The 71,710-nt window shown below is 48.2% G+C and overlaps 1 protein-coding gene across 1 annotated transcript; it reads right to left on the bottom strand.

Annotated features, from left to right (window-relative positions):
• Positions 1 to 6,925: 6,925 nt before the first annotated feature.
• Positions 6,926 to 40,126, bottom strand: RASGEF1C (RasGEF domain family member 1C; the record flags this gene model as incomplete). The annotated part of the gene is made up of 13 exons (XM_081233168.1): positions 6,926 to 6,964; positions 7,461 to 7,533; positions 14,269 to 14,392; positions 16,420 to 16,515; positions 21,752 to 21,847; positions 21,930 to 22,009; positions 22,519 to 22,621; positions 24,300 to 24,389; positions 29,724 to 29,798; positions 30,875 to 31,075; positions 38,323 to 38,460; positions 39,656 to 39,778; positions 39,950 to 40,126. The coding sequence occupies 13 exons, from the start codon at positions 40,124 to 40,126 to the stop codon at positions 6,940 to 6,942; spliced, it is 1,401 nt and encodes a 466-aa protein (XP_081089294.1). The 3' UTR covers positions 6,926 to 6,939.
• Between the last annotated feature and the right edge of the window lie 31,584 nt (positions 40,127 to 71,710).

Here is a 71,710-nt window from a genome sequence, read left to right on the forward strand (position 1 = left end):
TAGTTTATAAGGAACTGCCAAAATATTTTCCAGAGTAGCTGTACCACTTTACATTCCTGCCAAACAAAGCCTTTGAAAACTAAGGTGACATTGGATCTACTACCCACAGAAGATAAGACAGAACTTATAGTCTGAACCTAACCAGGACCAATTGATTGCTAAAACCACCACAACGAAAAAATCATTCTCCAGAGGATTTTAACAGTACCCAGAACCTCACAACATGATATTCAAAATGTCCAGGATACAATCTAAAATTACTTGAAGTATCAATGATGAGGAAAATGTGACTAATTCTAAAGGGAAAAGACAATCAACATAGATGCCAACCCCCAGATAACCCAAATGTTGAAGCAGCTATTATAACTATGCTTCAGGAGGTAAAAGTAACACTCTTTAAAAAAAGGAAAGATAAATATTCTCAGCATAGAAATAGAAACAGCCAAACGGAAATTTTAGAACAAGAACACCCCCCTCCCCCGTATTTGAATTAAAAATTCCTTGGGTGGGATATATAGCATAATGGAGATGACAGAGGAAGTAGTTAACTTGATGGTAGAACACTAGAAATTATCCAATTTGAAAAATACAAAGAAACAAAACGTGAAAAAAATGAAGAGCTCACAGATCATGGAACAATATCAAAAGGTTTATGACTCGTGTTATTGGAGTCTCAGAAAGAGAGGAGAAAGTGATTAGAACAGAAAAAAAAATTGAAGAAATAATGGCTGAAAAATCCCCAAATTTGATGAAAGGCAAACATTTCCAGATTCAAGAAGCTCAGCAAACTCGAGGCTAAACTCAAAGAAAACCACACTCAAAGGAAAACACATTATAATCAAGTTGATGAAAACTAAAGATAAGAATAAACCTTGAATGCTGTCTTCATGCATTGGAAGAACTTGTATTGTTAAAATGTCCATACTGCCCAAAGCCATCTATAGATTCAAGCAATCTCTACCAAAATTCCAACTGTATTTTTCACAGCAAAAGTAAAAGCAATCTTACTAAAATTTAAAACCCACTTCTCCTTTGGAGCTATCATTGCATTAAAAAAAAATCCATTTAGGGACTTCCATAGTGGTGCAGTAGATAAGACTCCATGCTCCCAATGCAGGGGGCCTGGGTTCAATCCCTGGTCAGGCAACTAGATCTCACATGCACGCTGCAACTAAGAGTTCACATGCCACAACTAAAGAGCCTACGTACCACAACTAAGGAGCCAGCGAGCCGCATCTAAGGAGCCCTTCAGCCGCACCTGAGGAGCCTGCCTGCCACAACTAAGGAGCCCACGGGCCGCAACTATGACCTGGTGCAACCAAGTAAATAAATAAATATTTTAAAAAATCCATTTAAGTTTTTATATTAAGGTCCCTGTATTAAATACTCCCATTTAGCATGATTTTAATTTCTCTTGTCTGGAATCTGATTGATTTATCTTCTACATCCCTGAGCAATCATTTTAGGGAGAGAGGAGAATTATACCAAGGAGTGGGATCACTGGTTTCTAGGAAATATGCACACAATTATTCAAAATACTGCTAAAACATTTGCCAGCATGGCCAGCACACATAAACTCCCTCATCAGCAAACAAATGAGAGGCCTCATCCCCTCACATTCTCATCAATATTTGGTATTATCTACCTTCCTTTTTTTTTTTTGGCTGCGTTGGGTGTTCACTGTTGCGCGCTGGCTTTCTCTAGTTGCGGCGAGCGGGGGCTACTCTTTGTTGAGATGTGTGGGCTTCTCATTGTGGTGGCTTCTCTTGTTGTGGAGCACGGGCTCTAGGCACACGGGCTTCAGTAGTTGTGGCATGTGGACTCAGTAGTTGTGGCTCGTGGGCTTAGTTTCTCTGCAGCATGTGGGATCTTCCTGGACCAGGGCTCAAACCCGTGTCCCCTGCATTGGCTGCTGGATTCTTAACACTGTGCCACCGGGGAAGTCCCTACCTTCCTAAATTTTGATGTTTGGGCATAGAAGTGGTATTTCATCTTGGTTTTAACTTGTTTTTTTCCTGATTCTTGGAGAGTTTTGTTTTTCTTTCTTTTGTGTATTTATTTTTCTTAATTGAAGTATAGTTGATTTACAATATTATATTAGTTTCAAGTGTACAACATAGTGATTCAATATTTTTATAGATTATACTCCATTTAAAGTTATTATAAAAGAGTAGCTATCTTCTCTGTGCTGTACATTACATCCTTGTATCTTATTTATTATATACATAGTAGTTTGCATCTCTTAGTCCCCTTCTCTTATCTTGACCCTCCCCTCACTCCTCTTCCCATTGGTAACTACTAGTTTGTTCTCTGTATCTGTTAGTCTGTTTCTGTTTTGTTATATTCATTCATTTTATTTTTTGATTCCACATAATAAGTGAAAACATACAGTATTTGTCTTCTCTGTCTGACTTATTTCACTAACCATAATACCCTCCAGGTCCATCTATGTTGTTGCAAGTGGCAAATTTTCATTCCTTTTTATGGCTGAGTAGTATTCCTTGTATGTATATACCACATCTTCCTTGTATGTATATACCACATCTTCTTTATCTATTCATCTGTTGATGGACACTTAGGTTGCTTCCATACCTTGACTACTGTGAATAATTCTGCAATATTGGGGTGCATTTATCTTTTTGAATTTCTGTTTTCATTTTCTTTCAAAGTATACCCAGGAGTGGAATTGTTGGCTCATATGGTAGCTCTATTTTTAGTTTTTTGAGGAACCTCCATACTGTCTTCTGCAGTGGCTATACAAATTTACATTTCCACCAACTGTGTACTTGGGTTCCCTTTTCTCCACATCCTTGCCAGCATTTATTATTTGTTGTCTTTTTGATGATAGCCATTTTGACAGGTATGAGGTAATATCTCATTGCGGTTTTGATTTGCATTTCTCTGATGACTAGCGATGTCGAGCATCTTTTCATGTGCCTGTTGGTCATCTGTATGTCTTCTTTGGAGAAATGTCTACTCAGATCTTCTGCCCATTTTGCAATCAGGTTGTTTGTTTTTTGATATGATGTTGAGTTGTATGAACTCTTTATATATTTTGGATATTTTAACCCCTTATCAGACATACCATTTACAAATATTTTCTCCCATTCAGTAGGTTGTCTTTTTGTTTTGTTGATGGTTACCTATGCTGTACAAAAACTTTTAAGTTTTTGTTGATTTGTTGATTTTCCCAGAACCACTTATTGAAGAGATTCTTTTCCTTATTGTATATTTTTGCTTCCTTTGTCATAGATTAAATTTCTCTATTCTGTTCCATTGATCTATGTGTCTGTTTTTGTGCCAGTAACATACTATTTTGATTACTGTAGCTTTGGAATATAGTCTGAAGTCAAGGAGCCTCATAACTCCAGCTTTGTTCTTTTTTTCTCAAGATTGCTTTGGCTATTCTTTTTTTTTTTTTCTTTTGTGGTTCCATACAAATTTTAGGCTTATTTGTTCTAGTTCTGTGAAAAAGGTCATGGGTATTTTCATAGGGATTGCATTAAATCTGTAGATTGCTTTGGGTAGTATGGACATTTTAACAATATTACTTCTTCCAATCCATGAACATGGGGTATCTTTCTGTTTATTTGAAACATCTTCAATTTCCTTCATCAATATATTATAGTTCTCAGAGTATAGATCTTTCACCTACTTGGTTAGGTTTATTCCTAGGTATTTTATTCTTTTTGGTGTGCTTATAAATGGGATTATTTTCTTGCTTTCTCTTTCTGATAGTTTGTTTTTAGTGTATAGAAAAGCAATTGATTTCTGTATATAAATCTTGTATCTTGCAGCATTACTGAATTCATTTATTCGTTCTAATAGTTTTTTGGTGGAGACTTTAGACTGTCCTGTATATAGTATCATGTCATCTGCAAATAGTGACAGTTTTACTACTTTCCTTCCAATTTGGATGCCTTTTATTTCTTCTACTTATTTGATTGCTGTGGCTAGGAATTCTAATATTATGTTAAATAGAAGTGGTGAAAGTGGACATCCTTTTTCTGTTCCTGAATTTAGAGGAAAGGTTTTCACTTTTCACTACTGAGTATGATGTTAGCTGTGGTTTTATCATAAATAGCCTTTATTATGTTGGGATATGTTCCCTTTATACCAACTGGAGAAAGGGCACCAAGATCCCCACCTGCGGAGTTACTGAGAGAAGGCCCTCCTCCTGGCCTGGGCACCTGGGGCTTGGTACCAAGTGGGTGCCCAGTGAGGCGGGGAGCAGGGCCCCTGGGATTAACCTAAGACACAAACACACTCAGCTTGAGTCCTCTTGGCCCTGTGATCTCTGTGGGGCTGGCCATGGGCTGCGTCCTTCCCTCCTTCCCTGGACCCTCTCCCAGCTGGGGATGAGCCCAGGCCTCACACCACCATCCTCACCTGACACCGATTCTGCACTGGGCCACTGAGGGGCTTGCAGACTAGAGGGAGCAGATGTGGGTGAGGGGGCTGCATGTCAGGAACCCCTGCCTAGAAGGGGGAACTTACAGCGGAGGTTGCAGCTCCGACTAGATCAATAAGCTCAGGAACAGCATGCCAGGCAGTGGGAAGAGCAATTGCAAGGCCACAGAACTAGGAAATAGGAAATAGCCTCAGGCCTGGGGGTGGGCCTCTATCAGCAGTGACATGCTTGACCTGCCTCCCACCTAACCTCCAGAGTTTCAGCTGCGGGCCCTGTACTGCTTCTCCAACGTCCTTTCTTCATGCTCCCCACAGCCTGGACGAGGCTGCCGCAGTCTCCCAGTATGAGATGGAGAGGACGGCGAGGGGTATGGCTGAGCTGAGGAATTTGGGATCTGGCCTTGGAGAGAGAGCTGGGATCCTGGGCCTGGGTGAGGGATTGCATGAGGCAGGGGGGACACTGTGGCCAGCTGCCCTCAGCCCCCTGACCTCACCTGCTGCTTCCTGAAGCTCAGCATTCTGGGGTTTCCTCATAGGTCCCTGCACTGAGTTGCTCAGGAGCAGGTAGCTGGAGCCAGGTGACCGACAAGGTCAGGGCCCATGGGTAGACTGGGAGCCCCCTCCAGGGTGTCCTGTCTCCCTGTGGCTGGGGAAGGATATAACCTCCTCCTCCCTGGGCAGGCCTCCCAGAGCTCCATGGGCATCAGCCCTGGACTGGCCATCACATGTCTCCAAGGCCACTAACCCCTTCTGTGCCACTTGCCCCTGCTCCTGACAGGCAGTGCTCAGTGTGACCAGGACGCAGGGACAGTCCCTGCTGATGTTTGTAGGGGTCTTGTCTAATGTTGCCCCAGACACCAAGGGAATGTGTTGGGTAGGGACAAGGGGATCAGGAGGTGCTTCTAGTCAGGTCCTGGAATGCCTCAGGACTCCTTGGGTTTGGCACCAGGGCCCCACCCACACCCCTGTGAGGAGCTAGATATAGTGTGAGGCAGGGTGGGAGCCTGGGCTTGGCTGAAGCCCAGTTCCTGCTCTGCTACCCACTTCACTACTCACCCTCTCTAGGGTCTCAGATGAAAAGGGGTGGGCTGGTCTGGTGCAGAGCAGGTCCCATTCAACCCCAACGTGCAGCATTCCCGTGCCTCTGTCAGGCTGCAGGGCCCTTCTGGGGCCTTGCTGAGGTCCTGGGTTCATCAGGCAGAATTCCTCAAGTTGGGGGAGGCACCTTGGGTGCTGGTTGCTCTGTCTCTGCCTGTCCCTCAGGTGGCACCCAAGGCCACACTGCCAGGACAGTGGTGTCAGGTCCTAGCTGAAGGGGGCCTAGACTCTGAGAGTCCTGACATGGTCAGGAGCTGGCCAGGATGCATCAGTGCACCTTCAACACATCACTCTGCCCTCAGGCCCTGACCAGGAATGGGTGTGTACATCACGCTCCCTGACTTCTTGGCTGGGTGACCTGGTCACTTGCCAGGTGGGGGCTCAGCAGCTCCACAGCCCCTCCACTTCCTGGCCCAGAAACTTGGCTCAGTGTGTGAAGGGCTGGGTGAGAGCCCCAGGGGAGGAGCTTCATGGTGGGCTGAGGGTCCTCCCTGGATTCATCACTCGTTACCCAAACAAGAGAGGCATCTGGCCTCACACAAGGCTGTCAGTATCCATTCACCGGAGCTTACCTAGCATCTACTGCACACCAGCTCCTTTTAGCAGGACATGGGGTTTATGGAGTGGAAACAGCCACCAAGTCCCCCTCCTAAGCTGTGGTCACAGCATTCCTGGGCTTGAGCTGGGAAACTGCCCTGCATCCTGGCAGAAGCCCACAGTGAGAGACATGAAGTGGATGTGGATACGCAGGGTATACCAATGTGTTTATACCAACTCTAAAATTTACAATGTACTGTACACACTGTCAAGTCTGTGACTTAAATTTGTCCTGCTGACCAGTATCATAGTGGTCACCAGAAAGCTATCCCGATACCAGCAGGATGCAGAAAGGGGGTGCACGGGGCTGCAGAAACCAGCCTATCTCAAGGGGCAGGGGCAGGTCCATCAGTAGAATGGCAGGGGCCACTGGTGGGCTCTGGCCTTTCTCACGTCATGGTGATGCTTGCTGGAGATACAGAGGCTCCCAGGCCATCTGGAGATGGACTGGGTGTCTGTCTCCATGGCACGAATCACCCACTGAGAGTGACACTGCAGTCACCCAACCCCTTGGCTCATCGCCGAGGACAGACAGACTGACCAACAATGTGAGCCCCACTGTCCTGAAGGCAGGGTCCCTGAGGCATGTGCCACCCCTGTGTTTGGAGGCTCTGGGCCCTTCCAGGGCTGAGGTTCCACAAAAGGTGGAGAAAGGTCTCCTGTGCTGTGTGGTCACTGTGATGGGCACCAGGCCACAGCGTCACGGTTTGCAAAGCAGCGAGGCACCAATGCCTCCTCCTCCCACTGGGCTGGCTGGGGCAGGGCGGCAGAAGGCTTCTGCTGGCTTCCTCTCCTCCTCCTCCTCCCCCTCCTCCTCCTCCAGCTCAGTGCTTTTCACGTCTTCCCCAGAATAGAAGACCTGCAGATTTAAACATGCTGAGCGAGGGTGGTGAGAGCCTGCTGGCCCGGCCCGTGGTTATAATCCCGTCCAGCCCCCCACCCCACAGGGGCATGTGCAATCCTCTTGGCTCAGTCCTTAGAGCCCGCTGCTGCGCATCATTTCCAACCTCCGCTCGGCTGTGTTAACAGGCCGAACAAGCAGGAGGTGGTGTGTGTCTCACTTTCTGGCATAAGAGTATGGACTGCGGTTGCAGGTCCTGGGGTACACCTCTCAACTGCCCATGGGGCAGCCTCCAGTCGTGGGGGATCGTGGTTCCAGCCTCTTCTCCCTACCCCAGCGCTTAAGTTCCTCCCCCACCTCTAAGACCCTGGTCTGACCTGCCCCCTCCCCACGGAGGGGCTCCCAGGAAGCTGACAACCGGGTGTAGATGAAGTCCCTCTACTCTGTCTTGGCCCCAAGCGCCCACCCGCTCCCTCCACCTGCCTCCCACACTTGTCTTGGCACAGAGACTCACCTTAGAGATTTCCACCTCTCTTTTTCTGTTTGGTTCTCTGGACTCTCACTTTCATAAGAAGCCAAATAAAGACCTAGTCAGAAAATGAAGTGATATTATGCATTTATGAGCCAGGACAATAACCTCTTCTACACCCAGAGTCTCACCTGCTTTTTGTTTTTAAATTAAATTGTTGTTGGGAGGTAACTGTAGATTCACAAGCAATTGTAAGAAATAATACAGGGATATCCGTGTATCTTTTACCCAGTTTCCCCCAATGGTAACCACTTGCTAGACTATAGGACAGGATCATCACCAGGATTTTGGCGCCGACACAGTCAAGATATAGAACATTTCATCACAAGGATCCCTCATGCTACCCTTTTATAGCCACACACACTTCCCTCCCATCCCCACACCTCTCTTAACCCCTGGCCACTACTAATCTGTTCCCTGTGTCTATATTTTGTCATTTCAAGAATGTGATATAAATGGAATCACACAGTATGTAACCTTTTGGGATTGACTCTTTTCACACTGTAATTCTCTAGAGATTCATCCATGCTGTAGTGTGTATCAGTGTGGTTCATTCCATTTTGTTGCTGAATCGTATTCCATACCATACTTTGTTTAACCATTCACCCACTGAAAGACATCTGTATGGTTTCCAGTGTTTGGCTGTGACAAATTAAGCTTCTGTAAACATTGGTGTATGAGTTTTTGTGCAAACATGTAAATTCATTTCTCTGGAATAAATATATGCCCAAGAGTGTAATTGCTGAGTCACATAGTAGTTGCATACTTAGTTTTATAAGAAACTCTTTGTCTGGTTCTACATCTTGAAGATTTTCTCTTGCTTCTTTTTTTCTAAAAGTTTTATAGTTTTACATTTTACATTAAAGCCTGTGATCCATTTTGAGTTAATTTTTGCATAAAGTGTGAGACTTAGGTTGAAGTTCATTTTCTGTCCTATGGATGTCCAAATGCACCTGCACCATTTGTTGCAATGACTATCTTTCCTCCACTGAATTGCTTTTGCACCTTTGTCAAGAATCACTGTGGGGGGCTTCCCTGGTGGCGCAATGGTTGAGAGTCCACCTGCCGATGCAGGGGACGCGGGTTCGTGCCCCGGTCCGGGAGGATACCACGTGCCGTGGAGCAGCTGGGCCCGTGAGCCATGGCCGCTGAGCCTGCGCGTCCAGAGCCTGTGCTCCGCAATGGGAGAGACCACAACAGTGAGAGGCCCGCGTACCACAAAAAAAAAAAATCACTGTGGGTATCTTTATGGGTCCTCTATTCTGTTACATTGATCTATGTGTCTGCAAACACCACACTGTCTTGAATACTGTAGCTCTTCAAGCTATTTTGGCCTTAATATTGGGTAGAGTGATTCCTCCTATTTCATTCTTCTTTTCAAAATTGTTTCAGCTATTTTAGTTCCTTTGCATTTTTATATAAACTTTAGAATAACCTTGTCTGTATCTATAAAAACTCTTCCTGGAATTTTGATAGGAATTGCATTAAATCTGTCCTGAAATTTGGAAAGGAGAACTGATATCTTTGCTGTGTTAGAGTCTTCCAATTTATGAATGTCATGTCTCTCCATTTATTTAGATCTTCTTTGATTTCTTTCATCAGCATTGTGTAGTTTTTAGTGTACAAATTCTATACATCTTGTGTTAGATTTATACCTAAGCATTTCTTTTTTGATTGATTGTAAATGGTATTGTATACTTAATTTCAGTGAACTCATATTCATTGTGAGTACATGGAAATAAAATGATTTTTGCTTGTTTATTTTGTATTCTGTGATGCTTGCTGAACTCATTTTGTTCTAGGAGTTTTTATGGATCCCTTGAGATTTTTTACATCTTCTGCAAATAGGGGCAGTGTTAATTCCTTTCTGATATGTATGCCTTTTATTCCTTTTCTTGCCTTATTGCACTGACTAGGTCTTCCACCAATGTTGAATAAGAGTTGTGAGAGTAGACATCCTTGAGTTGTTACCAATCTTAGTGGGAAAGCATTCCATCTTTCACCATTAAATATGATGTTAGCTGAAGGGTTTTTGTAGATGCAATTTATCAAGTTGGTAAATTACCTTCTATTCTTATTTTTCTGAGAGTTTTTACCATGCACGGGTGTTGAAATTTGTCAAATGCTTTTTCTCCACTGATTGACACAATCTAGTTTTTTTTTTGTTCTTTGGCCTGTTAATATGGTGGATTATATTGGCTGATTTTCAAGTATTGAATAGCCTTGCATTTCTGGAATAAGGCCACTTGGTCATGATATATGATTATCTTTATATTTTGCTGAATTATACTTGCTAATATTTTCTTAAGGATTTTTTGCATCTATATTCATGAGGGATTATCTGGGTAGGGTGTATTATCTGTACTGTCTTTGTCCAGTTTTGATATCATGATAATACTAGCTTCATAAAATAAACTGGGAAGTTCCCTCCTCTTCTTTTTTTCTGAAGGAGATTGTGCAAAGTTGGTGTTACTTCATTAAATATTTGGTAGAATTCTCTAGTGTAACTATCTGGGCTCAGACATTTCATTTTGGGATGTTTTTAAATGAAAAATTCAATTTCCCTAATAGCTATAGGGCTACTCAAATTATCTATTTTATGTTGAGTTGTGGCAGTTCGTGTTTTTTGAAGAATTGGTCCATTTCATCTAAATTGTTAAATTTACATGCATAGAGTTGTTCATAGTATTTTCTTACAAGTCTTTTGATGTTGGCAGAGTCTGTAGTGATACCCTGTTTCATTCCCGATACTAGTAGTTTCTGTCTTCTCTCTCTTTTTCTTTGTCAAGAAGTTCTTTGCTAGAGGATGGAAATTTTATTGTGCCTTTCAAAGAACCAGCTCTTCAATTAACTTTTAAAAATTGTTCTGTTTTCTGTTTCATTGATTTCTGCTCTCTTGTGCTCTTATTTCCTTCCTTCTGCTGACTTTTGGTTTATTTTGCTCCTCTTTTTCTAGGTTCTGGGGGTGGGAACTTAGATGATTGAGTTGAGGTGTTTCCTTTTTTTCTAATGTATGCATCACATGCTGTAAAATTCCCTCTCAGCCCTGCTTTAGCTACACCCTGCAAATTTTGATAGCATTTTCATTTAGTTCAATTTTTTTTTTAAGTTTATTTATTTATTTTTTTAATTAGTTTCTAGTTCAATTTTTAAAAAAATTTCCTTGAGACTTCTTAACTCATGGATTATTTAGAATTGTGCTGTTTAGATTATAAGTGTTTGGAGATTTTCCTGTTATCTTATGTTATTGATTTCTAGCTTGATTCCATTGTGATCACATACTGTGAACACATGCTGTATGGTTTCAATTACTTTAATTTGTTGCACTTAGGATACGGTCTATCTTGGTATATGTTCGTGGGCAAATGGAAAAAATGTGTATTCTGCTGTAGTTGTATGGAGTGTTCTATAAATGTCTATTAGATCCTATTGTTTGATGGTATTGGTGAGTTCTGCTATGTCTTTGCTGATTTTCTGTCTAGTTGTTATATTAATTGTTAAGAGAGGGTGTTGAAATCTCCAAACTATAATTGTGGATCTATTTATTTCTCCTTTCAGTTCTATTGGGTTTTGCTTCATAAATATTGCAACTCTGTTGTTTGGTAGATACACATTTAGTATTGCTATATCATCTTGGGAGACTGACAATTTTGTCATTACATAATGTTCCTCTCTGACTCTGGAAATTTTCTTTCCTCTGAAGTATACTTTATCTGATATTATTATTGCCATTTCTGCTTTCTTTTGATTAATGTGTCCCCATCCTTTTACTTTTTAACCTGTCTACATCATTATATTTGAAATGAGTTTCATGTAGGCAGCATACAGTTAGGTCACATTTTTAATTTACTCTGCCAGTCTCTGTCTTTTACTTGGTGTATTTGGACCACTTACATTCAATATAAGTATTGATATGTTAGAGCTTAAGTCTGCCTATTTATTTATTATTTTCTATTTGGTCTGTGTTTTGTTTTGCTTCTCTTTCTGTGGGTTACCTGAACAGTTTTTAGAATTCCATTTTGACTTATCTACAGTAAATTCCTAAAGGATATTTTCACTGGATATAGAATTATGGGTTGGCAGTTGTTTTCTTTCAGCACTTGAAAAATGTGTCACTGCCTCTGGCTATGGTTTCTGATGGGGAACCTGATGTCATTTGAATTGTTTTTCTCCTATAGGTAAAGTATCATTTCTCTCTCATTGCTTTCAAGATTTGTTTCTTTTTCTTTAATTGCCAGAAGTTTGACTATGATGAGTCTTGGTATGGGTTTCTTTGGGTTTATCCTGTTTGGGATTCACTCAGCTCCTTGAATCTGTAGGTTTATGTCTTTTCCACATTTGGGAAATTTCCAGGCATTACTTCTTCAAGTACTTTTCAACCATACCCAATTTGTCCTCTTCTTCCCAGACTCTGATGACATGGGTGTTAGATGTTTTGTTATAGTCCCACTGGTCCCTGGGGCTGTGGTACAGTCTCTATTTTTCTCTGTTGTTCAGATTGTAAAATTTCTATTGTTTTATCTTCCAGCTCACTGATTCTTTCCTCTGTCCTCTCCATTATGCTGTTGACCCATCCGTTCAGTTTTTTTATTTTAGTTATTGCACTTTTCAGTTCTAAAATTTCCATTTGGTTCTTCCTTATATCTCCTGTTTCTCTGCTGAGATTTTCTATATTTTCACTTGCTTCAGGGAGCCTGAGACTGACTGGATTGCCAGCATGCCCTGTCAGGGGAGGTCTGGTGGAGCTGAGGGCAGGACCAGGCTTTTGTCAGAGGCTTTTACCATCCCAGTTGGGGCCCAATAAATCTTAGGTCCCTTCTCTTGAATTTATCAGCTCTTTTGGGGGGGTGGGTAGAGGGAAGTATAGGAAGAAGAGAAGGTCAAAAAGGAAGGTGCTTCTCTCTAAGGGTATTCCAGAAGGGCAGGGATTTTATTTGCAAGTTCATAGCTGTCTGTCTGACTGGCACACAGCAGACTCTCTAGAAGTATTGTTGACTGAAGGAGTGAATGAAATGCCCCCACCCCACCTCTGCCCTTCCTGCCTCTAGACTCTCCCCACCTCTCTCCTAATGTGCCTTTGACACAATTTATTGCCCAAGTTCCGCTGGGTAATGACAACAGTCATCATAATAACTAGTGTAGTAGGTTGAATAATGGGTCCCAGAGATATTTAGGTCCTAATCCCCTGAATATGCCCTTTTGGGACTTTGCGGATGTGATTTAGTTAAGGCTCTGGAGATGAGGAGATTATCTGGGTGGGCCCTAAATGCCATCACAGGTGTCCTTATAAGAGAGAAAGGGGAAGACGACTAAGAAGGCAATATGATGGTGGAAGCAGAGGCTGGAGTAATGTACCCTGAAGATGGAAGAAGGGACCACAAGCCAAGGAATTCAGGCAGCCATTAGAAGTCATAAAAGGCCAGGAAATGGATTCTCCCACCAGAGGCTCCAGAAATAACCAGCTCTGCCAACACCTCTATTTTAGCCCAGTGGAACTGATTTCAGACTTGCTAACTTCTGTAATCATAAGAGGATAAATTTATGTTGTTCTGAGGCACTAAATTTGTGGTGATTTGCCACAGCACCAATAAGAAACTACTACAACTAGTATTGATTGAGTGCAGTCCTGTGGGCTTTGCTTGTGTCACGTCAGTTAATTCTCACCATGGCCCTGGGAAGTAGTTTCTCTCATTACCTCATTACCTACCCTTTATAGATGCAGTAGGTGAGGCTTAGAGAGGGTGAGAAAGCTGCCCACGGTAACACAGCTCTGCGGTGGGAGCAGCCAGGCTGGTTTATCCATCAGGCTGCTGAGCTTCTCATGTATGTGGGGTAGGGGAGACTCCAGATATGGATGAGACCCCCCAAAATTACTGCTCCAAAATATAAAAAATAAAATGGCAAAATTGAAAGTATTAACGATTCAGAAGCAAGTCATTAAAAAGTCCTTCCCCCTAATTTTTTATTTTTGGCAGAATATGTTTTCCTGAGCACGGGTATGGGTCCCTGTGTAAAATGCCTGCCATGACAAGGAGCCAGGCCTCCTGTGTGCTGAGCAGGGTTCTCCCAGGGTGGTACCAGGGCATCCTGCGTCCAGCGAGCACCTAACCATGGGGCCACTCTGCTTCCCACAGGGCTCATCAACTCAGCCAGATGACTGTTTGCTTCTCCAGCACTTTCTCTTCTGGAGGAGGGAGCTCCAGGAGTGTGCTCATTTAGCAAATTCATAAGCAAATCTGTTGTGTCTGACAAATGATCGGATGGAAATACTGACTATTTAAGGGGACAGACATCAACAGTGCTCTGGAGAAAGGATGCTTCATTTCATGCTGGTGTGTATTACACATGAACACACACACATACACAGGTACACACTCACACACGCAAACATGCGCATGCACACACCAGTTGTGGAAAGACCCACGGTCAGCCTAGTGCTTTGCCACCCCCACATGAGCCCTGGAAGGGCTGTTTTTATCATCATGCCCACTTTCTGGATGAGGAAATTAGGGTCAGACATTGTTCAGATTTACAATGTCCAATGACATCTAAACTGTGCCCGGGGGAAGCCTGGCCTTGGGGGCCCAACCTGCAGCTCCTCGGGCCCTGTCCTGTGCTCTAGGGGTAGCAACTCTTCAGTGGGGGATGCAGACTTCCCTGCTTCCTCGCAGACCTAGCACACATGGGCGTGGTGCACCCCTGCTCAGAGCAGGGGCCCTGAATGGTGATGTGACCAAGAGACCACCCACGAGTTCTGTGGCTGGGGGTCAGGGAGGCCATGGGGCCACCTTACCATCCTCGCTGAAGATGGGAGCAGTGTGCAGGTAGTGGGTGATGCTGGGGTCTTGTTCGAAGGGACACTCCACTTGTTTCCATGTGATGAACTCTCCTACTTGCTTGGCCAGCTCCAGAAATTTCTGCCAGGGACACAGAGACACAAAACGATGCACCCTGAGTGCCTGGAGGTCACCTGTGACAGTGGGGCCGGCCCTGGCCCAGTGTTTCTCATCATCCCCAGTGAGGCCTGCCTCTAGGGTGGGCAAGATGGGACATGGGGCAGAAAAATGACGGAATTACCCATCAGGAAATCTGGACATTTGTCACATCTCTTCATTTTCTCTGAAGAATTTGCTACGCCCAGCACCTAGGATTCACCTGTCCCCCTTGTCATGGCGAGAGAGCAGCCTTGGGCTATGTCATCAGCAGGCAGTGCATTTAGCTAGAGGTGACTATTACTTTAGTTTCGTTCTGTTTATCTTTGTGATTATCTCAACTAATGGCAAGCGATATATCCCTACTTACAGCAAGTTAGTTTACGTAGAGAATGAGACAAATACATTTAAATAAATGTATTTAAGTAAAATTTAATTCAGTTAAGTAGAATTTTAATTGAGTAAAATTTAAGTACATTTATTTAAGATTTTAGAAACTGCTAACTTAAAGCAGGATTTTAAATACAAAGCTGTGACTGGGTGAGAACCCCACTCTGTGGCATTCTTTGATCAGCCTTGGTGTCTGCCCCCAGTCCCCCCTGCCCATGCCCCGGGATCTGGGGCCACATGAGTACCCTGCCTTCTTGCCTCTCACTGCTCCCCCACCCATCCTTCCGCCCAGGCCTTGATTCTGAGGACCAATTCAAGAAAGGCAAGAGACAGAGTGTGCATTGATATCACCTGGAGAGTGAGCTCCCAGGCCCCCTTGGCCCCTCCAGTCTCTCCCAAGCCCAGCCTCTTCCATGTCGCCTCCAGCCTGGACTGCCCCCTGGGATGCAGAGCCCAGGCATCCTGCTGGACTGGGCCTCCTCCAGCTATGCCGGCCCCTAGGGGTAACCAGGCCTGTGGGCAGCATGTGACGGTCTGCTGGGGTGTCCATGTGAGGCCCCACAGCAGAGGCAGCTCCAGGCCAAAGGGCCCAGGCATTCACTGTGGGCCCTGTCAGCAGGAGACACGTGCAGAGCCTTTGGCGGGCCATGCGGCATGTCCACTCCTCCTAGCCACTCTGTGTGGTCATGGTGGCAGCCCTGTTTCACAGAGGGAGAGACTGAGGCTTGGACTGAGCGAGGGGCTGGCCCAGGACTGCTGCCCCTTGGAGTTGGAGGCTGAGTGGGCCAAGCACTAGGGGAGGGCTGGCCCTCTCGCAGGAGAAGAGCCCCTTCTCTCCTGTGGATTGGGGGGTACCACTGCTCATGGCAGGCTCTGACTCAGTGACCATCTGCTGTCACTGTCCTGTGCCCTTGAGGCTCCTCGGCCCCATTCCTCCCCCTCCCCATGCCTAGCCCACCAGCCACTTCGAGACGTACACGCTGGGTAAGCCTGTATGTGGGGTCGAGACATGGAGTGGATCAGCCTGGCCTTGCTTCTAAAGAGCTTGGGGACTTGGGTGCTGTGACTGAGGGCTAATAGCCCACTGTAGAAGGGGCCTCTCTCCTCCTCTGAGATCAAGGGGAACTTCCTGGAGGAGGGAACATTTGAGCTGAGAGTGATGAGTGTCTGCAGAGGGAGAGGAAGTCTTTCTCTCCTTCCCACTCTGCCTGACACTTCCTCCTGTTGCTAAGGGCTCCTCCTTTGGGAGGCCTCTCCTGACCGTGAACTGTGCCCCTGTGCAGCTCCTGTCACAGCACCACGTCAGCTGTCACGGTGGGTCTGCTGGGCTGTCTTTCTCGCCAGCCTGGTGCTCCTTAAGGACTGAAAATGATGCTACTTCACCTGTGCTAGACACGAGGCCTGCACAGAGTGGGGGTCAATGCCTTCATGAGCCTCAGTCTCTTCCTATGGAAGATGTGGGGAGACCCCAATCATCCCACTCTGATGTTGGCTGCGAACTGCTGCACTCTGCCTCGGAGTCCTCCTTTAATGCAACCATTCAGGGCCAGAATTCCTGCTCTGGGAGCTTTTATCAGCCTGCTTAACCAGGTGGCAGGCCCTCCAAGGCCCCTGGACCCTACCTCAAAGTTGACGTGTCCATTGGGGAGGCGGTTGGCACAGCCTTCGTTCAGGAAGTAGATGTCTTTGATGAGCAGGCTGAAGAAAGGGATGACGATCTGGAAGGGAGAGGGTGCAGATCAGCCCTCAGTGGGCCTCCCCACCGTGGCTGCAGTGGAGAGAGGCAGCCTTGCCAGCAGCCACCTGCCCCAGGGACCTCAGATACAACACCAGGATGCAGAAGGTGGGAGAGACTTCCCACCTGGGCAAGGCTGGCCAGCCTCAGGGCTTCATGGGCCATAGGCTACTTAGTACGTACCATGGGGAGCAATGTGGAAACCACAAAGAAAGGAGGCACAAACTGAGGCCAGACCGTTTCTTCCCAGGTCCCACCAGACCCCAGTGCAGTGCTGATTGAGCTCCTACTGTATACAATGCCATTCCCCCTCCTATTGGGGCTGGGTGAAAGATGCAAAGTTTCAGTGGCCTTTGAACATTTCTCCCATCGTCTGTTGGGAAAGGCCAGTGGGAGCTTCTCCCCACAGTCTAGGGGTCCACAGACTTAGGTCTCCTGAGTCATGTGCCCCAGGAGGAATGGAGTGTGCCGAGCACACTGTTAAATATAAAATAAAAATTTTAGAAAAGAATAAATATACTGAAATAGAAAAAAAAATTTTTTTTAAGTTTTGGTTTTATGAATCAAAAAATATGCTAATGGAATGTGAATTATCTGCTTTGAAATTCTGTGGCCTCTTTTAAAAATATACATTTAACAATTTGCCATTCTATGTCTTTCTTTTTTTTTTTTTTTTTTTTTTGCGGTACACGGGCCTCTCACTGCTATGGCCTCTCCTGTTGCGGAGCACAGGCTCTGGACGCGCAGGCTCAGCGGCCATGGCTCACGGGCTCAGCCTCTCCGCGGCATGTGGGATCTTCCCAGACCGGGGCACGAACCCGTGTCCCCTGCATTGGCAGGTGGACTCTCAACCACTGCGCCACCAGGGAAGCCCCATTCTATGTCTTTCTTGATGTTAAAGATCTGATCCTGCTGCACTATGGTAAGGCTAAAAGCATCCCTAACTCTGGTTCCTGAAGGGACAGGCGTATGCGCTCAGCCTGAGAAGGATGGGGTCTCTGTGTTTCACTGTCAGATGTCTTGTTTCTCCCTCCTTGTTCCATACCTGCTAACCCCTAGAGAAAGGAGTCCAACTGGTAACAGCTCAGACTACTCTTGGGGAACCAGCTGGGTCTACCTTGTGTTGTGGGTTGAACTGTGTCCCTCAAAAAGTTATGTTCAAGGACTTCCCTGGTGGTGCAGTGGTTAAGAATCCTCCTGCCCATGCAGGGGACACAGGTTCAATCCCCGGTCCGGGAAGATCCCACATGATGCAGAGCAACTAAGCCCGTGTGCCACAACTACTGAGCCTGTGCTCTAGAGCCTGCAAGCCACAACTGCTGAAGCCTACTGAAGCCAACTGCTACGACTACTGAAGCCCACGGGCCTAGAGCCCGTGCTCCACCACAAGAGAAGCCTGCGCACCACAGTGAAGAGTAGCCCCCACTCGCCACAACGAGAGGAAGCCCGTGTGCAGCAACGAAGACCCAATGCAGCCAACAATAGAAAGAAAAAAAAAGTTATGTTCATGTCCTAAACCCCCCAGTGCCTATGAATGGGAACTTATTTGGAGATAGGGTCTTTGCTATGGATGGAATCAAATGGAGATGAGGTCACATGGATTAGGTGGGCTGGTATTTTTATAAAAAGAGGGAAATTTGGACACACACTGGGAAGGTAGTCATGTGACAACAGAGACAGAGATGGGAGTGATGTGGCCACTAGCCAAGGAGTGCCTATGGCCATCAGAAGCTGGAAGAGACAAAGAAGAATCCTCCCCTAGAGACTTTGGAGGGAGCATGGCCCTTTCAACCTTGATTTTGGCCTCTGGCCTCCAGAACTGTAAGAGAATACATTTCTGCTGTTCTAAGCTACCTAGTTTATGTGCTTTGTTATGTCAGCCCAGGAAACTAACACATCTGCTCTGCCCTTAGGCTCCAGAGCTGGGCACATGTGGCCAGGCCAGCTAGGGCCGGCTTCCAGCCCATCACCCTTAGGACCAGGCACCAGGCCCTGACACTTCTGGCACAGGGACTGCCTAGGTCATTCCCCATCCAAGCTGACAAGGGCTTTGATGTGAGGACCTGGGCACTGACCACTCGGCACAGCATAGAAGCATGGATGGCTCAGCTGGGCAGGGAAGATGGGGAAACCAAGGTCCATAGAGCGGCAGGGCCTGGCACAGGTCATCCAGCTAGTGATCACCAGGGCCAGGACCAGAGCCAGGTTTAGCAGGGTTTGTCCACAACTGGGGGGTTTCCTGGGATGCAGGACTTGGGGCAGCCCTAGGCAAGCTGGGATGGACTGGTGACCCTAGATTTATGTCACTTCCACAAACATTTGCTCATGTCTTCTCTATGCTAGGTGCCGGGGCTTGGGGGACAGTGAGAGTGTGTCACACACATTCATTCCTGATCCCAGTATAGTGGGAGACAGTCAAGGGAACAACCTACAGAACAAGGAAGCCTCATCTTGGCTTCCCCCACGCTGGCTTTAGTCCCTTTCTGTGCTCTCAAAGAGTCTCCACTTAGGCCCTTGTCAGCAGGGCATCGGTGGTGGGCCTGAGTGCTTCACTGTGCTGAGGTATATACACATGAGATCATGTTTCATCCTCCTCACTGTCCTGTGAAATAGGGCTTTTATGACCCCCACCTCACCGATGAGGAAGCTGAGACTCAGAGAGGTTAAGTAACTCATAGAAGCTCACACAACAGTAAGTAGTAGATGCAGGACTAGGATTCTGCTCCAGAGCCCTGTCCTGTCTTCTTCCTCACTATGCCAAGACGGAGGGTGGTCTCCATCCATCTCCCACCACCCACACTGGTGCTGAGTCCCTGGTCCAGTTCTTGGGCATGATGGCTGAATTGAGTTGGAATGGGGAGACCCACTGAGACGGGCAGGGGTGGGGATTAAGGGCCATGGGACTCTGGGGACAGAGACGGCTCCTCATGGGCCTGGTGCAGGTTTCCTGGTGGCAGGGCCATTGAAGCGGTCCTCTGGGTGGCAGCATTTCCCACGTGTGAGAATTTTTCACCACTTCTGTCTGTCCACATGACTGTAAACCTGGGCCCTTGTTTTCTGGACCTGAGCATTTCCATCAGAACCCAGCTCAACCTGGAGGGCACCCAGAGAAGCCTGTGTGAAGGCTGCTTTGTCACAGAGACTAGGGGAGAGGGAGGGGCAGACAGGAGCCAGCCATAGGCAGGAAGAAAACACAAAGTGACCTCCTGGCCTCAAAGTTTCAGCTGGGGGCACTGGGGAGTGCATCTCCAAGCTTCTTTCCCTCCTTCCCTACTTCATTTCCTCCCTCTTTCCTTCCCTCCCACCCTCCCTCCCTCTTTTCTTCCTCCCACCCTCCAGCCTTCCATTCTTCTATCTTTCCTTCCTCCCTTCCTTGCACCCTTCCATCCATCCGTCCATCCGTCCTCCAGCCTTCCCTCCATTCATAAAGGAACTTCTGTGGGTCTAGCCCATGGTCCGTAACTCCCTGGAAGTTAGAGGAGAATGCAGTGAAACTAAGTGCACAGCTCTGTCAGTCTCCCACCTATAGCCCCAGACTTAAATGCACAGCGTCCCAGCACCCCAGAGCTAGAAAGGGTGCAGAGAGCAGGAGCACAAAGTCCCAGTCTGTTCACTCTGCTCTCAGGGTAGAAGGAAAACAGTGCAGAGCAGCAGTGCCCTGACTGACACCTCAGTCCAAAGGCTGCAGCCTCCTCGAGGCACCCCCACCCACCGTCCAACTCCTGGGCCATAAGCCAGTACCCCTGGGACTGCCACATGGTACCTGTGTCCCGAGGACGGAAGGTAGAAGAGACTCTGGGAGACTCACAGGCTGATCCCTGGCTCTGCCGCCTACTTGCTGAGTGACTTGGCTAGTGAGGGCTCCTCTCTGAGAAATCAGTCTTCTAATGCAGAAAGTGGCAATGCTGAAGTCTACCCCATGGAATAGTTGTCAGAATTAATTGGGAGATGGTGGTCAAGTGGCTCTCGTGCGGTGGGTGCTCAGTGAAGCGAAGGTGTCCTTGTTGCTCTGGTTTTCCAGCTTCCTGGCTCCCGGGGGACAGGCTCACCTGCCCTGGGACATGCCTTGTTGAGGACATGCCTTGCTGAGTGCTGCACCCCTGCACCAGGCTCCCCGGGACCCAGCATTGCTGAAGTGCTGACAGCCTGAACAGGAAGGGCCAGCTGGACAGGACATGGCCAACAAGTGTGGCCTGGGTCTGCGCACAATCTGTGCTCTGCGGGGAGGAGGCTGGGAAGGCCTGGTGGGTTACACGAGCGTGCATATCTCGGCCTGCTCCCCAAACCTGACCACATATGCATCCAATACAATCACAGAGTCACTTCAAATTTCAGGAACAGCAACTGGTTCTATTATCCCTCAAGCTGGAAGCAACTTCCACAAACTATGATGGGGCCCTGATTCCACCAATGTTCCTGCAGGAGACCAGACTGAAAAGGCACAGCAAGTCTTGCTGTTTTCTCCCCATGGAGATGAACGACTCTAATCATCAAGCTGGTGACAGGTTTTAAGCCAGCGGATCATGGCAATCCCAGGGCCTGGGATGGTTTCTTGCATCAGAGGCCACTAGGAGAATTTGGAGGAGAAACAAAATTGATCAGGACGACCAAATGTCCTCCAAGTGCAAATGTATAAGAACAAGATCTGTGAAAATGCAATTCTGTGGCAAGAAGCCACAGAATTTTGGTTTAGTCATTTCCAAAAACAAAAATGTGATCTGAGGCATAAGACCCTATGTACTTGGAACCACAATTTGATCTGAAACAGAGGGACCCTGACAAATGGAGCTGTTCAGAGAACAAAGGGACCCAAGAGGGGAGGGAACTGGAGACCGCAGCATGGCAGGGCAGGCCTGGGGCTGCTGACACAGGAGGAGAGAGGGAGGCAAGGCCTGGGGCTCAGAAGGACTGGTGGCTGGAAGAGGGAATGGCCTTGCTCTGTGTGGCCCTCTGGAGAGGACAGCCCCAGGTGGCTGACACAACCCCACAAGGCAGCACTTGCTACCAGTTAGAGCTGCTTGGGGGTGGGTTGATCTGTTTGGGGAGGTGGTGAGCTCCCTATACTGGAGACATGCGAGCAAGGTGACATGACTCTCTATTATAGATGCTGTAGAAGGGCAGGGGATTGGACCAGGTGACCTTCAAGTCACCGCCCCACCTGGGCCTAGGTGGTCTGGAGCAGGGAGGAGCTCTGGGGGCTGGGCAAGCCTCTGACCTACCTTCTCCCGGCTGCTGTGGGCGGTCAGGGAGCGGTGGGCTGCCCCGCGCAGAGCTGTTCTATAGTTGCAGAAATTCCCTGTTGGGTCCATCTGGTGCTGGAAGGAGATAGAGACGCATTTGGGCAACTGTGTCCTGGGGATGGCTGGTGGCACCCAGCAGCCCAGCAGCCTTGCTTACCTCGAGGATGAAAAACTTGGCTGTCTTCACTTTGGCCCAGGTCTTCTTCAGCCTTGAGACAGGACTCATGTTCATGCCAGCTGAAAGAGGGAAGGCTGAGCTGGGGGCAGGGCCAGGCAGGGAGGGCTGTTCTGAGCTGCACAGTCCCTCTGTGAGGCCCCCAGCTGGCCTAGCCCCTCAGGCTGCACCCTGACCAGGGCTGATGTTTGTGGAGCCTCAGCCTGCCAGATGGAGGGTGGGTGGGTGCTAATGGACACTGTGTACAGGTGAGCCTGGCTTCTGTATGTGCAGGGTCCCTGTCCCAGTCCCTGTCCCACACTGGCCCTATACTGTGACCAGGGGCCTGCTTTGGGCCCCTGCTTTCCCTGGTTCCGGGGACACACTGCCAAGCTCTCATCAAGCACCCTGAAAGGGCTGGGCTTGCCTCAAAAGGGGCACCCCTCCAAGACCTTTGGGGTGGGGTGGGGGGAACATGGGCCCAGCCTGCACCCACCCCCTGCTCAGGTGGCTTGCACCCCACCTGCCATGTGTGCCCACTCCACCCTCTCTGGGAGCACTTGCAGGCTCCAGGCCTGGCCGGCCCACTCACAGATGATGGCCATTAGGGAGTTGAAGTTGCCGATGTTGAAGCACTCACGGGCTACGTCGATGAAGAACTCAATCACCTGGGCCCTCCGTTTCTTCTTGGACGGCTGGGGACAGGGCATATGAGCCTCAGTGATGAGGTGTCCCCACCCTGCCCTGACCACATATCCTGCTTACCTGTCCTGTCCCTCATTAACCTTCTTTAAGCCCATTTCACAGCTGAGTTGCTTGATGCCTAAGCAATTTGTAGCCCAGGGGCTGAGGCTCTCAGTGCACCCCGGGTGGAGCTAGCACAGAGCCCATTGCCATGGAGGGCCGGATGGGGGCTGGTGGGACACCTGTTGCCACACAGGAGCCACCTGTAGCGTGGGAGGTGCTGGGGGCCCCTCATGTCCTCCTGCTCTCTCAGGCCTAGCTCCAGCACCCCTACACCTAGAAGCAGAAAACATGGCTCCCTCACCTCTCTTCCCAGTACCAAACTTCTTCACTTCACATGGGGTGCGGGGGCCCCACGGTGACCCCGAGGCCCTGTCCCTTAGCAGCCCCACCAATGCTTTCTGTCGACTGACTGTGATTTCAACCCCAGCTCGAGTCGAGTGCGTGAGACTTTGACCTCTCTGATGGGTCAGAACCAAACTGTGTCCTCTCCCAGGCTGAAGCGCTGCCTGACTCTGGGGTGGGCTCTGTCCAGGCTTCACTCAGGCAAACCCTCATCTTGGCTGCCAGGCCAGCGATTCGGTGTCTGCAGCAGGCAAGGCCCACGGAACCCTACAGTGTTCTGTAGATTGCCCTCCTCCCATAAGTGCAGAAGTGGTCCTTACTGCGGCCAAGAAGCTTGCTGTGGTGTCTGAGGAGCTGTGCATCCAAAACTCCTTCGGAGAGCTGCCCGCCTGAGGTCCTGCCCTGTCTTTCATGCGACAGCCCACACGGGGATGGTGATGGTGACCGAGCAAGGTGGGGGATCAGGGCCAGCTACTAGGGTGGCTGTGGGCACTCTGACAGGAAGCACTGTCTCAGGCTGAGGTATCACAGATGAGTTTCTCCTTTCTCGGCCGCAGACCCCTCATAAACACCTTACGCCCCAAGCTCTGTCTTAGCGTCTGCTTCCAGAGAGCCCACCCTGGCACATATGCTGCCTCCAATCTTCCCCTGAGACGGGGGACCTTGGGCTTCACCTGACAGTGGGAGAATGGGCTTGGGAGAGGGTTCCACTGCCATAAGGAAGGGAAGAGGGTGGGCAGGGTCTGGCTTGGCGGGGCTGAGACCCGGTGGCGAGCATGTCCAGCTCAGTGTTGCCTGGTCCTCCTGCTTTCCAGGAGAATCCAGAGACCTGGACTCCAAAGTGCAATCTCCCACTTCTTAAAGGTTAGATTATTTCTACCTCTAAGTCCTGAGTGAGCCAAATGGAATTCGGCTGCAGGCCAGACCAGTCTGCCCCAGGAACAGGTGGAAGAAGCAGAGCGCGCCCCCCTCTCCCTCAGCAAGCATCTCTCTGACACCCTCTGTGACTGGCAGGTGGATCCACGCCAGGCAGGATCCACCGGCATGCCAGGATCCACCGCATCACTGGCCTGGCAGCTAAGAAGGGGGTTTCCCAGGCTCTACCCAGAGGGGAGATATCACTACAGGCAAGCTGGGTGACACCCGGTGTCCCAGAGCGTGCCCAGCCTGGCCCTGGGCTTGGAAACAGGCTCATGATGCTCTTCTGGTTCCCTCCCAAGAAGGCTCCTCTCAAGTCCTGGCCACCTTTGGCCATGCCAGGTCAGGCTCTGGCTTCCTACGCACCATGCAGATCTCAGTAGCCACGAGGTAGCACAATCTGTTGAACCATTTCACGTAAGCTTCCAGGTTGTTAGTCTTGTCACTGAAACAAGGCTAGGAAAGACACAAGGACCATGCTCAGGCTTTTTGTCAATAACTTTTTGAACACGAATAACTTTTTGAAGTCAGCCATGATCATTATAGACAATCTGGGAAATGTCGAAAACCTCAAAACCATCCACAAATATCTCAAAACCATCCACAAGTACATGATTTGACATGTATCCTTCTAGTCTTTTTTTCTATACACTTAAAGACGTAACTTAATATGATATATATATATATATATATCATATACCCACACACACAATTAATCCTCATTATTCACAGATTTTTATTACAGATTTTGTGTTTGTGAATCTGTCTACTTCCTAAAATTTCATTTGTAACCCCCCAAATAACACTCATGTCACTTCTTGGTCATTTGTGGACATGTGCAGAGTGGCAAAACATTTGAGTCACCCAATGCAACTGTGTGTTCCCAGCTGAGGTTGAGCTGATGCCCTGACTTTTGGTTTCAGCTCCCATGCTGTAAACAAGTGTCCTTTTTGTAGGCTATTTAGTGTCTCTTTTTTTTGCATTTTTGTGCTTTTTCTTGGTGATTTCACTGTTTAAAGTGGTCCCAAGCACAGCGCTGCCGTGCTGTCTTGTGTTCCTAAGCACATGAAGGTTGTGACATGCCCTAAGGAAAAAAATATGTGTTAGATAAGCTTCGTTCAGACATGAGTCACAGTGCTGTTGGCCATGAGTTTAATGTTATTGAATCAACAATATATATTAAATAAGGTCTTATTAAACAGAAACACACATAAATCAAGGTTATATATTGATTGGTTGATGAAAATGTTGTGATGAAAGGCTTGCAAGGAACCTAACCCTGTGTTTTCCCCAGCAGTAATGGCTCAGTATTTGCTAATTCAGTGTTCACAATGACTATAGGATATAAAGATGGTGAATAATGAGGACCAACCATATGTATTTATGTACGTATGTGTGTATGTATGTATGTATGTTTCTATCTCTATCTCTATATTCTATATATATTCCCACATTTTCCTACATGAACCCTTTCATGTGCTATAAAATATTCTTTGGAAACATAATTTTAAAAATTGATGTAGACTATTCGACTGTATAAATGTACTATAATTTCAGAGAATCCAAAAGAAGTAAAGAAAGAAGGAAAAAAAAGCACAAGAGGTAAAGAAGACAAGGTACAACAGAAGACAGTAAAAGCAAATCCATCTAGAGCAGTAATTACCCTGATATAGACCAGTCAGTGTAATTAAAAAGAATCCAGCCTTCTGCTATTTTCAAGAAATACACCCCAAACCCAAGGATATAAGTAAAAAAAATGGAAAAGTACACGTGATAAATATTTATGTGATATTTATCATCACATAGCTATATTAATATTAGACAAAATAGACTTTAAGGCAAAAAAAAAAGACTCCAAGGCAAGAAGCATTAGGAGAGTTTAAAGGGTAACTGCATAAAGATAAAAGTTTTGATTTATTGAGAATATGTCATGAGTCTAAATTTGTCTGCACCTAATAGCATAGCTTCAAAATATGGAGGCAAAAATAATCCAGAAAGGTAAATTCCTTATAAGGAGGAAATTAAGAGTACTTGTTCATTAAAAGACAAAATAATGAGAACGAAAAGCAAAGCAACCAACTAGGAGAAGAAAATTTGCAGTACATCTAACTGACAAGGGATAATTAACTAGTACACATTTTAAAAACTCACACAGGGCTTCCCTGGTGGCGCAGTGGTTGAGAGTCCGCCTTCCGATGCAGGGGACACGGGTTCGTGCCCCGGTCCGGGAAGATCTCACATGCCTTGGAGCGGCTGGGCCCGTGAGCCACGGCCGCTGAGCCTGCGCGTCCGGAGCCTGTGCTCCGCAACGGGGGAGGCCACAACAGTGAGAGGCCCGCGTACCGAAAAAAAAAAAAAAAAAAAAAAAAGACAACGAAGAAAAACTCACACAAAACTCTTAAAAATCCTTAAGAAAAAGACAAATCACCAATAGAAAACCGAACAAAAATCAGGGACAGGCATTTCATAGACGAGAAAACAAGAATGTCCAAAACACACGAAAATATGCTCCATTTAACAGTTTGACAAAAATTAAAAAGCCTGACAATTTCAAGCATCAGTGAGGCTGTGGAGCAAGAATAACTCCCTGCTGGCAGTGTAAATGGATACAGCCTCACCTGGCATCACCTGGTAAGGTTGATCCTATGCCCACCCTGTGACGGACACAGTGATTCCCTTCGTAGGTATATATTAGAGCAACATCTCAAAGTGTTGTCCATGGACTCCTGGGGGTCCCTGAGACCGTTTCAGGGGGTCCACAAGGGCAAACCTAATTTCATATTCATAGATTATTGCCTTTTCACCTTGTTGACATTTGTACCAATGCATAATAGAATGATGGGTAAAATTGCTGCCACCTTAGCCTGAATCGAGACAGAGTCACCAAATGACACCAGTGGCCATTGTGTTCTTCACTACCACACACTCACAGTAAAAGAAAAAAAGTGAGTGTGACTAAGAATGTCCTTGAGGACACAAAACTTTTCAGTATTATTAAATCTCAACCCTTGAGTACATGTCTTTTTCATGTTCTATGAAAATGGGAGTGCAGTTGTCCCTCGGTATCCTTGGGGGAATGGTTCCACCTCCCCCCTCAGATACCAAAATCAGAGGATGCTCAAGTTCCATATGTAAAATGGCGTAGTATTTGCATAAACCTATGCACATCTTCCCGTATACTTTAAATCATCTCTAGATTACTTATAATACCTAATACAATGCAAATACTATGTAAATAGTTGCTTGGGTGAGCAGCAAATTCAAGTTTTGCTATTTAGAACTTTCTGGAGTTTTAATTTTTTCTAATATTTTTGATCTGAGGCTGGTGGAATCCGCAGTTGCAGAACCTACAGATATGAAGGGAGAATTGTAGACATAGGCACTTCTGCTGCACACAGAGTTTTGATGGTGGTCTTGCAGAAAAGCACTGGTGTGACTGACTTGTGAGCTGAACTTTACTCATGGAGCACCATTTTTACCTGAAAGAAGGACTGACCCATTATGGTTACTCAGACTTCAGTATCTGGCTGATATTTCCTTGAAAATCAACAAAATGAGCCTGTAACTTCAAGGAAGACAACTGACAGTATTTGTTGCCAAGGATAAAATTCAAGTTTTCAAGGGAAAATTGGGAACTTATAAAACATGTATCTGCCTCTGCAGCTTGACAGCTTCCCAATACTTAAGAACTTTTTGGGTGATATCAATAGTGAATATATATAATGAATATCATTTTAAAATATCATATAATGAAACATGCCAACATTCAGAAGTTCTGCTTGATTCAGTGAACCCATATTTTCCAAATGGACAATATATGTCACAAAATCCTGCATGGGCAAAAAGATCCATTCGAGATGCAAGATGGACCAATGAATTTTAAAGTGATAGAGTTTATTTTCAGATTCCAAATTGCAGCTGATCTTAAAAAATTACCCCTTGTTGAGTCTTAGTGTACTATCAAAGAAGAATATTCACAATTATCTGAAAAGGCTGTAATATACTCCTCTTTTTTCCAACTACATATTTGTGTGAGGATGGATTTTCAACCAAAATAATGTTAAGTCAAGAGATTGAATGCTGAAGTAGATTAAGAGAATTCAACTGCCTTCTATTGTCAGTCATTAAAGAGATTTGTAAAAATACTGTAAAACAATATCACTCTCTCATTAATTTTTTTTATTTTGGAAAATAGAGTTATTTTTCATAAAACTTACATTAACATATAATGAGTTATGATTTTTGAATAAATAAATATTTTAAAAAGTTATTGGCTTTAATGGCTAATAGAATAAATACCGGTAGATATTATTAGTACATAATCAAAAGTTCTTTGGGGTCCTCCATAATTTTTAAGAGTAAAAAAGGCATCTTGAGACCAAAATATTTGAGAACTGGTGCCCTAGAAAAAATGTACCCACATACATTAGAAATGTGTAAGAATGTTCATAGCAGCAATATCTGCAATAGCCAAGAGTCTGGAAACAACACAAAAATGTTCGTCTACAGTAGAGTGGGTAAAGAAATGTCACGGGCAATCTTGACGTATTTCACAATAAAAAATAATACTTGGTAATGGCCAAAACCCCAAACAAAACAAAACAGAACAACAAACAACTCAATAAGAGTAGCAAAGTCTCCTTCCCACCCTTCTCCCAGCTCCATGCTGGGCTCCCCAGAGTAACCAGTATTCCTAGAGATTGTCCACATGCATGTGCAAGGAGATATGTATCATGCACCTTCCTATCTGTTGTTGTTACACAGATGGTCACATACTCTTTGCCACTGTTCTTCACTCTACTTTCTTTTCTCAACAATGGACCTTTGGTGATTATTCCATTCTTACAGTCGCTCTTACTCTAATAGTTGCATAGCATTCTATGTATGGATGTATTATAATGTTTAATCGAGTCCCTGTGGATGGTAAGGTAGTTTGCTTCCAGCCTTTGGTCATAAAGCACAGAAAGATATCCCAAATATCTTTGTGCATACATCTTTGTGTACATGTGTGTGTATACCTGCAGGGTAAATTGTTAGGTGTGGAAAGTTGGGGTCCGGAGTGTATATTTCAAGTGTTGATGCTATTGCCATGCTGCTCTCCAAAGTAGCTGTGCCAATTTCACCCCTTACCAGCCGTGTATGAGACGGTCCCTTTCCCTGCACATACACACCCATAATGTTTAATCTTTGCTTATCCGAGAGGTGAAATGCAATTGCATATTTAGTTTGCTCTTCTTTTATTAGGTGCCAGGGCAGAAGACAGGATATTTCCAGTTCTGGTTCGGATTTAACTCCTTGATAAGCACCAGGCTAACTGCTGGTTGGGCTCTGAGAGAGAGGGGCAGGCTCTGAAATTCCACCTTCAGAGGGAAGAGCATGCCCTTAACTTCCCTGGGCAGCTGGCACCAGCCCGCGTTCCCCCGGGTGGCCGCTAGAGGGCATCAGCGCCCACCGCAAAGCACCGGGAGGGCGCATGGGGTCTTGGAGCGGGCCCCGTGCGAACCTCTACCCTCTAACCCACCCAGGGCTTCTGCTCCTCGACCGCCACTCCGCCCTCGCTGGGTGGGTGACCCGGCCAGGCTCATCCCGCCCCCCCAGGCTTCCCCAGGACTCAGGGCTGCTGGGGTGTGATGGCCTTGGGCTAGGGGCATGGGTGGGGTGGGCACGACCCCTCCAAGCCCATCTGCCCTTGGTCCCTCCGAAGCTGGCTCAGCTGATGCTCCGGGGATCCCCCAGAGGAACCGGTGAGTAGGGGTCACTGCTGGGACAGTCCGTCCAAGGGCCTTCTACCTTTGTGCTGGCCAGAGGGTCCTTGTTCACAAAAGCCTGGACAAACTCCTCAGGTCCAATGTGTCGAAGCCGTTCCTGCACCAGAGACAGAAAAGGGGTTGGGAAAAGGGGAAATGTATGGGGAAGGGATGCTCCCTGGGGCCCTGGCATGGGCCCACCTGCCCTTCTCACCGGGCCTCTACAGCCCTGTTCTGGGTTGTCACAGAGCTTAGCACCATCTTGAAAGGGGCAGCCCCTCCTTTCCCATGCTCAGGGGCTGCTGTATTTCATGGGGGCAGGGGTCAATGTCTCCATAGGGAATGCTTGTGGGGTGTGATACCTAGGAAACCAGGTTCGAAATCGGGTCATTGAAATGACCTGCTCCCTCCGGGGTAGGCCTGGTGGCTAAGAGGGGTCTGGGTCAGAATTGAATCCTGGCCCTGTCCCTTCTGCTGTGTGACTTCTGGCAAGTCACTTAAACACTCTGGCTTTAGCTTCCTCATCTGTGAAAAGAGAATAATAATAGCACCTATCTGGTAAGGTGGTGGGAAGCCGAGATAGTGCATGTAACTCTTGAATATAATGCCTGGAAACCAGTAAGGGCGCCATAAGTGGTAGAGGTTTAAAAGAAAAGAACCCTACTCCCCAGCGTCCCTCCTCTCTGGGGCAGGCCGCTTTGGCCTCTGCATCTACAAGGAACCCAATATACTGGAGGTTAGGCCAGGGCATCCCTTTCACACACAGGAAGGCCTGTCTGCGCTTCTCTGGAAAGCTGGGGTGGGTACAGTGTGACTGTGTGAGTCCTGGATGGGGAAAACCGAGGCCCGGGTGGGGAAGGCCCTCGATGTGGGAGGATCACACGTCCGGTGGTGTCAGAGCCAGGATCTGAACCTAGTTCCTCTGTCCTAGGCCTGGACTCTCAGGCAGGCCAGAGGTCAAAGTTGGGCAGGGCCGGTACCCCCAGCCTTCCTGTTCCTCGCCCCAGGTGTGGTGAGAGACTGCTCCAGAGTCAGGGGCCTCTGGAGATGCCTGGGTGGCCCTGATGTGATGGGCTCAGGCCCTGGGTTAGGCTGAGACCAGGTGGGGGACAAGATGGGGAGTTGGGGGGTGGCCGGCTATTTTCAGCGTTCCAGGCTCTGGGTCTGAGTGGAGGGTGGTATGGACCTGCTCACCAGCTCTACGTGGGTCAGCTGCTGAGCCAGTGCATAGGGGTCACTGCAGATGCTGAGGAGCTCCCTGTGGATAGAGGCTGGAGGCTTGTTCCTGTAGGAGATGGGCTTGTCAGTGCCCAGCAGGCTTTCCGGCCCCTGGCCCAGAGCCGCCAGCTTCTGGTGCAGAGCCTGCAGGAGCTGATGCATCCTCTTTCGGTATGCCTGGAGGAGGGTAGAGAGAGGGTGCTCAGGCCTGGAAACCTGTCCCCGCATATCTAATCTCTGAGGCAGGCAGGCTCCCCAGCTGTCCTAGGTGTGCCTGCACCTCCCCCACCCTGAAACAGGACCCAGTCCAGGGCAGGCTGGGTTTGGGGCCTACAGTCAAGGCTGGATGGGGAGAAGGCTGCAGGATCACCAGTGGGAACCAAGAAGAGCACACATTAGGGAGAGTGGCTGGGTGTAAGCCCCCCCAGCTGTCTGGGGAGAGGGGCAGCGTGGGGTGGGGACTGCCAGGGAGTGGAGGGAGAGAGGAGGGAGATGTGGAATGGGCCCTGCCCTGGGCGCTAGTCTTTTGCTTGGCTTCAATGGGGGTCCCCTCCTGTCTCCCAGGCCTAGCTTAGAGAGGCTTTCCCTGACCAGCCTTGCTGTCCATCCTCTGCCCCTGGCACTCTGTCTCCAGCTCACCCTGTGTGACTTCCTTATGGGACTACTGCAGGAGATGATTGGGGTTGTTTACTCCCCTGCAGAATGACAGCTCGGCAGGGGCAGGGAAGTCCGCGTTAACCTCTCTGTGTCGCAGCTCTGGGCATGCAGTGGACACTTAATAAGCATTTACTGTACCGACAGAGCCCCTCACCATGCAGCTCAGATGCTCTGGGCTTGGTGCAGGGACCACCCTCCCACCCCACGGGGAAACTGATTATTGCCCCTCAGAGACCCCTATTTCCAAGGAAGGTGCATCAGACTAGCTGGGTTTACTGAGCAAGATGTCCACACATTCCCAAAGGTTTGGTCAGTAGCCCACAGAACAGGCCTCTGCATGGTCAGCAAATGGCTCCCCAAGAGGTGGATTCAACCCCCTTGAGCCAGGAGCTGGCCTGGGAGTGGCAGTGGGCATCCGGGGCCTGGACTGCTGCCAACAACAAGGTGTCAGGGAGACAGGTTCCCAGCGGGGCCTGGTCCCAGAGGCCTCAGAAGAATGTTGTGGATAGTCAGTACTGCCAGGTAATTTCAGATAGAAACAGTGCACGTTCTTCATGCACACAAACCCAGAGGCATTTTGCAGGTGGGGCGTAGGGTGTAGGGCTTGCCTGGGGGACCTCAGTGTTTCCTCAAGTCTCTGATGGGGCTCAAAGGAGCACTGAGGTCCAGCATTGTTGGTGCCCAGAGCTCTGGTGATGGATGTGGTATCCCAGCCCCTTATGAAAGTGCTTCTCTGTGGAGTGGCCAGGGCAGCTGTGGTAGAGCCCTCAGGACGCAGGAAACCCGAACCCAAACCCTAACACTAACCCTAACTCCCAGAGCCGTGGGGGGCCGACCCAGAAGGCACCCATGGCTTAGCTGGGCAGTGTGTGGGGAAACTGAGGTCCAACTCTTCCCTTTGTCGCCAGTGGAAGGAACAACCCGTCACAGCTTTGCTGTATCCAAAAGTGTGGTCAGCACACATGCTGCCTCCCAGGTCTTCATTTGAGTGCCAGGAAGATGGTGAGTTAGGTCCAGTCAGAGCCAGCCCTGGTGACACAGTCTCCGGTGATCCCCGACACCTCCACCAGCCCCCCACCCCTCTCTGCTACCCAGCCCAGAGGTGGCTACACTGGCTGTTGAGATCCTGCATTTCCCACTCAACCCTCCACCACCCCATCTGGCTCCCCTCCTGTCACCAGACTAACTTTCACTGGCACCAAGGACCTCCTGTCATGAAAGCCAGGGGCTGTTTCTCAGGCAGCATCTGCCTCAGCTTCCCAGTGTCTCCTGCCTTGGGCGTTTGCAGGCTTGTCTGTCTGCACTGTGATTGCGTGCTGGGTTCCTCCTGCCACTGTCTCTTCCTCTCTCCACCATCCTCTCTACTTCATTCCTGGGTTTTCTGGTTCATGTGCAGAGTGTCGTTTAGTATTCGTGTGCGGGCAACCTTCTCCTCTGATCTCCAGAGCCGTGTGGGCAAGGGGCCACCTGGACCTGATGCATGCAAGAAGTCATGCTCTCCTCCCCAGGGCTGCCTCTTCTGCCTGCATCCCTGTCCACTGAGTGGAGCACTGGCGTCAGGCACCTGGACGTGGAGCCATCCTCAAACCACCTTCTCCCTCAGGCCCTCCAGGCCATCACCAGCCCTCTTGATTTTGCTTTCTTCTATTTCCATGCTTGTCGTCCACCACAGAGTATGTGGTCCAGGCCATAGTCATTTCCCCGGTGGCTGCAGTGGCCTCCTCAGTGGACCCCATGCATTCACGCCAGCCTCTCTCCATTCCACCCTGTAGCAAGAGTGTTCTGTTCAAAATGCACATTTGACCACTGCACGCTTCTTCCCTAAATTGCCTCCCTGCTTTTGCAGACAAAAAGCCTGACATGGCTTGGAGGCCCTGAGGTCAGCTCTGGGCATGCTCAATGGCCTCCATGTAGCCCTTGCTCCTCTTTTCTGTGCTCCAGACACAGACCACTCCGCCATCCCTTTGACCACTTGTCCCTCCTGTTCCATGACCCAGGCAGGACCTGTACAGCCTTCTCCCTCCGAGCTCCATGCCCTTCCTTCACAGCCCTTGTCCAAGCCTCTCACTGGAGTACCAGCTCCATGAAGGCTACACTGGGTCACTCTTTGCTGGTCCCCAGCATGAACAAGAGGGGCCCACACATAGTTGCTGATTAGATAAAACTGGCCTTCACCTGCTTCTAGTCAGTCAGCCTTTCCAAGGCAGACTTCAGAGCCCTACTGAAGTCAAGGATGCAGTGCATCTGTGGCTACAGTTTGATAGAACCAGGCATTGGCCCTATTTTTTTTTTTTTTTTTTTTTTTTGCGTTATGCGGGCCTCTCACTGTTGTGGCCTCTCCCCTTGCGGAGCGCAGGCTCTGGACGCACAGGCTCAGCGGCCATGGCTCACAGGCCCAGCCGCTCTGCGGCATGTGGGATCTTCTCGGACCGGGGCACGAACCCGTGTCCCCTGCATCGGCAGGCGGACTCTCAACCACTGCGCCACCAGGGAAGCCCGGCCCTATTTTTAAAAATATGCAGACAGGGCTTCCCTGGTGGCACAGTGGTTGAGAGTCCGTCTGCCGATGCAGGGGACACGGGTTCGTGCCCCGGTCCAGGAGGATCCCACATGCCGCGGAGTGGCTGGGCCTGTGAGCCATGGCCGCTGAGCCTGCATGTCCGGAGCCTGTGCTTCACAACGGGAGAGGCCACAACAGTGAGAGGCCCGTGTACCGCAAAAAAAAAAAAAAAAATTAAAAAAAAAAAAAAATTGCAGACAATTTAGCAGGACTTGTTTCTATTGAACCAATATTCACTCCAAACAATTGCCATTGCCTGCGTGCTAATTCATTTAAAAATTTTCCAATAGTGTTAACCTCAAGCTTATCTGTTGGTTTTTTCCTGAATCTTCTATTCCCTCTCTGAATGTGGGGAAGGTATTTGACCTTCTCTTTGACCTCCTCTCATTCTCTCACTGATTTCTACACCTTGTGGACACTGTCTGGGAGATCTCAGTGAATCCGGGCAGGCCCAGGGACCTGCCGCTGAGAACGCCAGTGTGTTCCTTGTCACTGTCAGGAGCCCACATTCGCAGCGCCAGGGTGCACCCAGCATGGCTCAGCTCTCCCCCAGTGGCTCGCCCGTGAGCTGGGAGGATGGGGGCTGGGCTGTTTTCTCTGTCATTCTCACAGAGCCGCCTGTTGCATGCACGGAGCCGGGTGTGAGTGCAGAGGTCGCCGTCCAAGGGTGGCCTGGGTGGTGGCCATGGCTCTCCAGGGGCCTCCAAGTTCTCTTGGACCAAGCGTTTCTTGATTAGCATCCATTTCCATCCAGACAAGTACGGGCCCTTGTTTTCTGAAGTTCCTGAAAGCTCCCACCTGAGCCAGCCCAAGGCTGATGTCCAGTGGGCTTAGCCCACCTGCACAGGCAGGAGTTCTGCACCCACTGCCAGCTCGTTCAGCTGTCCACCACCTATGCCCTTGGCGGGAGCTAGTAGACAGCCATGTGAGTGGGAGAGCAAGGCCAGAGCGAGGAGGGCTGCCCGTACAGGCAGCCTCCTCTGGCCAGCCCAGTGGGTGTGGCCAAGGCACTGCTGTCCTCCTGTCTTGTCTCCCTCACCAGGGCTGTGACCCTCTAGGGCTTCCTGTGATCTCCCAGTCTCCCTCAGCCTCGGCATTGGCCTTCCTGAGCTGTAACTGCTGAGCCCAACCTACCAGGATGGGAGCCGAGGGTGGACTGGAGCAGCACAGAACCCACAGTCATAGAGAATGGCCTTCCCAGAGCCGCTCCAGCCTCTTGTTCCCGGTTACCGAGAGGTGGTGGGGAGCACAGTGAGGACATGAGGCTTACAGGAAATGGCAGGGGGGCAGGAAGAAAGAGAAAGGTGTCGCCTTTCACAGCCACTTTGATGGGGAAGCCGCACTCCTTCCTGGCCCTGTACCACCTCCTCCACGTTCCTGAGCAGCATGGTTCTCCTCACAGCCCTTTGAGGGAGAGCTTATCATCTTCCCTCTTACAGAAATTAATTTAAGGTCCAGAGAGGTTAAGTAACTTGCCCAAAGACACGCAGTTCTGAAAACACTTGTGCTCATCTCATTGTATTATGCACAACACTTTATATCATTTGATCCTATCTCTGTGTAAGAAATCTTTTACAAGATGATTCTGAAATGTTTTTGGAGCAAAAGATATAATGCCTAGGATTTAAAAACATAATTTGGAGGGAGGGGAAGTGTGTGCGGGGATAGAAGAAACAAGTTTGGCAAAATGTTGATAATTGTTGAAGCTAGGCTACGAGCACACAGGAGTTCATGGTTACTATTATCTATGTTTGTATATGTTTGGAATGTTCCATAACAAAAGTTTCAAAAAAGTTAAAAATAATCCCCACGTGCCTGAACTTTGGAAAGAATTTGTTCCTCATCATAGCTCACATTTACCAAGTGCTGAAATACGAGCACACCTGGCTTCAGGGCCTTTGCCGCAGACCTGTGTGGTGGGAGCAGTTGTCGTCTCTGTTTTGACTGATGAAGAAACTGAAGTTCAGAGAGGGGAAGCACCTTGCCCAAAGTCACATAGCTGTGGTTTCTGAGCCGGGATCTGAGCTCAGAAGGTCTGACCCAGACCTCATGTTCTGAGTCCTGTGGGCTCTGCCTCATCAGTTTGGTTCAGGCCCCACCAGCTCCTTTCCCAGCTAAGACTGTGCCTGTGATGGGAGGGGCGCAGCCTGCAGGCCACCCGCAGCATCCAGGGGAGGGAAACCAGCACCTACAGGACATCCCCTTGGAGCAGGTGCTTTCGGGGGAAGGGCAACTTGGGGGTTACAAAGACACATGGGGCACCCCTGGCCTGAGCCTGGGTGGGTGGCATGGAGACTAGGGAATCCCAGGTCCAGTTCACACCACTCAGCACACCTAATTGGATTCCAAGGGAAGGAATGAGAAATGCCCCGAATGAGTTATTTCTGCTTTGAAAATCCACACCTGGTGGATGACTGCTTTCTATAGCCCATTGATAGATCTTCGCTGTATCTTATTTTCATCTACTGGGTAGTTAGAAAAGATTTCCCGGCACAGTCTTGACAGATTCTTGAGGGCTCAGTGAGGAGGCACTGCTTCTCAAGGAAACAAGCCCAGGACTTACACCCATCCCACGCCACCGTGGCCAGAATGGCAGGGTCTGCCTCTGAAATTGCTCTGCCAATGGCAGAGGCAGGCCTGAGAAGGGCAGATAATCCATCTTGTCAATGGCTTAGAGCTCACCTGCTTGAAGGCCTACTGTGTGGGGGAGGGAGATAAAGCAGAGGACTGGGCTCTCATCTCACTACATACCCTCTGGTCCATCCATCCATCCATCCATCCATCCATCCATCCATCCATCCATCTACCGTCCCTGCAACCATCTATTTCCCACCCATCTGTTACTGCCCACCTCCCCTTTTATACAGTCACCCACCCACAGATCCATCGATTCACTTATCTATCCTTCCTCCCTCCATTCTAACATTTGCCCTCATCCATCCATTCATACATCCATCCACCATCCATCCATCACCATCCATTCATACATCCATCCACCATCCATCCCCCCACCCACCCATCCATCCATCCACCATCCGTCCATCCATCCATCCATCCATGCACCCACCCACCTTCCCATCCATGTTCTCACCCACCCATCCATACCCACACACACCCATCCACCTACCCATTCACTCACCCTCCCATCCATCTAGTCATCCATCCACCCACTCATCTAGCTATATGTCCACCTTTCTCCTCCACTTCCTTCCATCAGTCTCTCCACATCCATTTACCCCATAAACACCCCTGCCTACCCAACTGCCCAAACATCTTTCTTTCCCCCTCGACTCATCCATCAAAGTAGCCAACTATGTACCAAGCCGGTCAGTCAGCATCTCCCCTTCCTGCTTCATCCTTCTGATCCATCCAATCATTGAGCCTTCCCTGAGTCTCCTTTCTGCTGCAACCTAAGCCAAGTGTTATAATCCCCAGATGGATCAGGGGATGCAAAGGAGGAGGGGGAGATGACCCTCATCTCACCGAGCTCTCAGAACAACTAACTTGCTGGCTATGTGAAATGACCTCAGGGCAGGGCATCCCTTTCTGAGCCTCAGTTAGGCCTTGGACTTTATAGCTTCCTGGTGCCCAGCCTGCCTTGGCAGTTCTCCTTTGGCTCTGGCTGGCTCTGTGTTCAGACCCACTGTGGGGCATGTCACTAGCTGTCAGCTTGCTACATTCAGTCTCCTCCCAAGGCAAGCGACATGCACTCCCCCTCAGTGTTCTCACCCTAATCCTGGGAGGTAGTGAGTAGGGAGTTTTGTTCCTCTTTCATCTTTAAGTGCCTTCCCCAGAGTCATGCAGCTGGGAGAGCAGGGCAGGGTGTGGGGCGCAGAGGTACCAGATGCCCAATACACTGGCTGCCTCCCAAGCTACTGGGGAAGAGGGTTCTGCCAGGCCAGCCGAATGGGTCATTGGCCAATGGCCCAACCACGCAGCCACAAGAGCCCTTCACTTGCCATCTGATGCCACTGATGAGAGCGGGACAGGAGAAAGGTCAAGAGACCAGGCCTGGAACCAGAGGCCTGCTCTCCCTGCCAGCCCTGCAGTGCCTGATTCTCTGATGGGGCAGAAAGGGGCTGATTTTAGAGGGGCTGCAGTGTGCTGGTGGGGAGATGAGGACCCTGAGGCCAGCCCCAGAACAGGCTCAGGTCTGGGGTGTGAGGGTGTAGACAAGGTGAAGGGACTCCCGCTCGGCCCCGCCCACCTCGTCACAGGGGGCGATGCGGCCCACCACGTCCTTCAGGTGACTGATGGTCGACTCCTCCTGGAAGTCCCGCGGGAACGTCTCTGTCCACTCGGCCAACAACTGGAGCAATTTGGGGCCAAACTTCCGGACCTGGGCCTGCAAGGCAAGCCGAGGGTCGTCTGCATTTGGTGAGGGTTGCTTGGGAGGTGGGGGTCACGGCAGCCACTGTCTCAGCCACTCAGTGCGCGTCTGGGCTGTCCGAGGGGCAGCGGCAGTGGCCGAGGCGTGGTGGGTCTAGTGCCTTCTTTGTGCCAGGAGGCAGAGACGGGACCTGGGGATGGGGGCTGACCACAGCAGAGCAGAGGGGGCCAGACACACGTTTGGAACGGGGGTCATCTCTTGTTTGTAACTGCCAGTCATCCCAGCTCCCTTTCTGTGCTGACGGCATCTCAGTTTTCCTGTGGGGTCTCCCTCTCCATCCTTCCCGGCTGATCCTGACCCAGGGCTCCAGGGGCGTGCCCAGATCAGTGCTGGCCAATCAGGGCATGGCACACCCCCATCATGCACCGTGATTGGCTCACAGAGGGGCATGTGGCCTAAGCTAAGCCAATGAGATCGGGGCCTTTATTTATCAGGATCTTCTTTCCACAGGATTGGGAAGGGTGGACCATGACCCTGGAGCCGCGGAGGCCATCAGTCACCGTGCAGAGAACCTGCCTAAGCAAGAGTGAGGTTGGCCAGAGGAAAACAAAGCAAGGGGTCTTAGGGAGAAAGACCACGTTTTAATGGTGTTTTAGTCCCTGGAGCCAGTGGTAGCTTGAGACTTTGCAGTTACATGAGCCAGTAAAGTCCCTTTGCCTTAGGCCAGTTGAAACTGGGTTTCTATTACTGGACAGTGGAACCCTACTGACACATGTATAAATAGACAGTTGCAGCCCATGGGATATGGCGAGGGACAGGGGAAAGGATACGGGGAACCGAGGGAAGGCTGAGCCAACAGGGGACCCGCAGAAGAAGAAAGGGTGGAACAGAAGGTGCTGGGGGCAGGGAGACCAGCAGGCACTGCAGGGCCATCCCAGGCCACAGATGGGGATCTACTCATGGGACTCTGGGGGCCCAGGTCTGGGCTGTGTGAGCTCAAGGCTCCCCTGGGGCATTGGAAAACAGCCCTCGGGTCAAAGGTTCTGACTCTCTCCCTTCTGGCTCTGGGCTTCCGACAAGTCAGAAACCCCTGTGGGCTCCCTGTCAGGAGAATGGGAGCAATCGCTGCCTCTCCAAGATGTCGATTCACGAGTGCATGCCAGGGGAGAGCCGGTACACTCGGAGGCCCCCGCCCTGCCCTGCCTCTCACCTTGTCCAGCACTGGCTTGTCCAGCTGTTGCTGCTCGATGCACAAGTGGCAGACCCGGGCCAGGAGCTCCCGGGGCTCGATGAAGAGGCGGGAGCTCAGCAGGAAGGTAAAGATGTAGTCTTTCTGCGGGGACACAGGAGGAAGGCAGCATGTGCTCACCAGGGCATGGAAGGACGTGCCTCCCGGCCTACCCCACCCCCAGGCCCAGCCAGCCCCAGCTCTGCTCTCTCCCCCATGCCTGGTGGAAGAGAGCCCAGTCTGCTACCCCTCCTCCCCACTGGGTGGATCACCCACCTCAGGGTAGTAGTCAGCTTTGGGCACCAGCTGCTCGATCAGGGTGTCCAGGGAGGCTGAGGATGGAGCTCCGTCCAGGGGGGACTGCCCAGCCTGCTCACCATCCGTGGGCTCAGGGGGCGGTGGGCCGAGGCAGCCTGGAGTGACCATGTCGGAGGTGCTCAGTGTCCGGGGCATGCCTACCTGCAATGGCAAAGGGCATTTGGACCTGCTGGTCCCCTGGGATCCTGGCTGGGCAGGCCCTGCCTCCCATAGGCTCTTCTGTGCCCACCTGAGCCCAGTGATCAACCCCTGGGAGGGCTGTCAGGGAGGGATCCCCCCACCCCATAGCCACTGCATCCCCAGGAATCATTTCTTTTCCATTATCATTCTTAGCCATTTAGGGACTGACTGTTTCCAGTATCTACTCCTACTTGCAGTGAAGGTTGTTTTTGACCAGGCTTAGACAATCAACGTATTGCCCTGCCGCTGGCCACAAGAATGAATCAGGGGTGGACCTGATCCAAACTAGAGGGCTCAGATGCAATCCTAGAACTTCTGTGGCACTTGAAAGCTCTTTCCCCTGGGTCCCTGAGCAGTGGAATGGCACTGTTGGGACCACCTTGTTCCTCAAGGAGCCAGGAAAGTGAGCACATTCTTGAGTTCAGTGGGTGAGGTCCTGGATCCTGCTGTGCCTGAAGCTGCTCTGTGGACTGCTCCATTACATGAGTCTGTTTGAGTTTCTCTCAGGTGCAATCAAATGACTGTCCAGGCTCTTTGTGATTAGGACCCACTGACCTGTCCAGCTATTCCCCCCTTGCAGGAAGGCTCTCCCACCATCTTCAATCCTCCATCCCTCTGCACGTGGCTGAAGTGACTCCCCCTAGGTGGGACCTTCCCTGTTTCCCTGCAGCAACCCCTCAAGGCTGGGCCTGACTTCCGGTGGGCATCAGCAGATTCTCCCTGTCGGCACTGTGGAGTGCTTGGGGTGCTGCTGGTGCCTGGTACAGAGAAAGCTCTCCAGCCAGACCTCCTCCAGGTGAGGCCAGAGCACACATGTCTTCTGACCCAGCACTGAGTCAAGGTCCTGGCCTGCAGCAGGCACCCGTCCACGAGTGTGCACTGGACAGTGCTTCCTCCCTCGGGCTCTGCACATATGCCTGTTGGCCAGTCTTCCTGAACGAAGGCTTTGGGGCACTCGTGGCAGTGAGTCCTGGCCAAGCCTGTGACTGTTTAACCATCTCCCACATGACATTCAAGTAGCCCCCGCAGCCTTAACTGTGGAGTCCTGCAGGCTCACCAGAGGGGCCTTACAGGGAGCAGCCTCCCCACTGCCCCTCTCACCTCACCCCTGCTGCCCCCATGGCAGAACCTGGCCCCAGCCTGTTTCTGACTTCTCCTGCTCCCTGGTGACCTGGCCCTGAAAGTAGAGTCCAAGCTGATGTCGGGGATCGGAAGCAGCCCCGCAGAGGGCTGTCCCTAGGGCATGCAGGGACTGGGTTACGGTGCAGGGAGGGTGCAGGAACCAGTCTGGACAGCGGCCTGGACAGGCCCAGCCCTAGGGACAGCCACAGCTGTATTTCACCTTTCCAGCAAAGTTGTAAGTGTTCAATTTTCAGTTGATGAAACTGTAAAATTTCACAAAATTGTCTCCTGTCCATCCCAGTGGGAAAGCTGCTGCACATGAGGGCACATGGGGGCTGCCCTGCAGGGAATGGTGGTTAACTCTGGGGTGGGCGCTGCCTCTGCCCGACACACAGAGCCCAGAACCGGAGCCCAGTTCCACTAGACAGAACGCTCTTGAGGCCAGGAAGGTCTGCTCTCTCCTGCCAGATACCTGGCACCTCCTCCCTGTAGCCTGTCCCAGATCCCAGTTTTCTCAAAGACGAGCCAGTAGTGGAGGTGGAGGCGATTCTGGAAACCTCTCTGTAGCTCAGGGTGGTCTGTCAGACAATGTGAGAGGGGCTGCAGAGGGGCCTTTCTGGGGAAGCTGGGATGCCACAACTTCAAGAGGTGAGCTGGGAAGCATCCAGAGCACCTCAGGTCTGGCCTGGTACTGGGGGCTGGGTGTTGGGGGCCGGACACACGAGGAAGGGGGGAGGGCTTGGACACAGCTCTGTTCCAAAGCAGCAAGTTTACACTGGAGGTCAGGGGTTGCGTGGAGCTGGGGGCCAGAACCATTATGACTCACAGGGATGCCCAGAGAGCAGGTGGGTGGCCGATGTTGCCCTCCCACCTCCAAGCACCCATCGTGTTGCCAGCTGGGCCCTGGCCTGAGTATCAGTGGGTGGATGGGCTTGTCCCCCTGCTGCAGTCTCTGGTGTCTCTTGCTGTTGCTGACGGTCATTCATGCATGCATGGAGTGGCTGCAGACGGACAGGACCTCTCAGAGCTGGCAAGGGGTTGGGGAGGCAGACATAAGCAGGCCAAGGCATGCAGAGAGACTGTACCACTGAGGCTCTGAAGGGTGTGCCCGGGAAAGGGGAGAGGGGATGATGACTTCCTGCATCTGGGTGTTCCTTTGAGATAGGGTGGGTGCAGTCAGAGCCATGGTAGTGCCCTGACATTCCTCCCGCCCCTCCCCGAAGGTGCGCTGGCACAGACGTCATCCTCCTCCCTTGAGCAGGGGCTCCAGCCTACTGGGAACACAGATGGGCTGCGGAAGTGGCTCCCATTCACCCTCTCCCATAGTAACTGCTTTTATTAATTTCTTACCTATTTTTCTATCCTTCTCTATACAAGGAAAAGAAAATATAAATATATATATTCCCCCCTTTCTTTCTTTATTACACAAAAAGTAGTGTACTGCACACACTCTCCTGTGCTCTTTTCACTAACAGTACATTTTGGAAATCTTCCCATGGCAGGACAGAGCATGTTCATGCTTTTTATTTTTTAACTGTCCCACAGTAATCCATTGTTTGGATGTCCAGCGGTAGTTTTTTTTTTAACATTTTTATTGCAGTATAATTGCTTTACAATGGTGTGTTAGTTTCTGCTTTATAACAAAGTGAATCAGCTATACGTATACATATGTCCCCATATCTCCTCCCTCTTGCGTCTCCCTCCCTGCCACCCTCCCTATCCCACCCCTCTAGGTGGACACAAAGCATAGAGCTGATCTCCCTGTGCTATGTGGCTGCTTCCCACTAGTTATCAGGGTAGTTTTTAAAAGCCAACTCAACTGTCCATCAACAGATGAACGGATAACAAAATGTGATGTATACATATGATGGGCTATTATTCAGCCTTGAAAAGGAAGGACATTCTGACACGTGCTACCACGTGAGTGAAACTTGAGGACTCTAATGCTGAGTGAAATAAGCCAGACACAAAAGGACCAATCTGTATGATTCCTCTTACATGCAGCTCCTGGAGTAGTCAAGTTCATACAGACAGACAGTAGAAGGTGGCTCCCAGGGGAGGAGGTGCATGGGGAGTTACTTTTATTCACAGAGAGCTTCAGTTCTGCAAGATAAAAAGAATCCTGGAGATGGATGCTGGTGGTGGTTGCACAACAATGTGAATGTATTTAATGCAATTGAACTGCACACTTACAAATGGTTAAGATCGTAAACTTCATGTTATGTGTATTTTACCACAATTTTAAAAGAAGCCAGTGATGCTGGGAAAATTGTTTATTGTCACAATTTCCCTTGAGAATCCTTGAAATCACCAGTAGTTCCCCAATGTGTGCTTCTAAGCACACTGCCTGCATGGTGTACATGAGCAGCAGCTGGGAGTACAGGGCCGGCATAGAGGTCCCGAGCACGCTGGCGGGCTGCTCTGTGCCCCATCTAAAGAGCTGTTTCAAGTTATCTCTCTTTGCCTTGCCTGGGGGCCTGGGACTCTGTGTGTGTGTGTGGATAGACAAGTGCATGGTATGACTCCAGTAGGTGTCTGCTTTATACCCACTAAGTGAACAAGACAACAAAACAACCAGGGCTGTCTGGTATGTTGGAACAGCCCTTTAAACACTGCTGGGCAGGGCTATACACCATCACAGCCCCTTTGAATTGGACAAGATTTGTCTCGATGTGCAAAGAGCCTTATGTTTGAGAGTGTTCTTTCACCTTAATCAAATCCTTGGAAATTTATCCCAAGAAAATAATCTAAAGAGGAAAAGTTTTGGAAAGGAGTTTGGTTTGGTGTTAATTATAAGCAGTGAACAAAATGCGAAATGCCACAGATGATGAACAGAAGGAGAACATACTCATTAGTGGAGTTTCTGTTGCCGTTGAAATGACAGTTATGAGGACTCAGTGATAACGTAAAAATGGTTATGATGTAACGAAGTGAAAATGGCGGGAGAGAAAACGGCACATATGACACGATACAAGCAATATTATTCCAATGAATAAAATTATAATGGGACACTGAAAAAATGCTTCATTGATGTGCATGCCCCCTTTGCCCCGATGTACGTTACTGTCTTCGCACTATCCATTCAAGCTGAATGAAGGTCGAGCTCAGTCATCAAACATAGATGAGAAGACGAAAGGCCCCCGGAACACCTGAACACATCCCAGGGCTATGGCGGGTGGTGGGATCGCAGGCATGCTCACCCCATGACCCCCTGAGGGGACGCAACCAACAGTGGCCCAGCCATGGTTTGAATGCAAAGTCCACTTTCTGATGTGTCCAGGTGAGGGACCCTTTACCCCAGGACTAGCCACACACCACACCTTCGAACACACTGCACCTGCTTGCCTGGCATGCCTCCTGACGCCTGGGACCCCTGGGCCTCCCCAATCCCGCAGACTTCACACTGGCCTTGGTCTCCTGGCATTGTGTTCTCTCCAGGAGGAGGCTGGCTCGCCCACTGCTGTACTCTAGGGCCCGGCCCCCTGACACACATGCACAGTGGGTGCTCGGTCAAGATAGGTGGCGTTCAAGTGACTCAGTGGTGCAGGTGAGAGGCAGTGAAGCCTGAAATTGAACAGTGCAAAAAGGGATGGTGAGGTGTGGCCAACACACCAGGCATTCAAGTGTTGGAGTCTGTGGGAGGGAGGCTGAGGAGAAGCCTGGGGTCCTGACCTGGGAAGGCCAATCTTCCCTGCCTGACGTCCCATCTCATCCCTTAGGCCTCCCATCTTACAGATGAGGAAACTGAGGCTCAGAGTGGGAAAGGCAGGTACCCAGTTCTCATGCTGAGTACATGGAAGAGCTGGGACTTGAGCACAGGTGTGTCTGAACCCCAGGCCCTGTTCCTGACCATCAGCCCACCTGGGCACTGATGCTGGTATCCCCAGGCCACAGTGTCAGAGGGACTCGGTCAGACACTTGGGGTGTGACCAGCAGTGTCCAAAACACGAGGAGAGAAAAAGCCCATGCTGATTGGCCTGGGGTCACAGTGGCCCCTATGGGGACAGGCCATCCCTTCCAGGTATTAACTTTGGCCTGTGGGCCCAGGTACACAGAGGACCTCCTCTCCCAGATGCCACATCTCCTTCCCAGCCCAGACCTGAGCTCCAGAACCAAATCTACCCCTCTTGGCACCTCCATTGGTTGGGTCTGCTTTTTGGCCTCCATCTCCTTTCCTTCTGGCTACAAACACAGGAGTTTTGCTTTGGGGAGTAACCACACCCTCTGATGAATACTGACAGTCCTGGTGGGACTACCAGGGAGGCACAGCCTCACTTGGCCAAGGGGCGGGAACCAGACCAGCCTGGGCCAGTCAGATGCCACTGCCCTGGAAAATGCACCTGGTGGTGGTGGTGGGGACCTGACCTAAGCAGGCCTAACCTGCTGCAGGCCAGGCCTGGGAGGGGCAGGGGTGGCTTCTGAGTCACAGTTTCCCCCCAACCTAGGCTTGCGCTCCTGCCTCAGTTTCTCTGCCCATGTCTCCTATTCCCCTGCTTAGTCCCTGCCCCTCAGGTGTATATATGGATCCTCGTGTTTGAGTCTCCAGGCCCCGCATGTGGAGGTCCTGGGACTCCCATGACAGTTATGGGGGGTAGGCAGCGAGCCTGCATTGCATGGATCTGATCTGCAGGAAGACTGGCAGATGCAGGGAGAGGACCCCCAGCAAGCCACCCTGCAGGTGAGGCTGGTAGAGAGTGGCCAGAACTGTGGGCACGAGAAAACACAGCTCCACTGGGCTCCCCGAGGGCTGACCACGTGCTTAGACCTTCCAGGTTTAAGAAAGCCCAGAATTCCTGACATTTATAAATTTTGATTTTAATTAAATTTGTTTTTTAAAAAAAGCCACAGTGGGGACCACACTGTATGACGAAAGCACACTTAGAAACGACATCTCTGGCTCCTGGGTGGCCAGTCTACCACCCTCATTCTGCTGGCCCAGCCCACAGGGCTGGTGATTGGCATAAAAAACTGCCAAAAATGGAAATCCAAAGACCCTAGGGAAGGAATGTGTGAGGCTGGTCAGTGCAACATGTCTTGGGGACTGGAGAGGAGATGTTCTCTCCAGCCTTCTTTCCTGGGTGGGCACTGGACCAGCCTTGGCCGAGGGGTCAGAGGGAAAGGACACTCCTAGAAAACGGCCCTGAAAAGTGCCTTTGTGCACTGAGAACAGGGAAGAGAATCCCTCCTCTTCAGTTTATGAAGAGGAACTGGTGAGCTTAAGTGCACAAAGCACTCAGCACAATACCTGCCATGGAGAAGAAAGGACCACCAAGGCCAGTCCTCCCCACGGGTGCTCACCACCTGCAAGGGCTTAGAACACAACATGAGCAGCAATTCCAACTGCTAATGGAGCTCTGTGCCAAAATTCAGAACAGCACTCCTGTGCTTCACCAGGGTTTCCAAGCTGGCTGTGGCCTGATGGCCCTCTACCCTGCTCCTCCGGGCTTGTAGCTGGAGCTTCTGAAACCAGCTATCAATAGCTGCTGGGGCTTATCCCTGCCAACTGACTCTTGAAGGATGTAGTTGGCCACAACTTCAAACAGAGCCACTTCTGCCTCTGCCTTCCTATGTAGCATACGTTTACATATTTACATATTTGCATCCCATCATTTCTTCCCCCTCCCCCATTATATCTTTCTCAAAAATTGTCGTAATATCTGCTTAACATAAAATTTATCATATTAACCATTTTTAAGTGTACACTTCAGTGGCATTAACCATTTAGTTGCTCAATCATCACCACTATCCATCTCTAGAGATTTTCCATCTTCTCCAAATAAAACTTCATGCCCAGTAAGCAATAACTCTCCATTCTCCCCTCCCTTCAGCCCCTGGTCATCACCATTCTATTTTCTTCTTTAAGAATTTGACAATTCTAGGTACCTGTATAAGTGGAATCATATAGTATTTGTCCTTTTGGAAGGCATCTATGTTCACCACTATACCACCAACACTGCACAGCAGTATTTGTCCTTTTGGAACTGGCTTACTTCACTTAGTATAAGGTCTTCAAAGTTCATTCATGTTGTAGGATGCGTCAGAATTTCCTTTCTTTTTAAGGCTGGATATTTATACTGTATTTCACTGTATATTTACACTACATTTTCTTTATCCATTCATCCATCAGTGGACATTTGGGTTGCTTCCACCTTTGTCACACTGCTTTCCACAGCAGTTGTCCATTTTACATTCCTACCAGCAATGTAAAAGGGTTCCAATTTCTTCACATCCATGCTAATACCGATTTTCTTTATTTTTGATGGTAGCCACCATTAGGGTATAAAGTGGTATCTCATTGTGGTTTTGATTTGTATTTCCCTAATGATCAGTGATGCTGAGCATCTTTTCATGTGCTTATTGGCCATTCATATACATCTTCTTTGGAGAAATGTCTATTCAAGTCCTTGGCCCATTTTTGTATTGAGTTGTTTTTATTGTTGTTGAGTTTTAGGAGTTCTTTATGTATTTCAGATATTAATCCCTCTTAGCTTTGTGATTTGTAAATATTTTCTTCTATTATGTGGGTTGCCTTTTTACTCTGATGATAGTGTCTTTTGATGCACCAAAGTTTTTCATTTGGGTGAGGTCCAATTCGTCTATTTTTTTCTTTTGTTGCCTGTGCCTTTGGTGTCATATATAAGAAACCATTGACAAATGGAATGGCATAAAGTTTTTTTCCAATGTTTTCTTCCAATGTTTTTTTCCAATGTTTCAGCTCTTATGTCTAGGTCTTTGATCCACTTTGCATTAATTTTTGTATATGGTGTTAGGAAAGGGTCCAACTTCATTATTTGACATGTGGATATCCAGTTTTCCCAGCACTGTTTGGGAAAGGATTTTTCTTTCCCCACTGACTGGTCTTGGCACGCCTGTCAAAAATAATTTGATTCTACACACTGGCATTTATTTCTGGGTTTTCTATTCTGTTCCATTGGTCTATATGTTTGTCTTTATGGCAATACCACACTGTTTTGATTACTGTAGCTCTGTATTAAATTTGAAATCAGGAAGTGCAATGCAAATCCTACAACTTTGTTTTTCCATTTCAAGATTGTTTTGGCTATTCAGGGTCCTTTGAGATTCCATACAAACTTTAGATGGAGTTTTCTACCTTGGCCAAAAACCCAATTGTAATTCTGATAGAGATTGCATTAAATCTGTAGATTGCTTTGAAAAGTGTTAACATCTTAACAATGTTAAGTCTTCCAATCCATGACACAGGTTGTCTCCATTTATTGGTGTCTTCTCTTATTTCTTTCAGTAATGTTTTGTAGTTTTCAGGGTATAAGTGTTTTGCCTCCTGGGCTAAATTGATTCCTAAGTGTAAGTCTCTAAGTTTCTTCTTTTTGATGCTATTGTAAATGGAGTTGTTTTCTTAATTTCCATTTTGGATTGTTCATTGTTAGTAATATAGACACACAGCTAATTTTTTGGTGTTGATTTTGTAGTCTGCTACTTTGCTGAATTTGTTAATTAGTACTAACAGTTTTGTATTGTTTTTTGTATGTAATCTTTAGGGTTTTCTATATATTAGGTCATTCGTTTGCAAACAGCTAATTTTACTTCTTTTCTAATTTGGTTGCATTTTATTTCTTTTTCTTGCTCTGGCTAGAGCTTTTTACACTATGTTGAATAGAAGTGGCAAAAACAGGCATCCTTGTCTTGTCCCTGATTTTAGAGGGAAAGCTTTCAGTCTTTCACCAGTGAGTATAATGTTAGCTGTGGGTTTTTCATGTATGGCTTTTATTATGTTGAGGTAGTGTCCTTCTATTCCTGGTTTGTTGAGTATTTTTATCATTAAAGGGTACTGAATTTTTTCAAATTCTTTTTCTGCATCAATTGAAATGATCAGATGATTTTTTTCCTTCTTTCTGTTAATGTGATGTGTTACATTAATTGATTTTCATAGGTTGAGTCATCTTTGAATTCTAAGAATAAATCCCACTTAGTCCTTGTAATATGCTGCTGAATTCAGTTTTCTAGTATTTTGTAGAGGATCTTTGCATTGATGTTCATGAGGAGTATTGGTCTATAGTTTTCTTTTCTTGCAGTATCTTTGTCTGGCTTTCATATCAGGGCAATGCTGGCCTCATAGAATGAGTTAGAAAGTGTTCTCTCTTTACTTTTTGAGAAAAGTTTGAGAAGGATTGGGGTTAATTCTTCTTTAAATGTTTGGTAGAAATTCACCAGTGAAGCTATCAGCTCCAGGGCTTTTCTTTGTCAGGAGGATTTTGATTACTGATTCAATCTCCTTACTAGTTATAGGTCTATTTAGACTTTCTATTTCTTTGTGATTCAATCTTGGTAGGTTTTGTGTTTCTAGGAATTGTACATTTCATCGAGGTTATCTAATTTTTTCTCATACAATTGTTCATAGTATTTTCTTATAATCCTTCTGTAGAATTGGAAGTAATGTTCCCACTTTCATTTCTAACTTTAGTAATTAATTCTCTTTTTTATTGTCAATCTAGTTAAAAGTTTGTCCATTCTGTTAATCTTTTTGAAGACCTATCTTTAGGTTTCATTGATTTTCTGTATATTTTTTCTATTCTATATCTTATTTATCTCTTCTCTAATCTTCATCAGTTCCTCCATTCTGCTAGATTTGGGTTTAGGTTGCTCTTCTTTTTCTAGTTCCTTGTTGATTTGAGATCTTTCTTCTTTTTAAAAAAAAAATAAATTTATTTATTTATTTATTTATGCCTGCATTGGGTCTTCACTGCTGAGTGCAGGCTTTCTCTAGTTGTGGCTGGGTGGGGGGCTACTCTTCATTGCAGTACACAGGCTTCTCCTTGCAGTGGCTTCTCTTATTGCAGAGCATGGGATCTAGGCATGCAGGCTTCCATAGTTGTGGCACGTGGGCTCAGTAGTTGTGGCTCATGGGCTTTAGAGCGCAGGCTCAGCAGTTGTGGCACATGGACTTAGTTGCTCTGTGGCATGTGGGATCTTCCCGGACCAGGGTTTGAACCCATGTCCCCTGCATTGGCAGGCAGATTCTTAACCACTGTGCCACCAGGGAAGCCCTCTTTCTTCTTTTTTAATGTGTTTATAGCTATAAACTTCTCTCTTAACATTGTTTTCACTGCAACCCATAAGTTTTAGTATGTTGTGTTTCCATTTTCATTTGTTTCTAAGGATTTTCTAATTTCCTTTATGAGTTTTTCTTTGAATCATTGGTTAAGAGTGCATTGTTTAGTTTCCACAAATTTGTGAATTTTCTAGTTTTCGTTTTATTGTTGACCTCTAACTCATCCTTGTTGTGGTTGGAGAAGATACTTTGTATGATAGATATCTTTTTTTAATATATTGAGACTTGATTTGTGGCCCATTATATGGTCTATCCTGGAAAATGTCCCCTGTGCACTTGAGAAGAATGTGTAATCTATTGTTGTTGCATAGAGTGTTTTGTATATGTCTTGTAGATCTAGTTGGCTCATTGTGTTTTTCAAATCCTATATTTCTTTACTTATCTTTTGTCTGATTGTTTTATCCATTATTGAGAGTGGGGTATTAAAGTCTCCAACTGTTATTGTAGAACTATCTGTCTCTTTAAGTCTTGTAATTTTTTTCTTCGTATATTTTGATGGTCTGTTTTACAGTTATGTAAATGTTTATAATTGCTATATCTTGCTGTAATGAATCTTTTATTAATATATGATGTCCTTCCTTATCTCTTGTAACCTTTTTAAATTTAAAGTTTATTTTCTGCTATTGGTATAGCCACCCCACTCTCTTTTGGTTAGTGGAATATCTTTTTCCATCCTTTTACTTTTAACATATTTATGTCTTTGAATCTAAAATGCGTCTTTTGTAGACAGCATGTAGTTCAATCATTTTTTAAAATCCATTCTGCCAATCTCTTTTTGAGTGGAGAGTTTAATCCATTTAGATTTAAAATAATAACTGTTAAGGGGAATTTACTTCTGACGTTTTGATATTTTTTCTATATGCCTTATAGCTTTTTGTCCCTCATTTCCTGTATTACTGTCTTCTTTTGTGTTTAGTTAATTTTTTATCGTGAAACATTTAAATTATTTTCCAATTTCCTTTTGTGTATATTCCATAGTTATTTTCTTTGTGGTTACCATGGGGATTACATTTATCATCCTAAAGTTATAACACTCTAGTTTGAATTTATACTAGCTTAACTTTAATAGCATACAAAAACTCTGCCCCTATACCATTCTGTCCCTACACTGTTTCAGTTATTGAGGTCACAAAACCATGCCTTTATGCAGTTAGTGCCAAAGGCTAATAATTATTTTTTTTAAATCCATCAGTCTCTTAAATCATGTAGAAAACAAAAAGTGGAGTTACAAACCAAAGTTACAATAATATTAACTTTTATACTTGCCCATGTATATATCTTTACTAGAGATCTTTATTTCTTCATATGGGTTTGAGTTACTGATTAGTGTCTTTTTGTTTCAACTTGAAGGAATCTATTGAGTATTTCTTGTTCTGGTATAATGAAACCATTCAGCTTTTGTTTATCTCAGAATATCTTAATTTCTCCCTCATTTTTTTTCTCCCTCATTTTTAAAGGTTAGTTTTGCTATATATTGAATTCTTGGTTGGTAATGTTTTTACTGTCAGAACTTTGACTATATCAACCCATTGCCTTCTGGCCTCAAAGGTTTCTGATGAGAAAAATGCCAGTAATCTTATTGAGGTTCTCTTGTATGTGACAATTTGCTTCTCTCTTGCTGCCTTCCATATTCTTTTTGTCTTTATCTTTCGATATTTGATTACAATGTGTTTCATCATGGTTCTCTTTGAGTTTATTTTACGTGGAGTTTGTTGAGATTCTTGAATGTTTATATTCATGTTTTTCATCAAATTTGGGAAGTTTTCAACCATCACTTCTTCAAACAATCTCTCCGCTCCTTTCTCTCTCTCCTCTCCTTCTGGGAGTCTCACAACATGTGTGTTTGTTTTCTTATTAGTGTCCCACAGGCTCCTTAGGCTCTGTTCACTTTTCTTCAGTATTTTTTCTTTATGTTCTTAAGACTCAATAACTTCAATCATCCTAGCTTTAAGTTCACTGATTCTTTCTTCTATCTGCTCAAATCTGCTTTGGAATATATCTAGTGAATTTTTCATTTCAGGTATTGTACTTTTCTGCTCCAAAATTCCTTTTTTGTTCTTTTTTATGTTTTCCATCTCTTTATTGATATTTCTATTTTGTTCAAGCATAGTTTTCTCAACTGGTCACCTCATCTTTGTCTAATAAGTCCATCATCTGGTCTTTCTCAGGGATAGTTTATGTTGATTTTTTCTCCTTTCAATGGTCCATACTTTCCTGTTTCTTTGTATGCCTTATGATATTTTGTTGTTGTTGAACACTGGACGTTTGACTCTTATAAAGTAGTAACTAAAATCTGGAAATAAGATTTCCTCAGGATTAAAAAAAAAATTTCTTCAGTGTGCCTTTGTGCTGGGATCAGCCTAACATGTAAAATTAAGATCTTTTTGGATATTTTACGAGCCTGCACCTTTCCATAGGCATGTTCAGTAACTTTAGAAATTCTCCCCTATATGTGGTTGTTTTTGAAAGTCCTAATCCTTAAATGTTTGGCTCTCAAGAGGGGAAAAAGAGAAAAAAGAACGGAGGGGGAACCAGGCTCTGGCCCTTTAAATCCCCTAAAGCCTATTCAGCCAGCAAGAATTGCAACTATGGTGGCCTGCTTCTGTATCTGCGCCTCCATGATCAGAAGCAATAGGTATAAGAACCCAGATCCCTGATATTTGGAGAACAAGGGCATTATTGCCCACCTTGGCTCCCATAAACTGTGTGCAAGCTGCCCCAGGAATATGTGCATGGCTGCTTGCCCTGAGGCTGAAGGGTGGAGGATGCTACTACCATGCTCAGACCTGAAACTGACCAAAATTAACTGAGATTTACTGCTTAAGCCTTCCTCTGGGAGCTGCAAGCCTTTAAATAGACTCCAGAGTGCTGAAATAATTACATTAGACAGATTCTGCCAGTTCAACTGTCATCTAGGTGGAGATGGAATCCTGGTACTTCCTATGCCACTATCTTCCCTGATGTCCCCCCATTATATCTTTAACTGGGTATTGCTATTGGGTTTTTGTTTGGTTGGTTTTTTTGTTTTATAAATTTACTTATTTTATTTATTTATTATTTTTGGCTGTGTTGGGTCTTCGTTGATGCACACAGGCTTTCTCTAGTTGTGGCGAGTGGGGGCTACTCTTTGTTGCGGTGCTGCTCTTCTCATTGTGGTGGCTTCTCTTGCTGCGGAACACGGGCTCTAGGCGTGTGGGCTTCAGTAGTAGTGGCATGCGGGCTCAGTAGTTGTGGCTCGCAAGCTCTAGAGTGCAGGTTCAGTAGTTGTGGTGCACGGGCTTAGTTGCTCCGTGGCATGTGGAATCTTCCTGGGCCAGGGCTCAAACTCGTGTGCCCTACATTGGCAAGCAGATACTTAACCACTGTGCCACCAGGTAAGTCCCTGCTATGGGGTTTTGTATATGGATTTTTATATCTCATTAGTTCTAATAGTCTTGGGTTTTCCAGAAACCAATCATGTCTACAATTAATAGTAATTTCATTTTTTCCTTTCTGGTGGTTAAACCTCACTCCCTTTTCTTTTCATAGTGTATTGGACAAAACTCATGCAAAAACAATACTAGTGGGAATAAACATCTTACATTGTTCCATCTCTCCATCAGGGACAGGTATGCTCTGGGACAGAGATGAGAGCCCTTCTATGATGATGCTTCTAGTCCCCTTGCAGCTTTTTGGGAGGGTTTGGGGCCACACACAGTTCCTGAATCTGTGTGTGTCCTGGAAGCCCCAGGCATCCTCCTTCCCCTGCCATGAGAAAGAGCTCCCTGTCTAGATGGCCTCTTCAGAGACCACGTTTCGGTTTTACTTCTAGCTGTGCAGGGCCACCAGAAGCTCTGAGAAGAGGCCTAAATTCCAAGCTTTTCTCACAGGGTCCAGGCAAGACCTGCTCCCCAGGTAGGGCATCTGGAGCCTCAGCTGGCCCAAGGCATGATTGAGAGAGTTGAATGGGCATCTTTGATTGGGACTGCTTCTGCAGAAATAGGAACAGTCTCTGTGCCCTTAGGGGAAGAGGAGCTAAATTTGGGGCTGTTTCCAAGGGTCCTGGATGAAGTACTTGCCCCATGTGACCCAGACAGGTTCTGACCCCCAGGGGTTTCATTTCAAGAAGAAACAGATTCTGTATCACGTTTCATGTGTCTTTTGTTCTCACATGTCACTTAATCCTTAAAACGACCATATGGGAATGATTGCCCACTTCATAGATGAGCAAACCTGGGTCCTATATGGTAAAGTGGAGTGGACAAAGTTACTAGCTGGTGACTATTACCCAGATCCCAGACTCCAGACCCAGCTCCTATCCTTGGCCCTGGGAAGGAAACTGGTAAATGCTGAATGGAAGACAGACATGGCCCAGAGATTCAGCAGGGGAGCTGGGCTCAGGGGCTGAGAGCTTGAGGAGGGCAGCCTGATTACTGGGAATCCCAACATGGCCCAGCCTCCAGGAGGCAGGAAGCCCCCTGAGCAGCCCCTAATGGAGTCAGCTGAAGAAGAGGTTTCAGCCCATGGCCAAGCCCTTCCCCCACCCTCACTGGAACCTCAGAGGAGGAAAGGGTCCAAGGGTAGGGGCCTGAACCATGCCATCTCATGCTTGGCTGCTCTGAGCAGTGGCGGCATTTGTTCAGGGCCCAAAAAACTCTGTGGTCCTCCTCCCCTCCCTCCCTAACAAAGCCTGGAGCTGAGACACTCATCTCATTCCAGTTTGGGTCCCATGAAGGGCTCCTCCCTGTTTCCTACTGTCTGAAGGGATACCGTGGGGGTGCTAGGGTCTCCCTCAGAACTGAGTGCAGAGGTGGCACATGCCTAGCCTGGCCTTGCCTTTGGGAGGCCATCCAACAGACTTGGCTGTGAGGGGAGGACTGGCATGGGTTATTTTTGTGGTCCATATGGCCCTCAGCTCCTGCTGACAGAGCCTGCTGCTTCCATATCTTGGGAAGCTCGGGTTTCTGTGATCCTAGGGCCCAGCTTGCAGGCAATCTGTTGAGTGCAGGTTGACAGCACCAAGACCCACCACAGGTCAGTAAGTAAAATAGACCTCTTCAAAGAGGGAAAATTGGTCTCTCTCTCGCTCCATAATCCATCCAGTCAGTCCCTTACTCTTGGTCCACATCCTTGATTGTTTCCTGAGGACACACTTCTAGAAGGAGCAAGACTGGGCTGAAAGACAACAGTCCTTACAAGTGAATCAAACTATACTGCCCAGTTGCTCCCCCAAACCACAGTGAAGGGGTTTTATTTTACCCTTCCAACTGCCATGCTTCCTTACTTCCAGGAACCACTTCTCCCCACTGGCTGGAACCCTGCTTAGGTGGGCTTGGGGCGGGTGGTAAACTGGGTCCTGGCAAATGAAAATGAAGCATCCCCTCCTCTCACCCCTGAGCGAGGGACCCAGGTTATCCAATCAGAGTAAATATGGGGCCTTGCTTGGCCACCACCACAGAGAGACGTTCCCTTGATACTTTTTCCTCTCTTCACTTAAAAAAGAAACTAAACACAAAAGATTCTATGAACACACCTATAATTTAAATAAGAGCACAGGGAGATTGACTCGGTGCTTTGTGGCCACCTAGGGGGGTGGGATGGGGAGAGTGGGAGGGCGGGAGACGCAGGAGGGAAGAGATGTGGGAAGGTATGTATATGTATAGCTGATTCACTTTGTTATAAAGCAGAAACGAACACACCATTGTAAAGCAATTATACTCCAATAAAGATGTAAAAAAAAGAATTATTTTTATTATTATTATTAAAACAATACGAATGAACATCTGTGAACTTCTACCCAGGCTAAGAAAAAGAGAATTACCAGTACCTTAAAATCCCTTATGTACTTTCCCTGATGAATCCACTCCTTACTCCCTAACCTCTAGGCAATAACCATTTTGACTTTTGTGCTAATTGTTCCCTTGCTTTTCTTTATAGGTCTATTGTGTATCTATCCCAAGAAACATACTTCTTAGTCTTGAAATTGAAGGGCAAGCACACACCAGCCATGCAAGGAGTGGTCAGCACTGTCCCCGCTGGGCAGAGGCTCCAGGAGGAGGTGCGTGGAGCAGTCTTGGGTCTTGGTCTGACTTCCGCTTCTCTGAGAGGTGACAAGCCCCTTTCTGGGGATCTCACGAGCAAGGTCACAAGTGAGTCTTGGGAAACACTGGGCTCTCCACGGTCGGGTGCCTGGCAAGACTGAGGTGTAGACCAGGCGCTGGACATGCAGCAGAAGTCCAGTCAGTGAGAGTGGGCTGCTCTGTCCTTTCTATATCCGAGCCCACCGTGGTCTACCTCCCGCTCTCAGGGAAAAGCTGGAAACTTCTGTGAGTGATATGCGTGTCCTCAGCAGAGCCTGAGGGGAGAGACCCTCATTAGCACATGGTCAAGACAAGCCAAGTACTGATGAGAATCTGGGCCAAGTTCTCCTGGGCGTACTGTCCTTGGGTTAAGAAGATGGCCTGATGGAAGGGGGGTCTTAATGATGACAGTTTGTCTCTTGTGTTGCCCTGATGCAGTGTGGCACAGTTGCCCTCCACGTGTGGTGCAGAGCCGCTATCCTGGAATCATTTTCACCATCCTCCAAAGGATGATTCCCTTGTCATTTCTTTTGTGTGGGGTCTCCTGCTTTCTGTAGCTCATGTCTTCTTCTTTTCTGGTTTATTCTTTCATTTCGATGGAGCTCATCCTCCAATAGCTTCTTGAGAAGAGTGCTTAGGAAACAAATTTGAATTGTAGGACACCCAGCTGGTGCTGGGGGTGTTGTGAGTGTGAGAGTAAAGGAGAAACACACACCAGATCTCAGATCACATCATGCAGACCTCCTTTGGAGGCCCCTAGACATTGCATCACCAGGGCTATTTTCTCACAGTCTTTGATACCTACTGAAATTCTCATGTCTGTTTGTTTACTTATTTCTCCTCTGTTTCCCCACAAGATCAGGAGCCCTGGAACATGGTCTCTCATGTCCACTGAAGCATCCCCAGTGCGTGGACTGTGCTTAGGCACATGGTAGTTACCCCAAAACACATTTAAATGAAGAAATGAGTGAGCAGATAGATGGCTATTAGAGTCTGGTCCTATCTGGCCACTGACCTGTGGTATAGCCTGGGACAGAATGCTTCCATTCTCTGGGCCTCATTTCCTCACTGAACTAAGGGGACTGGGGTGGGAAAGTACCTGACCTTGTCTAGCTCTGGTCTGCACAGGGGCAAGAGGACTGTCCAAAGTCAACAGCTTCCTGCCCACAGGTCCTTCCTTCTTTCTGAAAATCAGGATGACGTGCCTCTAGACACCGGATCCCTCCATCTTTCTGGGCTACAGAGGTCCCACGCAGAGGCTGGAAATTCATCTCTGAGTCTCAAAGTGCTGGGCGAGAATCCAGCTGGACCAGGAGATGGAGAAACTGAGGACTGGAGAGGGGACACTCACACTACAGGTCCAAGCTCTGGCTGCCAGCCTGGAGAATTCCCAGTCCTGGGTAGTGGATGGAAGGACTGCAGTCCACATGCCACCATGCAGAGCAGACCCAGGTGGGTGTCTCAGATTCTCAGAGCTGAAAACAGAACTGTCCTCTGGACTTAGATCTCCTGTGTGTCACCCTGAGCAACTCAAAGCCAAACAGCATTTCATTAGTGACATTTGATGATCAGCTCCCCTTATCTCATTAAGGAACTTTTTACAGGCATGCGTTGTCATAAATAGATTTATGATTTTACTAATATTTTGTTGTTTTAAACTATTCTGGTTCCTTTGCCTTTCCATATACATTTTAGAATGACCTTGTCTGTATCTACAAAAACCCCTGCTGGGATTTTGACTGGAACTGTAGCAAATCTGTAGATTAATTTGGGGAGAACTGGTAACTTTACTATGTGGAGTGTTCCAACCCATGAGCACAGTATTTTTTTTTTTTTTTGCGGTACGCGGACTTCTCACTGCTGTGGCCTCTCCCGTGGTGGAGCACAGGCTCCGGACGCGCAGGCTCAGTGGCCATGGCTCACGGGCCCAGCCGCTCCGCGGCCTGTGGGATCTTCCCGGACCGGGACACGAACCCATGTCCCCTGCATCGGCAGGTGGACTCTCAACCACTGCACCACCAGGGAAGCCCCACAGTATGTTTTTAATGTCATTGATTTCTACATTTATCTTTATTATTTCCTTCCTTCTGTCTGCTTTGGGTCTATCTTGCTCTTCTTTTTCTAGTGTCTTAAGGTGAAAGTTTTAATTATTATTTAAGACTTTTCTTCACTTCTAATGTGAGAATTTAACGCTATCAATTTCTTTTTACTGTTTGAGGCATATCCCACAAAGTTTGATATACTGTATTTTCATTCTCATTCAGTTAAAAATATTTTCTAATTTCCCTTGAGACTTCCCCTCTTACCTACGAATTATTTAGAAATGTGTTGTTTTATTTCTAAGTGTTTGGAGATTATTCTGTTATTGTTCTATATTTGATTTCCAATCTAATTCCTTTATGGTCAGAAGACATACTTTGTATTAATGCAATGTTTTTATATTTGTTAAGGTGTGTTTTATGATCCGACGTACTCTATCTTGGTGAATACTCCATGTGCATTTGAAAAGAATGTGTATTCTGCTGTTGTTGGGTAGTGTTGTAAAAATATCAATTAGATCCAGTTGGTTGATGGTGTTGTTTGGTTCTGTATCCTTGCTGATTCCTGTCTACTAGTTCTCATGATTAGTGAGAGAGGTGTTAAAGTCCCTAACTATATTTGTGGATTTGTCTATTTTGCCTTTCAGTTTTGTCAGTTTTGCTTCATATATTTTGATGCTCTGCTTTTAGAAGCATACACATTTAGGACTGTTATGTACACTTTGCAAATGACCCTCTTATCATCATGTAATGTCCCTTTTTATCTTTGGTGCTTTTCTGGAGTTCATTCTGTCATTAATATTGCTACTCTAGGTTTCTTTTGATTAGTATTTTCATGGTATGTCCTTTCCCGTTCTTTTTCTTTGAACCTATCTATGTCATTATACAGTTGACACTGGAACAATGCAGGGGTTAGCGGTGCTGACCCTCCATGCACTCAAAAATCCACATTTAACTTTACAGTCAGCGCTCTGTATCTGCGGTTCTGCGTCTGCAGTTCTGTAGTAGATTTTGCATAATTCTTAAGGGCCCAAGGATTTGAGGAGTGGTAAATGAGCACTGGCTTTATCTTAAAGTTAGCCCCTAATGAGAGATTTCTCCTACTCTTTGAAGCTTTGAAGCCAGGCACTGACTTGTCCTCTCCAGCTATTAAAGTCCTAGATGGCACCTTCTTCCAATATAAAGCTATATTAAAAATCTGTTGCTTAGTGTAGCCACCTTTATTCTTAGCTAGATCTCCTAGATAGCTTGCTGGAGCTTCTTCTTCAGCACTTGCTGCTTTACCTTGCACTTTTATGTTAAGGAGATGGTGTCTTTCCTTAAACCTCATAAACAAACCTCTGCTAGCTTCAAACTCTTCTTCTGCAGCTTCCTCACCTCTCTCAGCCTTCACAAAATTGAAGAGAGTTAGGGACTTTCTCTGGATTAGGCTTTGGCTTAAGGGAATGTTGTGGCTGGTTTGATCTTCTCTCCAGAACACGAAAACTTTCTCCATATTAGCAATAAGGCTGTTTCGCTTTTGTATCATTTGTGTGTTCACTGGAGTAGCACTTTTCATTTCCTTCAGGAACTTTCCCTTTGCATTCACTACTTGCCTAACTGTTTGGCACAAGAGATCTAGCTTTCGGCCTATCTTGGCTTTTTTTTTTTTTTTTTTTTTTTTTTTGTGGTACGCGGGCCTCTCACTGATGTGGCCTCTCCCGTTGCGGAGCACAGGCTCCGGATGCGCAGGCCTAGCGGCCATGATTCACGGGCCTATCCACTCCACAGCATGTGGGATCTTCCTGGACCGGGGCACGAACCCGTGTCCCCTGCATCGGCAGGCGGACTCTCAACCACTGCGCCACCAGGGAAGCCCCTATCTTGGCTTTTGACATACCTTTCTCACTAAGTGTAATCATTTCTAGCTTTTGATTTAAAGTGAGAGGCATGTGATTCTTCCTTTTATTGAATACTTAGAGGACCTTGTAAGGTTGTAATTGGCCTAATTTCAATACTGTTGTGTTTCAGGGAATAGGGAGGCTGGAGGAGAGGGAGAGAGACAGGGGAATGGCCTGTTGGTGGAGCAGTCGGAACACACACATATTGATTAAATTTGTTGTCTTTATGCATGCTGTTCATGGTGCCTCAAAACAATTACAGTAGTAACATCAAAGATCATTGATCACAGGCCACCCTAACAATTATAGTAATAATGAAATAGTTAGGAATATTGTGAGAATTAACAAAATATACTGCAGAGACACAAAGTGAGCAAATGCTGTTGGAAAATTTGCTTGACACAGAGTTGCCACAAGCCTTCAATTTGTAAAAAATGCAGTAACTACAAAGTGCAATAAAATGAGGTATGCTTGTAGGTACTTTTCATAGTCTATTTAGAATCAATATGTTTCACCACTTCAAGTGAAATATAGAAAATTTAGTCACCACTAGGGTGCTTTACCCTCTCTCCTCTATATTGTAAGCATCTTATATGCTACATCTACATACACTGAAAACAACATCTGACAATGTTATCATCGTTGTTTTCAACCACCAAACATATTTTAAAAATTCAAAGGGAGAAGAGTCTGTTGTATTTATATAGGTATTTATCTATTTCTGTTACTATTCCTTCATTCCTGATGTTATAAGTGTCCTTCTGGTATCATTTCCCTTCTACCAGAGCAACTTCCTTTAGCAATGCAAAGGTGCAGGTCTATTGGCAATAAATTCTTAGTTTCCTTTCAGCTGAGTGTTTCTTAGAACATCTTCATTCCTGAAGGATCTTTTCAATGGATCTAGAATTGTGGCTTGACAGTTCTTTTCTTTTAGCACGTTAAAAAAATGTTCCAATTATTTGACCTCTATGGTTTCTAATGAGGAGTCCACAGTCATTTGACTCACTCTTCCCTTCTAAGTAAAGCATCATTTCTCTTGGCTGCTTTTAAGATTTTTTTTCTTTGTGCTTAGTTTTCAGTGGTTTCATTATGATGTGTCTGGGCATGAATTTCTTTGTGTTTTACTCTGTTTGGGATTCACCTTGTTTTTGGGGTTCTTGAATATGTGGATTTATATCTTTGATTAAATTGAGAAGTTTTCAGCCATTATTTCTTCAAATACTTTTTCTGCATTACACTTTTTCTCCTGCCCTTTTGGGACTCCAGTGACATAACTGTTAGACATTTTGCTATTATTCCATAGATGCCTGAAGCTCTGTTAATTTTTCTTTCAATTTCTCTCTGTTGTTCAGACTGGATAATTTCTATTGAACTACCTTCAGTATCACTGATCATTCTTTCTCATTTCCATTCTGTTACTGAGCCCTTCCAGTGAGTTTCTAGATTTGGGTTATTATGGCATTTTTCAGTTTGAAGATTTCCATTTGGTTCTTTACATCTCTTATTTCTTTGCTGACATTTTCTATCTTTCCATTTGTTTCAAGAGTGTTTGCCCTTACTTGTTGGAGCATTTTTATAATAGCTGCTTTAAAATCTTTGTCAGATCATTTGAATTTGCTAAGTTTCATCTTAGCATTGGCATCTATTCATTGTCTCTTCCCATGTGAGTTGAAATTTTCCTAGTTCTTCACATCTCAAGTAATTTTGGATGGTGTTCTAGACATTTTGAATACTATGTTTACAAATTCTGGTTCTTTTAAAAATCCCATGGAGAATATTTATGTTTCTGTTTTAGCAGGCAATTGATCCAGTTGGGCTTGTTCCAAAAGTTGGGCTTGTTCTGATGGGGTTGTGGGGTTTTGTTTTTTTTTATTATTAGTTTCTGCTTCATAACAAAGTGAATCAGTCATACATATACATCTGTTCCCACATCGCTTCCCTCTTGCGTCTCCCTCCCTCCCACCCTCCCTATCCCACCCCTCCAGGCTGTCACAAAGCACCAAGCTGATCTCCCTGTGCTATGCGGCCGCTTCCCACTATCTATCTACCTTACGTTTGGTACTGTATATATGTCCATGCCTCTCTCTCGCCTTGTCACAGCTTACCCTTCCCCCCGCCCCATATCCTCAAGTCCATTCTCAAGTAGGTCTGTGTCTTTATTCCTGTTTTACCCCTAGGTTCTTCATGACATTTTTTTTCTTAAATTCCATATATATGGGTTAGCATACGGTATTTGTCTTTCTCTTTCTGACTTACTTCACTCTGTATGACAGACTCTAGGTCTTTCCACCTCATTACAAGGGGTTGTGGTTTTAATGTTAGTTTGATTTTCAAAGCCATTGAGTTGATGTTCAAATCTGTATGTCATGCAGTGGCTAATCTGAGATGTGGGCAATAGTCTACTTTGTACTTTGGTTATCAAAGCCTATGATGTGCTCTTTAGGGTCAGATCCCCACATGTGCAGCTTGGGTATGAGCCCAGGAGTTCATAAACAACTTTATGAGGTTGCTTTCCTGACCTCCTCCCTTTCTACAATCTATGGTATTTTCCAGTGTCCTGGGGCTCCCTTTTTTTGGTCTTCAAGGCAGAAATCTAGGGCTTTACTTACCCCGTTCTGCTATGCACTTCCTATGACTATGCCTGCATCCATGGCTAAGTGGTAGGAGGACAGAGAGAGATAGGAAAGTGGCAAGTTCACCCTGCCTTCAGTGGGGCAACAGCTCCTCTGCTCAGAGAGAAAGGTTCCCCTTCCTCAGAGTTTTAGGTTCTTGTGGGGTCCAAGAAGTGGTCTTGTGGGATTGCTCGTGAGCTGGAGTATAAAAGAGCACAGGAAAGATTTTTTAAATGGATTTTCCTGTTCTCTCAGAAATAAGAGGCCTCTCACTTGCTCCCTGAGCCAGAACCAGTGGGTGTCTCCTGAAGCTCTCTGTGTCAGTGTTGATGTCCCTTTTAGGTTTTAGGCTGCCCTGAGTTCAGGATAGCAAACACCAGTGGAGGAAAAATGGTACACTCACTGCCAGTTAGGTGGTACTTCAAATTCTGATTTTCTTCCCCAATCTGCCTGCTATTATTCAGTTTTCAAAGTCCTCTAGCTGCTCCATGTGTACTGTTAGATTTTAAGCTGCAGTGGGAGAGATAGAATGGAGTATGCTTATACTATCCTAGAACCCGAAAGCTAGTGTTTATATTACATTTTGTAGTTTTATTCTTTTTAAAAATCAATAATGTTTGTTTTCATTACATTAATTTTATGGTCACTTTCAATTGATGGGAAATGATACTGGTGATTTAGATAGGAATGTAAAATTTCATTACAGAATGTTTTCATTTTAATAAATGAGTTGATTTTATAAAAAATAGTAAGCAAGACTACACCAGTATCTGCCTGCCTGCTGTGCCCCAAACATGCATCCACACTCCCACCACTGAGTCAGGTTTTCAACTGTTTCCTCCATTTTAGAGGACCCGTCTTCTGTTCCTCTTGAAGGTCCAGCTGCAGTGTCCCCTCCTGGAAGAGGCCTTCAAAAATGCAGTAGAGGGCTTCCCTGGTGGCGCAGTGGTTGCGAGTCCGCCTGCCAAGGCAGGGGACACAGGTTCGTGCCCCAGTCTGGGAAGATCCCACATGCCGCGGAGCGGCTGGGCCCGTGAGCCATGGCCACTGAGACTGCGCGCCCGGAGCCTGTGCTCCGCAACGGGAGAGGCCACAACAGTGAGAGGCCCGCGTACCGAAAAAAAAAATGCAGGAGAGAGGGGGCTGGGGCCAAATGCATTTGAAGGCGGCCACTAGAGGAACAGAGTAAAGAAAGGGTCCTCTGAGCAGCTGGGGTTATAGAGACAGACTTGGAAAGGGCTGGTAGGCTGGGATAGGGGGAGCGGGTGGCAGGTGGGCGTGAGCTGCAAGGGTGTGTGTGGACTCCTCCCTGAGCCTGAGTTTCCCCCCATGAACAATGGGCATGGTAAGCCCACATAAGCTTGGAGAGGTTGTGAGCAACTGCGCCCAGGACAGCACTGGAACTTGGTCAGAACCATCCCCGGCTACATCCCATGACATGGCTGAGCCCTCCTCTAAAGTCCTTCTCATGGCCCATGGGGTCCCCCCGACTGGGCTCGAAGCCCACCACTCCAACCTCATCCTAAATTCTCCCCTTGCACACTCCGCACTCATTCTTGCCTCGGGGCTCTGTGCTCGCTGTTCCCCACTGGGAACACCCTTCCTCCCAGATGCCTCCCTCTCACCTCCCATCAGAGCCTTCCATGACTGCAGGTCCACATGGCATTCACTGCCCAGTCATTCTCCACCCTGGACCTCATTTCATATTCCTGTGGCATGAAGCTATCGTGTGTGTTATTTGTCTCCTGTTCTCCCCATGGGACCGTGAGCTCCTTGGGGGCACAGCTTTGTTAGTCCTACTCATGGCTGCACCCCCAACATCTGGAACAGGGCTCAGCCAGCACTTGCTGAATGAATGAATGAATGAACAAACGAACAGTCACTAGGCAGTGACTGGACGCAACGACAGAGAAAGTGCTTAGTGGTGCCTGGCTGGGGGCTGAGGCTGACAGTGGTGACCATGCTGCTTCATGGGGCTGGCCAGCCAGGCGACAGCTGCCGGGGAGGAGTGTGGCTTGTTTTGTGAGGGGAAAACAAGTGTCTTATTAACCACAGACAATGAATATCAGACTGTGTGAAAAACACATTTGTCACTGAGATGTGTGAATCAAGGACCCAGGAATGAAAGCGCTAAGTGTTCCTCAGCTGAGATTCTTTTAGATACCCCTACCCACCAGCTGAGAGGCACAGCCCTGCCTGCCCTGCCCAGGCCCAGCCACCTCGTCCCCTTGGAGGCCACCACCCCAGTCAGGCTCACCATCCTCTTGTGACTGACCAGAGTCAGCTGTCCCCAGGTTTCTCTCTTGTCAAACCTCCTGATGGCTCCTGTGGCCCCAGTCCTCAGCTGAGCCCCTCTCTGTGCTGCAGCCAAAGGGGCTGCACTGGCAGCTAGGTCATGCCCCTCTCTTGCTCCCCGCACCATTGGAGCTGAGTCCTGAACATGGTGGTAGCTGTGGGAGTTGCCCCGAGGCTGGGCCCCCTGCTCTTGGCTCCCTGCCTCACCTCAGGCTATGATGTGTGTGTCTCCCTCCAGTGGGTGGGGTCAGGATCACCTCTCTGTGGCCCCTGTCCAGCGAGAGGCTGGGCATAAGCACTGGCTCTCATAAGCACTGTAGAGCTGCTCCAAATTGGGGCCTTTGAGTCCCAGAGAGCTGGAGACAGCCCGGGTCAGAAGGCCATGGTCCTGGTTCCACGTACAGGGGCCACACCTTGAGACACAGGCCATGGCCCCCATCCTAGGCATCCTGGGGCCCTCCTCCAGCCCAGGAGTGGGATCCTCACCTCTTTAACCTCCTTGGGGAGGGAGTACCCAGTGGGCTACAGGGAAGGAAAACCATTCTCAGCTCAGGTTTTGTGGCTTCTGAGTTGCAAGAGCCTGGGACCTTCAGCTTCCACGGCTGAGCTCCAAAGGCAGGCCTCAGGTGCATCTGGAAGGTGTGAGCCATCTAGGAGGTCATGGGCCCTGGGGCCTGCTCACCTGGAGGCGGCAGGGCAGGGGAAGCCTCATGTTCAGACACTGAAGACTGGAAGAAAGGGGACATCAACAAGGACCACGGTCCCCACCCTGCATGGCCCTGGAGCCCAACATAACCCTGGAGATGACAACCAGCAAACCCAAGCCAGCCTTCTGGGCTGAGGGATTTGTCTTTGTTAACGCTGAAAACGTTTGGAATGTCTAGTCCACTGTGCTCGGCACCCACTGCCTTGACTCTCCGCTGTGGGTCAGCCCTGGCTGCCTGCGCACCTGCAGGGACGCTGCCCATATCTCCTTGGAGTTTGAGGCAAAAATAGCTAATCGCATCTCCAAGTGTCTGCATGAGTCACCCGCACCTCCTGACAAACACCTCTCAGGCGTTTTCAAGGATAGGAAATGGTTGGCAAAAATAAAGCCCTGTTTTTTTATCCCTGTGGCTTCTGGGATTCGTTTCAGAGTGTCTGGGGAAGGAAGCCTGGGAGGCTTGGGGACGTGCCCTGTGGGCTACATGGTGGGGGGGGGGTCTTCCTCACCGTCTGGCACTGGGACAGTCCCCTCACCTGTATAAGCCTCAGTTTCCACGTCTATAAAGTGGGCTGATAACAGCCACCCTGAGGTGGGTCTACTGGGGTCAGAAGCAGAGTCAGTGCTCTATCGGTGTGGTCCTGCCCACCTGTGACAAGGGGCACTTAGGATCCTATCGTGCTCAGATGGCTGGGAGGCCATCCCAGCCTGCTCCCCTGCCTCCTTCAGGCAGGAACTGCCCCTGGCCCAGGCTGCCCGGCCTTCCACTGCCATTTGTGTTACCCTGGCCTCTCTCAGACCTCAGGGCCTGGCCAAGTGCACCTTATGCCATCCTGGTCAGGCCCCAGGAATCACGAGGTGGCTAAGGAAGTGGGGGCATGGAGGTGCAGGGATCCCCAGCAGTCCGGACGGTCTGGGGTGTGCACAACTCCCAGATGCTGCTGCCCACTGGCTCCTCCCAGACCCTCCCGTCAAGCCCAGCCAGGGCCTTCCTGCCCCAGCCTGAAAAGAACTGGGCCCACCTCCTCCTTTCTCTAGAATCCCTGCCAGGCCCCACCGTGGAGCTGGAGCCCACCTGGATCTCCTCCCCACAAGTGTGGCCTCTCACCCTGTAGCCCTCCCACCTGCCCACCAACATTCCATTCCCACCTCTCGGGACCCTCCTGCCTCCAGGCCTTTGAACCTGCGGTACGCTCTTCTTGGATGGCAGAGGCTGAAGTTCAACCCGCTGTCCTTTCCTCCAGGGAGCCTGGCTCAATCCCCTCCACTGGTGGCCAGAGCTCCCTTTCTGGGCCCCCATGCCCTTCGCACAGTCCTCTGGGCACACTTGTCCCTGGGCAGGGCTTGTGTCCCGTCTGGCTCTCTCACCTACTTGTTCGTGGCCAGGGAGGGTGCAGTTCACCCCTCTGTCCCCGGCACTGGTCTTGGCGGGCACCGGCCAAGTGCATGCTCAATGGTCACTCCAGGTAAGTCACCTGAGGTTGACAAGCAGAGGCCCAGGTGTCCTGCGCTTTTAAACGGTGAATTTGCTGACCTTATTGACACAAGGGCTTTCATAAGAATCAGCATTTCTGCCTTCACTCAAGAACTCAGAAGAGCCAGCCACATCAGGCCTGTGTTCCTGCCTGGCACTGTCCCTCTACCCGGGGATGCCACCACCTCACTGTCCCCATCAACCGCCTGCCCCTGCTCTGCCTGGCCTGATTAAATCCTCTGTGGTCGCCTGGGGTTTGGGCACCTCAGGGGACCCTGGGGCAGGGGTCCTGCTGTCCTGGGGCACACTGGAGACCAGACCCTCACACTGACTGTACCTGTGGAAGCCACATGGACATCACTCCGTGGGGCTGTTTCCTTCTAGCTAGAGATGTCTGTTAAGGGTCTGGAAAATCTTAATGAACAGAGAAATCATTTCATTTCTCCCTGAATTTGGAAATCTGGAGGAAGGAGTTAAAACCTGTGGGATGGTCCCAGAGAGCTGGGCAGCTGAATGCCTAGGAGGGCGCTGCGGACTTCCCACCTCTTCCCCTCCCCCCACGGACGGCAGGAACTAGAGAAGTAGGGCCTGAGTGACACCCAGCAGGGCCACTTATCTGAAAATAACTCCGAGAAGCAAGAAGCTGCTTTTAAATACTTCTCATTCTTGCTATAAGAGGAGGCTCTCACAGCTGAACTTTAACAAATTCGTCATTGTCTTTTCTGGGAAGGCAAGGGAAGATGAAGTCATCAGTGTTATAATAAAACAAAGAAACATACTGTTTTTCTCTGGCTTCTCTCAGGAATGTCGAGTAGACAGAGAAAAGGCCCTTGTCAGAGAGGCTGAGAGGATGTATGTGTGTGTCTGAGCCCCGTAGCTGGTGGCTCCGTTCGGCATTCTGAGTCACTCCCCATCCTGGGCTGTAGCCTCTGGACCACTGGGGACCTTGTCCACGGCCAACACCATGCAGCATGTGCACAAACACAATTGTGAATCTGGTTCCCTCCAGGCTTGCTGAAAAGCAGTTTGACTGTCACCTTCAGGGGACACAGAAGGGGTTCTGTGGTTGTCACAGAAGGGGAAACTGAGGCTCAGAGAGAGGGCCTGACCTGTGCTAGGTCACCCAGCTGGATTGAGACGGGGGGGGGACCAAGATGGCCCCCACCCCTTCCAGGGATTCAAATTGATATTGGGCTTTTATTGACTTCTGAAATGGGTCCGGGGAAGCCCACAGCCAGGACTGATTCTGACTTGGGAGGGTCTCCACACATAGACCCCAGGAGGCTCGTGTGGGGAAAAGCCCAGGCTGGATGGTGGGCTACTTGGATCACAGGCACTAGAGGCTGCCCCAGTGCGCATGGTCAACCCCGGGGGCCCAGGCAGATCAGTGCCTCCCCAGCCACTGTCCTAAAAGACAGTAAAGGAGGTAATGGTGTTCGAGCTTGAGTCCTGTGTAAGAGGCCACTTGTCCATGGCCACCTTTGCAGAAGGCAGTGAGCCTCTGCCTCTGAGGGTGAGACCTCCCACACTGGAGGTAGGGCCATCTTGGTCAGATGTGGGCACTGGACATCTGTCCCTGCTCTCAGCATCTGGGGGAGGCTGGAAGTCACTGGAGTTGCTCCTGGAAAATGCAGATGCCTGGGCCTCGCCCCAGCTCGTGGACAGCCTGGGTGGTTCCAATGCTCAACCAGCCAGATCCTTCACCTAGAGGAGTCCCAGATGTGGGGACCCACAGACCACCACCCATCTGGGAGCCCTCGGGCAAGTCCCATCCCCCTCAGACCTTCCTAATAAAGTGGATAGAGTGCACCGCCTCACTTGTGGACAGGAGGATACAGGTGTGAACCAGCCGCCACCCGCCAAACTCACAGCCCAAAGACGGTTAACACACACATCCTTGAAAATAAACACGTGAATATTAAGAAAGCCCAACAATGCCCTGGCAGAAAGGGGACAGCCAGTTTTCCCTCCGACAGATTCACCAGTCCTTCTACTAGTAGCAGTAGTGATGGTGGGAGCAGTAAGCACAGCGACAGCAGGAGCCCGGACACACTGCTCAGCCACTGCGTGGATTCCTCATCGTCTCTGTCCCCCACCACGCCGTTGCTCTCATCCTCCCTGTTTCACATGAGGTGACCCTGGTTGAGTGACTTGCCACTGCAGTGTGGGGAGCTGGGGGAGCCAGGTCATGGCACGGCATGTGACCAAGAACCCAGCTCACCCCACTTCCTCCAAGCTGGGCCCTGGGCCACATGTGTCAGTGCGTGGAATCCCCAAGAGGGAGTGCTGGAGAGGTGAGGACACCCAGCAGAAGGAGAAGTCTTCACAGGGTTAGGGACACCGATATGCCAGGTACCAGCGGGGTGATAAGGGTGGGGCCCCCTGCGCACACCTGCCCTGTGCAGCCCCCTGGGTCCCTCCAAGAGCCTGGCTTGGGCTCAGGACCTTCAGGAAATGAAACCGCTCATTTCAGCGTTCGTTGAACGACACACTCCAGGATCACTTTCATGATATTTCTGGGTCTGACTACTCTCTGCACAGCTATTCACTTAATCACGTTCTTTATATCAATTCACATTTTAAAATTAGCATTATTCTTAGCAACAATATCTATGAACTCATAGGTCTAATGTGCTGTGTGCTTTTTAAAATGCATTAAAATAAACATGTCAACACATAACAGTGACTGAATAGTGAACAAATGTTGTTGTAGTCAATCCTCAGCCCAGCCTGAAGACGCAGCATTGCTGGTCCCTGAGGACAATGGCTGTAGGGTGAGGTGGATTTTAGGACCTCTAAAATCTTGGGGTCTCTTAGGCGAACGAAGCTGCCTCCTTGACATGCCTGAGACCCACAAGGACCCATGTCTTTGGGCCTCAGCTGGCGACACCCTCCAGCAGCAGGTGGCCCTTGAGGCAGAGGTCACACAGGCCACGCCCTCCCCTCAGCACACTTTCGCTGTGGTCTCCAGTCCATGGAGGGCCTGAGAGGGCAGTGAATGGTCCAGCCATGCTGAGTGCTGCTTTAATCCTGCAAAGACCTGTCCTAAGTGGCTGTCAATCCTGTCATCAGGACAATGACTTCCAGGTTCTGTACGGGCCGCCAGGCCAGCCCAGGCACCACCTATCACACCTCCAGGACTTGCCAGGATGTGGCAGGGAGGAATCACTTCTTGTGCAGATGGGTCACGCTGCTCTGGGGACAGGGGGCCCTGGCTTTCTGGGACTAATACTTTTCTTCAGAATAAGACACAGACACTATGAAAACATCACTGTTCTGGTGATGGCAGCTGTCAGGGCCTGGCAGAGGCCAGTCCCACGTGAGTATCCTCCTGGCCCCAATCTGCTCCTGGAGGAGGGGGCTGCAGAGAAGAGGGGATTCCAGGGATGGTGACTTCGCCAGCATGTGGGGGACCGAGTTGTGAGGGGTGAGACCCTCAGCGAGAGAAGCAGTGGCCAGGTAAGGGGCAGTGAGGGTGATGCTAGTCTAAGGGCCATAGAGCAACTGGAGTTACTTCCAGAAACATTCCTCCTAGGAAAGGATGTCTTTGGGGCTGTCTGCATATAATACCCCTGGTTCAGCAGCCCTGATCCCTTCCCTCTCCAGGCCCACCTCCTACCTGGTGCAGGGGTTGGCCTGCCTTAGTAACTTATTTCAAGGTGAACTCACTGAGTGCTTATGCTCTGCTCACCTAGCAGTTTCCCTAAGGAAGCAGCCTGTTAATTGGCTCCATTTTTAGCCTCTTCTCAGTTCCAGCAGCCCCAGCAAAGGCCCTCAGATGAGTGTCTGCACGATCCCTCTGGCCGGGCTGCAGCAGTACATGGACCAAGGGAGGCTAGGGCGCAGTAAGCAAGAGGAAGACCCCGGTTTGCCTCCTGGTCCACACCAAGACTTGGCCCTGCTGTAGCTGCCCAAGGTCACGGGCCTCTGTGGCTTCTGCCTACCCAGCATCCACTCCTCCTTCTGGCAATAGAACCCATTTTGTCCTCTCTCTCTTGCCTGTGGTATTAAAGGCACATGGTCCTAGGGGCTACGTGGGGTAGGAACTAGCTTGGCCTACAGTGCTTTGGGATGGGCATGTGATTCAGGCCCGGCCACTTGGTGCATTCTACCTCCAGACTTTGGGATAGATTCGTGGGTAGGCATATCACTTGGGTGGGCCACCAGACAGATAAATGTTCTTGGGACATTTATCCCAAGATAAATGTCTTGGGAGCAGAGACTCTGTCTTCTGCTTAGGGAAAGTAAAGGACAGGAGGTAAGTGCA

This window comes from Mesoplodon bidens (assembly GCF_964165515.1).
Source record: "Mesoplodon bidens genome assembly, chromosome: 4".
In the NCBI taxonomy this organism is placed as follows: domain Eukaryota; kingdom Metazoa; phylum Chordata; class Mammalia; order Artiodactyla; family Ziphiidae; genus Mesoplodon; species Mesoplodon bidens.